Below are 54,615 nucleotides of genomic sequence, written 5' to 3'. Positions count from 1 at the left end.
TGATAATGCAAAGATCATCGCCAGAGGCTCTGAAATTTTCTCCCTCTCTTCCCACAGTAGCCTGGGGTAGATCTCACCTGGCCCCAGCGACTTGTCTAACTTAATATCTTTCCAGTGCTCCAGCACGTCCTCCTTCTTAATGTCTATATGCTCAAGCATTTCAATCCGCTGTAAGTCATCCCCACAATTGTGAAGGTCCCCTTCCCTGGTGAATACTGAAGCAAACTATTCATTAAGTACTCAGGTATCGCACTCTATTGGTCCTATGATCACATTGCTCATCCTCTTGCTCTTCACATACTTGGAGAATGCCTTGGTGTTCTCCTTAATCCTGCTCACCAAGGGCTTCTCATGGTCCCTTCTGGCTCTCCTAATTCACACTGACACTCCTTCCAGGTAACCTTGTAATTCTCTAGAAATCCATCTGTACTCAGTTTATTGGAGCTTCCATAAGCTTTTCTGTTCTTCTCAACTAGATTTTCTACATCCTTTGTACACTATGGTTCTTCTACCCCACCGTGTGCTCCCTGCCTCAATGGAACATACCTGTGCAGAACGCCATGCCAGTGTTCCCTGAACATTTGCGACATTTCTGCCGTGCATCTCCATGAAAACACCTGCCCACAATGATTTGCAGGTAGTGATCCTGTGAAATTCATTGTCATGGCCGGCTCGGAGTCCAAGTCATCGGTTTGTCACGTACCCCGTGACCGGGTTACCGAACCGGCAGAAATGAAACACACTTTGGAGTCTGGTATTACTGTAGCTAATAGTGTTAATTAGTAAACTAAGCAATACAGTCCTATAAAAATGCAAATATGTGAAACAGGTTAGCAATGATATGTACAGAAGTGTGGAAATAGGAATCAAAACCAAGCTCTTTCAAAGTCTAGGGGTAAATGGATAGTCTTACGATGGTGAAGAGTTCAGTTCAGTTTAGGTGGAGTGAGAGAGGGGGAGAGAGAGAGAGGGAGGGAGGGAGAGAGAGGGGGGGAGAGAGAGGGAGTGAGAGAGACACGTTACCATCGAACTGTCCGTTAGCTTCCTGTCCTGTTGTGGTCATCGACTATGACCATGTACGACCGTTCTTCAGTGGTGGACCTGTCAACCAGGCAAGGGTGGACACACAAACAAGCCCCCACCGGTCGCACCTTTCACACACTGTGAGCTCCTGATCGATCCTCCAAACCTGCACCTTCACATGGGTGCACAACGCTCTTTCAGTGTCCTGTGGTGTCTCTGCCTGTGTCTCAGCAGAGCTGCTTTTTATCATCACTTGCTGGACACCGGCTGTCCATCAAACCGGCTCCGCCTTGCTGACTCTGCAAGAATCTTACAAGCAGGCAAAAGTGTCCTTGGAGCAAATGTAAACAATCAGCCAAGGAGCCATAATATTAAATCATGTCTCTCATCGGCGCTGGGTGCCTCCCCCCCCCCTTCTCTCTCTCATTAGCAGCATAGCAGCATAGTTCACAGGGGGGTCAACTCTCGACCCCATTTCAGCTTGGTTCGCTCTTCACAGGTTTTATTTAAAACATAAGTTAATCAATGCTTGATTATTAAGGATGTCAAAGGTTATGGGGAGAAGACAGGAGAAAGGGAAATAAAAGTCACTGGGACAGGTACAGAAAGAGGAAACATTAGAGGGAGATGTGTCAAGCACAGACAGATGGGACAGACTTCCATAGGGGTTCTTGTCCGGCACGGAGAAGTGGGGCTGAACACCGGTTCATTTTCCACTCTCGGACCTTCACTGAGACCATTTCTCATCAGTACATGTTTTACAAACAGTACATTTCAATAATCAAGCTCAACGTAAATTTATTATCAAAGTGTGTTAACCAGATGTTGTTGAACCATTCATTTTCTGGTTGACAAGGCAACTCAATGCTCACCCCCAGCCTGGGGTAGGGAATGGGACCAATTCCAGAGGGGGAGGGGTGGGTGAGTCTGGGTCTTTGAGAAGGAGCCCTAACCTCATCCTCCTCATTCCCTTTCTCACTCTTCTCCCACTCAACCCCCTCTTCCGTACGCTCCATACCCACACTGCATATGTTTGTGTGAGAGAGAGAGAGACCGAGACCTGTCTGCTCCACCCTCCATCAACGATGCCACCCTCTCCCCCAACGCAACACCGCAATCCTCGCTGGCTCAAATAATCTGAAAATCTGATACCTTCCCTCCTGCACCGATTCCTTAGCCTTCCTGTTTCTGGCACGTGGCACAGTGGCAATCCTAAGATTACAACCCTTGAACTTAGCACCACACTCCCTGAACCCCTTTTGTTGAACCTCAATACTCCACCTGCCCATATCATTGGTACCCACATGGACCACGACATTCACTGTTCCCCTTAAGAATGCTGAACACTCGAGCAGAGATGTCCCGGACCCACGGCACACAGGACCATCCTGAAATCTCGTTCTCACCCACAGAATTCAGTCTGTTTCCTTAATTGATGCATCACCTATCACACAGCTCGACTATTCTCCCCTCTTCCCTTCTGAGTCACAGAGACAGAGACCCAGTGGCTGTGACTTTCCCTGGCTGGATCACCCCCACACCCCGCAACAGTATCCAGAACGATACCCCAGTTGACGAGGGGATGACCACAGGGGTACTCTGTATGGCTGTTTCATCCCTTTCCTTTCCCTGGCTGGATCACCCCCACACCCCGCAACGGTATCCAGAACGATACCCCAGTTGACGAGGGGATGACCACAGGGGTACTCTGTATGGCTGTTTCACCCCTTTCCTTTCCCTGGCTGTCACCCAGTTTCCTGTGTCCTGCACTTTCGGTGTAACTACCTCTCCAAACATCCCATCTATCACTCCTGAAGCCTCCAGAATGATCTGGTGTTCATCCGGTTCCAGCCTCTTAATGCAGGTTGTTAGAAGCTGCAGCCGGATCCGCTTCCCGAAGGTGTACTGATCAGGGGCACTGGAGGTGTCCCTGGTTTCCCGCATCCCACAAGAGGAGCTTTCCACTACCCCGTCTGTAATCTCTACTGTTCTCATTGAGCAACTGAAAAGAAGGGGGTAAAAAATCTCTACCTTCAGCTTAATTACACCTTCTGTGACTGAAGGCTCCCATCACTGACAGCTAAAGCCTCAGAATCTCCACTCGGACTCCATTCACTCTGACACTGACCGCTCCACTCGGACTCCATTCACTCTGACACTGACCGCTCCACTCGGACTCCATTCACTCTGACACTGACCGCTCCACTCGGACTCCATTCACTCTGACACTGACCGCTCCACTCGGACTCCATTCACTCTGACACTGACCGCTCCACTCGGACTCCATTCACTCTGACACTGACCGCTCCACTCGGACTCCATTCACTCTGACACTGACCGCTCCACTCGGACTCCATTCACTCTGACACTGACCGCTCCACTCGGACTCCATTCACTCTGACACTGACCGCTCCACTCGGACTCCATTCACTCTGACACTGACCGCTCCACTCGGACTCCATTCACTCTGACACTGACCGCTCCATTCGGACTCCATTCACTCTGACACTGACCGCTCCACTCGGACTCCATTCACTCTGACACTGACCGCTCCACTCGGACTCCATTCACTCTGACACTGACCGCTCCACTCGCTCCTGCCCAACTTTCAGTTCTTGCTGAGCAAACCCAAATGCTGACTGGCCGCTGCTCAAAGGTCCAACGGAAAAAAACTGCTGCAAGGCTCTGCCTTTAATCTTCGACTGAAGACCATATGCCATAGAAACATAGAAAACCTACAGCACAATACAGGCTGTGCCAAACATGCCCTTACCTCAGAAATTACCTAGGGTTACCCATAGCCCTCTATTTGTCTTCCAGCCTTCTATTTCTCTAACGTCAGCAAAGTTTCCTCAAGGGGAAATCTTGCCTGACAAATCTGTTGGCATTCTTGGAAGAAGCAACAAGCAGGATCGACAAAGGAGAATTCGTTTCCTCAAGTGAAACTCGTGCCGGAAAAGCAACCCGAATGAAGAAATAGATGTTGTATACTTGGGTTTTCAGAAGGCCTTTGACAAGGTGCGACACACTAGGCTGCTGAATAAACCCACGGTATTACAGTGGAGACTCTAGCATGGATTAAACAGTGGCTGTGGGCGTTGGGAACGGACCCAAATGCAAGACACAGACACCGAAGTACTAGGGAGAGGACTAGGTGTATCAGGAAAGAAGTGGGGAAGAAACGACATTGGACAAGACACAGGCCCTGGACAAGACTAGGTGACAGGGCATGGGCTAGGACTACAGTAGGAAGGTGAGACCTAGATGAGGAACTAAGAACTGGGAACTAGGAACCTGGACAAGGATTCCGAGCCAGAGACTGGTCGGGGACCCGGAACCTGGGTCTTGACTCGGGCTCGGACTCCGGATCCAGACGAGGACTGGACGTGGCAAGGTAACAGGACTGGGAACCTCCTCGGAGCCTTGAACATGGACTGGAAACCTCCTCGGAGACTTTGACCCGGACTGGACTTGACACGGAGCCTGAGACTTGGACTGGACTTGGACACGGAACGACAAACAACGAAAGTCCACTCGGGTAGCGGCAAACGGTCTGTCTACTGAGTTTTGGACCTGAGCATGGGAACACAGAACACAGAGCCAGGACCCCTCATTGGGGACAGGACGTAGGGCCGGGGCTTTACATAGAGTCAGGACCCCTCCTTGGGGACAGGACGTAGGGCCGGGACTCATACACGGACACTAAACACGGGGACACAAAGAGACAGTTCCAAGCTCCTAGATAGATAGTTTCTTCTGGTGGCGGGGCAAGGCTCCAGTCTCACTCCAGCGGTTAAACTTGACAGTGATAACAGGGGAGGACGCAGGTGAGGTTGCAGGCAAGGCTTCAGGCGTGGGTTGCTGAAAGAAGGGGAAGGGAAGGGAACAGTCCAGCCTCAGGCCTGTCTTACCCAACGGAGGCAAGGAGAGGATACTGTCAAGACAAACCCCACAGAGGCAAGAACAGGATACTGACAAGATGAACCAGCAACCACACTTGAACCCAGGGCCACTTATATTCCAGCCCCAATTTGAGAATCAGGTACCTGTGATTAAGCCCAACTGAAACAATGGACAGCCAGAAGACCCGGAGTCCAGAGTCCACGGACCGGACCGTGAACCGGAATGCAGACGTCACGGACCGGACCATGACAAGCTGAATGGTAGGAGGCAAACACTGGCAATAAAGGGAGCCATCTCTGGTTGGCTGCCAGTTACTAGTGGTGTTCCTCAGGGCTCTGTGTTCGGACTGGTGATTTGTGTTATATTCCAATAGTTTGGAAGACGGAATTGCTGGCTTTGTTACAAGGTTTGCAGACGATATGAAGACATGAGGAGGGGCAGGTAGTTTTCGGTAGAGAGGGTACAGAAGGACTGAGATAGATTTAGAGAATGGGGAAAAAACAGCAGATGGAATACAGTGCCGGGAAGTGTATGTTCATGCATTTTGGTAGAAGAAATGAAAGTGTTAACTTCTTCGAAATGGACAGAAAATACCAAATAACTGAGGTGCAAAGGGACACGGGGAGTCCATGTTCAGGATTCCCTAACAGCTAATTTGCAGGTTGAGTCTGTGGTGTGGAAGGCAAATGCAACGTTAGCATTCATTTCCAGAGATCTACAATATATAAGCAAGGATGTAATTTGGGAAGTCGGTAATCACTGGTGAGGCCTCACTTGGAGAACAGGTTTGGGCCGCTTATCTTAGAAAGGATGTGCTGAAGCTGGAGAAGGTTCAAAGTATGTTCACAAAAAAAGATTCCAGGATTGAATGGATTGTCATATGAAGAGTGTTCAATGGGCCTGAGCCTGTATCAGCAGAGGAATTAGGGCTGATCTCATTGAAACTTATCAAACTGTGGAAGGGCTTGATAGAGTGGATGTGGAAAGGATGCTTCCTGTGGTGGAAGAGTCTACGACCAGGGAACAGAGCATCAGAATAGAGGGGTGTCCTTTCAGAACGGAGATGACAGAGAACGGACAGAGAGTGGTGAATCTGCGGAATTCCGTGCCACAGGCAGCTGTGGAGGCCAATTCTTTATGTACATTTAGGGCAGAGCTGGATAGAATCTTGATTGATCCGGGCATGAAGGGATACGGGGACAAGACAGGAGATTGGAGCAGAGAGGAAATTTGGATCAGCCACGATACAATGATAGAACAGACTCGATGGGGTAAACAGCCTCATTCTGGTCTTATATCTTAGAGTCTGACGGTCTGTCCCCAGTGTGAACTCACTGATGTAGCTTCAAGTCAGATGACTAAGTGAATCCCTTCCCACAATCTGAGAAAGCGATTGGTTTCTCCCCAGTATGAACTAACTGGTGTCTCTGTAGCTTGGATGACCGAGTGAATCCCTTCCCACATTCAGGGCAGGTGAACGTCCTCTCCCCAGTGTGGATTCGCTGATGTGACAAAAGGGTGGATGAGTGAGCGAATGCCTTCCCACAATCTGAGCAGGTGAACGGCCTCTCCCCAGTATGGATTCGCTGGTGTGACAAAAGGTTGGATGACTGAGTGAATCCCTTCCCACATTCAGAGCAGGTGAACGGCCTCTCCCCAGTGTGAACCAGCTGGTGTCTCTGTAGGGTGGATGAGTGAGTGAATCCCTTCCCACACACAGAGCAGGTGAACGGCCTCTCCCCAATGTGAACTCGCAGATGTATTTTCAAGTCCGATGACCCAGCAAACTCCTTCCCACAGTCTGAGCAGGTGAACGGTTTCTCCCCAGTGTGAACTAACTGGTGCCTCAGTAGACGAAATGACAGAGTGAATCTTTTCCCACAGTCTGAGCAAATGAACGGTTTCTCCCCAGTGTGAAAGCACTGATGTGTGTTCAGTTCAGATGACCGAATGAATCGTTTCCCACAGTCCGAGCAGGTGAATGGCCTCTCCCCAGTGTGAACTCGCTGATGTATTTTCATGTCAGATGACAGAGTGAATCTCTTCCCACATTCAGAGCAGCTGAACGGTTTCTCCCCAGTGTGAAATCGTTGATGTACGCTCAGCTGAGCCGCACGAGCGAACTCCTTCCCACAGTCTGAGCAAGTGAATGGTTTCTCCCCGGTGTGAATTCGCTGATGTTCCTTCAGTTGAGATGAACGTGTGAATCCTTTCTCACATACGGAGCAGGCAAACGGTTTCTCCCCGGTGTGAACAAGCCAGTGTGTCTGTAGTTTGGATGACTGAGTGAATCCCTTCCCACATTCAGTGCAGGTGAATGGCCTCTCCCCAGTGTGAACCAGCAAGTGTCTCTGTAGTTTGGATGAGTGCGTGAATCCCTTCCCACATTCTGAGCAGCTGAACGGTTTCTCCCCAGTGTGAGTTTGCTGATGTTCCTGTAGTTGAGATGACCGAGTGAATCCCTTCCCACATTCTGAGCAGCTGAACGGTTTCTCCCCAGTGTGAACCAGCTGGTGTCTCAGTAGGTGAGATGACCGAGTGAATCGCTTCCCACAGTCTGAGCAGGTGAACGGCCTCTCCCCAGTGTGAACTCGCCCGTGTACCTTCAGTTGAGATGACGAAGTGAACTCCTTCCCACAATCTGAGCAGGTGAACGGCATCTTCTCAGTGTGAACTGGTGACGTTCGTTCAGTTGAGATGACTAAATGAATCCGTTTCAACATTCAGAGGTGGGGAACAGCCATGGCACCGTGTGAACTTGCTGGTGTCTCTGTAGTATGGTTGATTGTGTCAGTGCCTTCCCACACTCTGAGAAACGTCTCCTCACTGGTGAATTTTTGGATATATCTTCAGCATCGATGACAGAATGAATTGCTTCCCGCAGTCAGAACAGGTGGAGTATCTCACTGTGGTGTGAACTTGCTGATGTATCTTCAGACTGGATAACTGAGTAGATCCCCTCCCTCACACAGAGCAGGTGAATGGCCTCTCCCCACAGTGAACTCACTGGCCTGTCTGTGGGTAGGCTGTGAGTGAATCCCCTCCCAAACTGAGAGAAGGAGAATGATATCTCTCCACGGTGAACTCACTGGCCTGTATGTGGGTAGGCTGTGAGAGAATCCACTCCCACACTGAGAGAAGGAGAATGATATCTCACTGCGATCAATCATCTGGCAATTCAGACAGTCAGACGTTTGAATCCCTTGTACAATCAATGCAGTTAAAGAACTGATCTCCAGTGAACAAATGCTGGTGCGTTCTCAGCACCCCGGTTCCTGTGGATAACACTGAGTTACAATAGAAAACTTCATTTCAGACACAGATACAATTCCAACTGGAATGAGGTACATCTTTATCTCCTAGGATGAACAACAATGCAAAATACATCAATGGGTGAAGGAGAATATTTCAGGTGGGATTTTATTCTGTGGTGAAAACACAGCCGGTCCAGCCTGCTCCGACATTTAATTAGATCATGGCAGATCTGGCCATGGACTCATCTCCATCTACCTGCCGTTTCGCCATAACCCTTAATTCCCCTACGATGCAAAAATCTATAAAACGTTGTCTCAAATACATTTACTGAGGTCGCCTCCACTGCTTCATTAGGCACAGAAATCCACAGACTCACCACTCTCTGGGAAAAACAGTTCCTCCTCATCTCCATCCCACATCCCCCTATCTTGAGGCAATGTCCTCTTGTAATAGCCTCACCTACCAGTGGAAGCAACTTTCCTGCCTCTGGCTTATCTACCCCTTTCATAATTTTGCATGTTTCTGTAAGATCTCCTGTCAATGTGAGCGCTGGCATCACAATTTTACCCAGATCAACTCAAGCTGGAGCAACTCAACCTGAGATATACCCCGGGCTACTGTGGGAAGCGAGGTAGGAGATTGCTGAGCCTCTGGCGTTGAGCTTTGTATTACCACTCAGGAAGGGAGATGTACCAGAGGATTGGAAGACATTGTTCCCTTGTTAAGGGAATGGAGTAGAGGGAACCCAGAAATTATAGACCAGTGAGTGGAGAGTGCCCCAGTGGCCATCTCCCTCAGTAATCGTTACCTCGCTTTGGATGTGGTTGAGGGGATGACCTGACGGAGGACGACCATGACGATCGGGTCTCTGGCACTGAGCCTGGTTCCGTGGTGTAGAAGGGAAAGAGGAAGATGAGGAATGCGGTAGTCACAGGATTCAATAGTGAGGGGAACGGACAGGAGGTTCTGCAAGCCTGACAGAGATACACGCGTGGTGTGTTGCCTCCCAGGTGCCAGGGTACGGGATCTCTCCGATCGGGTGCAGAGTATTCTGAAGGGAGAGGGTGACCAGCCAGAAGTCTCGGTACACGTTGGTATAAATGACACAGGTAGAAAAAAGGAGGAGGGTGTGAGGAGAGAATTCAGGGAGTTAGGTAGGAAGCTGAAAGGCAGGACCTCTAGGGTAGTAACCTCGGGATTGCTGCCTGTGCCACGTGCTAGCGAGAGCAAGAATAGCATGATCAGGGGTATTAATGTGTGGCTGAGAGACTGGTGTAAGGGGCAGGGCTTAAGATTCCTGGATCACTGGGGCCTCTTCTGGGCGAGGTACGACCTGTACAAAGAGGACGGGTTACATCTGAACCCGAAGGGGTCCAGTATCCTAGCCGGCTCATTTAATAGAGCTGTTAGGGAGGGTTTAAACTGATTTGGCGTGGGGATGGGAATCGGTGTGATGGGGCTGAGGAAAAGGGAAACAGAAATAAATCGAAGATAGCGTACAACAGAGATTGTAGAAAGAATGGTCAGGAGATGAGGCTTAATCAAAGCCAGTGGCATGAGGAACAGGGCAATAGAGATGTGGGGCAATTAAAACAGAAAGCAACAAATCCTGGGCTGAGAGTGTTATTTGAATGTACAGAGCAAAAGGATTAAAATGGACGATTTTGAAATTCAGCTGCAGATTGGCAAATTGGACAATCTCTGAAACTTGGATAAAAGGTGGCTGCCGTTAGGAGTTGAACATCCAAGGATATACGGTGTATCATAATGATAGGTTATTGGGCAGAGAGGGTGGTGTGGCTCTATGGATAAAAATAATATTAAATCATTGGAAAGAGATGACATAGGATTGTAAGGCGTAACCGTCTAACCATATAACAATTACAGCATGGAAACAGGCCATCTCGGCCCTTCTAGTCCATGCGGACGCTTACACTCATCTAGTCCCATGAACCGCACTCAGCCCATAACCCTCCATTCCTTTCCTGTCCATGTACCTATCCAATTTTACTTTAAGTGACAATACCTAACCTGCCTCTACCACTTCTACTGGAAGCTCATTTCACACAGCTACCACTCTCTGAGTAATGATATTACCCCTCGTGTTACCCTTAAACTTTTGCCCCCAACTCTCAATTCATGTCCTCTTGTTTGAATCTCCCCTACTCTCAATGGAAAATGTCTATCCACGTCAACTCGATCTATCCCCCTCATTATTCTAAATACCTCTATCATGTTCCCCCTCAACCTTCTACGCTCCAAAGAATAAAGACCTAACTTGTTCAGCATTTCCCTGTAACTTACGTGATGAAACCCAGGTAACATTCTAGTAAATCTTCTCTGTACTCTCTATATTTTGTTGATATCTTTCCTAAAATTCGGTGACCAGAACTGTACACAATACTCCAAATTCGACCTCACCAATGCCTTGTACAGTTTTAACATTACATCCCAGTTCCTGTACTCAATGCTCTGATTTATAAAGGCCAGCAGACAAAAAACTTTCCTCACCATCTTATCCACATGATAGGGTCATGGGTTGAGTTAAATGGCAAGGGTAAAAGGACCCTAATGGCAGTTGTCCAAACAGTAGTCGGGATGTGGATTACAGGAGATAGAAAAGGCCTGTCAGAAAGGCAATGTCATGATAATCATTGGCGATTTTAACATGAAACTGAATTAGGAGGACCTCAAGAGAAAGAATTTGTAGAATGTCTGAGGGATGGCTTTTTAGAACAGCTGGTTGTTGAGCCCACTAGGGGATCGGCTGTGCTGGACTGGGTCATGTGCAATGATCTGGAGGTGTTAAGACAGCTTAAGGTTAAGGAACCCTCAGGGAACAGTGATCACAATATGATCAAATTCACGTTGAAATTTGAGGGGGAAAAAATAAAATCCAATGTGTCAGTATTTCAGTGGAATAAAGGAAGTTACAATGGACGAGAGGGGAACTGGCTGCAGTTGACTGAAAAGGGACATTTGCAGGAAGGACAGCACAGCAGCAACGGGTGGAGTCTCTGCGAAAAATGAGGGAAATGCAAGACAGATATATTCCAAATAAGAAGAAACTTTCAAAGGGAAGAAGGACACTACTGTGGCTGACAAGTGAAGTCAGAGCCAAAGTAAAAGCAAAAGAGGACATACAAGGAAGCTCGAGCTACTGGGAAGATAGAAGATAGGGAAGCTTTTAAAAACTTGCAGAAGAAAACAGAAGGTCATTCGGAACGAAAAGATGAATTATGAGAAGAAGCTGGTGACTAATATCAAAGAAGATATGGAAAGCATTTTTTAAGTATATAAAGGGTAAAAGAAAGTCGAGGGTAGATATAGGACCAATACAAAATATCGCTGGAGTTACTGTAATGAGAGTTGCTGAGAAGTAAGAGGAACTGAATGCGTACCAGACATTCAAGAGTATCTGGGAAGTGAAGTTTGTGCAGTGAAAATTACGACTCAGAAGGTGCTCAGGAAGTTTAATGGTCTGAGGGTGGATAAATTTCCAGGACCTGATGCAATGCACCCTCGGGTTCTGAAGAAAATAGCTGAAGAGATAGTGGAGGCATTAACAATGATCTTTCAAGAATCAATAAATTTTTGCATTATACCAGATGACTGGAAAATCGCAAATGTTACTCCGCTATTTAGGAAGGGTTAGAGGCAACAGAAAGGGAACTATAGACCTGTTAGCATGACATCAATGGCTGGCAGTTGATGGAATCGATTGTTAGAGATAAGATTATGGAGTACCTGGAGGCGTATGACAAGACAGGCCAAAGCCAGCATGGTTTCCTGAAAGGAAAATCCTGCCTGACAAACCTACTGCAATTCTTTGAGGAAATTCCAAGCAGGGTAGACAAAGGAGATGCAGTAGACGTGGTGTACTTGGATGTTCAGAAGGCCTTTGACAATGTGCTGCACACGAAGCTGCTTAGCAAGATAAAAGCCCATGGTATGACAGGGAAGTTATTAAAGTGGGTGGAGCATTGGCTGGTCGGCAGAAAACAGAGAGTGGGAATAAAGGATCCTATTCTGGCTGGCTTCCTGTTACCAGTGGAGTTCCACAGGGGTCAGAGTTGGGACCGCTGCTTTTTACGATACATGTCAATGATTTTGACTATGATATTAAAGGATTTATGGCTACATTTGCCGATGATAAAAAGGCAGGTGGAGGAGCGGGTAGTGTTGAGGAAACAGAGAGCCTGCAAAGAGACTTAGATAGTTTAGGGGAATAGCAAAGAAGTGGTAAATGAAATACAATGTTGGAAAGTGTGTGGTGATGCAATTTTGTGGAAGAAATAAATGGGCAGACTATGATTTAGATGGGGAGAGAATTCAAAATGCAGAGATGCAAAGAGACTTTGGAGTCTTGTGCTAGATACACTAAAGGTGAACCTCCAGGTTGAGCCGGTTGTGAATAAGGCAAAATTCTAGAGGTATAGAATATAAGAGCAGTGATGTGATGTTGTGGCTTTATAAGGCACTCGGGAGACCACACGGAGTATTGTGTACAGGATTGGGCTCCTCATTTTGGAAAGGATATATTGACATTGGTGATGGCTCAGAGAAGATTCACGAGAATGATTCCAGGTATGAAATGGTTACTGCGATGAAATCTTAAGTTTTATTCATTATGGACTGTGCCTTTAAGAATCATGCCTGTAAGAGAGAGAGACGTACAGCACAAGTAGAGGGAGAGGGAGGAGAGAGGGGGGAGGGAGGGAGAGAGAGAGAGAGAGAGAGAGAGAGAGAGAACGAGAACGCTACATGATGGACAGCTGCTGTTCAGCACACCGGCATTTAAACAAGCGTCACTGTCTCTTTCCTGGGACACGCAGATGCACAAAGGCTGGTGGCGGAATTGCCACTGAATTTTTAAGTGCCCACAAGGGTGGGGCTGAGGATCGATTAAGAGGAATCGACCCATGACTATTAGTGCGTTTGAGGACGACCCTGTGGAATCTACCGGTGTGTCTCACCCTTGCTTGGGTTGGTAGATTATCACCTGAAGATGGCGCTCTTAAGCTGGTCATGTTTGGCTAACTTGGAAGATTTGGGGGACATCGAGGAGGATTGACAACATCTGTTTACTTGGATTACACATCTCTCTCTCTCTCTCTCACTTCAATCCCGTGGACCGAATTGAATTTCCTTACCACACCATCGTAAGACTGTATCATTTCCCACCTAAGCTTGAAGAAGTTCGGGGATTTATACATTTACACCTGTATATGCATAACAGCATTAACTCTTGATTTACCTGGTTTAAGTTACTAAATGACGTGGTTACTAATAAAACAGTGTTTTGTTAACAGCAAAACCAGACTCCAGGCGTTCCATTGCTGCTGAGACTTTTGTGTTCGTCACAGTTACCGCATGAGGAACGTCCGGCAGCTCTTGAGCTGTATTCCCTGGAGTTCAGGAGAATGAGGGAGTTCTCACAGAAACACTCTGAACATTGAAAGGCCTGAACTGATTAGACATGGAAAAGTTATTTCCCATGGTAGGGGAGTCTAGGACAAGAGGGCACGACTTCAGCATTGAAGGACGACCTTTCGGAACTGAGAAGCGGAGAAATTACTTTAGTCTGAGGGTTGTAAATCTGTGGAATTTGTTGCCACGAGCGGCTGTGGAGGCCAAGTCATTGGGTGTATTTAAGGCAGAGATAGATAGTTTCTTGATTAGCCAGGGCATCGAAGGGTATTGGGTGAAAGCAGGGGAATGCGGATGACTGGAAGAATTGGATCAGCCCATGATTGAATGGCGGTGCAGTCTCAATGGGCCAAATGGCCTACTTCTGCTCCTGTATGTTATGGAGTCTTGCTTCAGTGGTGGGCAAGCTGTTGGAGAAGATCCTGGGAGGCAGGACTTCAGACAATCGGAGAGACATAATCTGATCAGGGATAGTCAGCATGGCTTTGTTAAGGGCAGGTCATGCCTTACAAACCAGATTGAATTCTTTGAAGATGCAACAAAGCACAGTGATGAAGGTAGAGCATTGGATGTAGTGGGCATGGTTTTCAGTAAGACTTTTGATAAGGTTCCTCAAGCAAAGCTCATTGAGAAATTAATGAGGCAAGGATCCAAGGTGACCTTGCTTTGTGGATCCAGAATTGGCTTGCCTACAGAAGGCAAAGGGTGCATGTAGATGCTGTATGAAGGACGGTGACCAGTGCAGTTCAGCAGGGATCGTTTCTGGGACCCCTCCTCTTTGTAATTTTTACAAATGACCTTGATGAGGAAGTAGTGTTTAAGATGATGAGAGGCATGATCATGTGGATAGTCAGAGGCTTTTTCCCAGGTCGGAAATGGTTGCCACAAGAGGACACAGGTTTCATGTGCCGGGGAGTAGGTACAGAGGAGATGTCAGGGGTAAATCTTTTACTCAGAGAGTGGTGACTGCGCAGAATGGGTTGCTGGCAACTGTGGTGGAGGCAGATATGATAGGGTCATTGAAGAGACTTTTGGATAGGTACATGGAGCTTATGAAAATAGAGGCTCAGTGGGCCAAAGGGCCTGTTTCGTGCTGTAGGTTTCCTATGTTTCTAAAAGGGTGGGTTTGTAAGTTTGTCGATGACACAAATGTTGGGGTTGTTGTGGATAGTCTGGAGGTTACAGCCGGACATCAATAGGATGCAGAACTGGGCTGAGAAGTGACAGATGGGGTTCAACCCAGTGGTTCCTTTCAGTAGGTCACATTTCAAGACAGAATACAATATTAATGTTAGGACTCTTGGCAGAGTGGAGGATCAGCGAGATCTTGGGGTCCGTGTCAATTGTGCACACAAAGCTGTTGGGCAGGTTGACAGTGTTGTTAAGAAGGCCTTCATCAACAATGGGACCGAGTTCAAATGCCCTGAGTTAACTTTACAGATATAAGGCCTTAGTTAGACCTCACTTTTGGTACTGTGTTCAGTTCTGGTCCTACAATACAGGAAGGACGTGGATACTGCAGACAGAGGGCAGAGGAGATTTACAGATATAAGGCCTTAGTTAGACCTCACTTTTGCTACTGTGTTCAGTTCTGGTCCCTCAATACAGGAAGGACGTGGATACTATCGACAGAGGGCAGAGGAGATTTACAGATGTAAGGCCTTGGTGAGACCTCACTTTTGGTACTGTGTTCAGTTCTGGTCCCCTCAATACAGGAAGGACGTGGATACTATTGACAGAGGGCAGAGGAGATTTACAGATATAAGGCCTTAATTAGACCTCACTTTTGGTACTGTGTTCAGTTCTGGTCCCCTTAATACAGGAAGGACGTGGATACTATAGACAGAGTGCAGAGGAGATTTACAGATATAAGGCCTTAGTTAGACCTCACTTTTGGTACTGTGTTCAGTTCTGGTCCCTTAATACAGGAAGGACGTGGATACTATAGACAGAGGGCAGAGGAGGTTTACAAGGATGTTGTATGGATTGGAGAGCATGCCTCATGTGAATAGGTTGAGTGAACGTCGGAGCGACAGAAGATGAGAGGTGACCTCATAGAGGCGAATAAGATGATGAGGGGCATTGATCGTGTGGATAGCAAGAGGCTTTTTCCCAAGATTGAAATGGCTAACATGGGGGGGGGGGGAAGGGAGGGTGGGCATAGTTTTATGGTGCTTGGAAGTAGGTACAAGGGTGATGTCAGAGGTATGTTTTTCACACAAAGGGTGGGTACAATAGGACCTTTTAAGAGACTTTTAGATAGGTACATGGAGCTTAGAAAAATAGAGGGCTATGTGGTAGGGAAATTGTAATTACACTGTGGATTTCCGTCTCTATATGAACTCCTCATCTTCTAACAAGGCACGGATCAGTCATCCTGGCTGACCATCAAATTCTCTGACTGTATTCCTGTCTGGATGAGGATGTTTCTGCATTCAATCAACCTGTGACTTGGCTCAATTTGTCTCTGTCCTTTGGGATTATTTCAAGTTCTGGCCATGCTCCACAACACTACAAAGAGCAATTGCCACAACATGTAGAATCCCAGAGATTTTCTATTTACTATGATCCCCACCCCAGCTGATTCACAGTGATGAATCCATTAATGACAATGCCAGCAATCTTGAATGGGAGGGCAGCAGTTATTTTGTGATGTGAAAGCCACAAGTCACTTGTCCTGGAGGACAAAGGAGTTACTTACCCAGCGGGAACTAAATCTGACGGAAGGATTTTTTTTTGCCATACAGCACTAATTGACAATTTAATTGATTGGAAAGTAGACTTTTCATCCAAGATTAACTAGGAAATACATTTTTGTTCCGAATTACTAATCCTTGCATGTATACAGCTGGACCTCGGCAGTGTTTGAGAGAGACATTCGCTCACATTTCCTCTGACTGTACCAGGCCAACGCTGGCAGAGTCACGCATGGCTGCCTCTTTACCCAAAAGGCCGCACGAGCGAGAAACCTATCTGTCAGCCACCGAACGATCTAGCGATGCGCATGCGCCGCAGAAATGGCGGCAGCTCCAGCGCTCCCCGGGGCCCGGGTATGGATCGTGGGGCTGAGGAAGAGGGAACCGACTGGGGCTGTCCTGGGGTGCAGGACCAGTGCGGCAGGAGCTCACAGTAACAGCCCTTCAATCGCGTTTCAGACACCGGAGATTAATTCCCTCCCGGAGACCCTCCTACCTGCAGCCAGTCCTTGTGAGCCTCTCGTCTACGGAGCGCATGCGCGGGAGTTCGGACCGCCTCGGACCTCTGCGCATGCGCATGTGAGCAAACAGGAGAAAATCTGCAGATGCGGAAATCCAAAGCAACACACGGGAAATGCTGGAGGAAAATCAGAGGGGCCGGCAGCAACTATGGAGAGGAGAGAACAGTCGGCGTTTAAGACCGAGACCCTTCTTCAGGACTGGATAGGAAGGGAGGGAGTAAGAATCTGGGGGAAGGTGAGGTGATAGGGTAAACGGAGACGGGGAGGAGTGAAGAGCTGAGAAGTTGATTGGTGAGAGTGATAAAGGGGTGGAGAATTATTATTATTAAATACTATTAATCCCGAGTGGGGAATTCTTTCGTTACAGCAGCAACATTTAAAAACATACTTAGCACTGTGCAGACTTTACTAAAAATAAAGATTAACAATATACACAATAATTATATATTAAATAATAACGCAGAGACTATTGAACTACGATGTGTGTTCTCCTGTGTCCTGGGGCTGATACCGACAGGGTCAGCAGATGTAGTCTGTCCGGCTGTCTCCTACCCTGACCAGTCACTGTCAGACGGGTCAGCAGATGTAGTCTCTCCAGCTGTCTCCTACCCTGACCAGTCACTGCCAGACGGGTCAGCAGATGTAGTCTCTCCGGCTGTCTCATACCCTGACCAGTCACTGTCAGACGGGTCAGCAGATGTAGTCTCTCCGGCTGTGTCCTACCCTGACCTGCAGTCACTGTCAGACGGGTCAGCAGATGTAGTCTCTCCGGCTGTCTCCTACCCTGACCAGTCACTGTCAGACGGGTCAGCAGATGTAGTCTCTCCGGCTATCTCCTACCCTGACCAGTCACTGTCAGACGGGACAGCAGATGTAGTCTCTCCGGCTGTCTCCTACCCTGACCAGTCACTGTCAGACGGGACAGCAGATGTAGTCTCTCCGGCTGTCTCCTACCCTGACCAGTCACTGTCAGACGGATCAGCAGATGTAATCTGTCCGGCTGTCTCCTACCCTGACCTGCGGTCACTGTCAGACGGGACAGCAGATGTAGTCTCTCCGGCTGTCTCCTACCCTGACCTGCAGTCACTGTCAGACGGGTCAGCAGATGTAGTCTCTCCGGCTGTCTCCTACCCTGACCAGTCACTGTCAGACGGGTCAGCAGATGTAGTCTCTCCGGCTGTCTCCTACCCTGACCAGTCACTGTCAGACGGATCAGCAGATGTAATCTGTCCGGCTGTCTCCGACCCTGACCTGAGGTCACTGTCAGACGGGACAGCAGATGTAGTCTCTCCGGCTGTCTCCTACCCTGACCAGTCACTGTCAGACGGGTCAGCAGATGTAGTCTCTCCGGCTGTCTCCTATCCTGACCAGTCACTGTCAGACGGGACAGCAGATGTAATCTGTCCGGCTGTCTCCGACCCTGACCTGAGGTCACTGTCAGACGGGACAGCAGATGTAGTCTCTCCGGCTGTCTCCTACCCTGACCAGTGACTGTCAGACGGGACAGCAGATGTAGTCTCTCCGGCTGTCCCCTACCCTGACCTGTGGTCACTGTCAGACGGGACACTCCCAGGTACTCACACTCTAAGATGGCGCTGCGCTTGTGACAGCTTGTTGCTGCAGCTCCTACGTTTTGCCGTTTTTTTCTGTGTTTTGTGTGTCATTCTGTATCACTGTGTGTCAGGAGTGGACAATCCCATGTGCTGGAGCTTTCGGAAAGCATCTGTTGGATAAGTCACCGGCACCCAATGGGATGTACCCCAGGACACTGTGGGAAGTGAGGGAGGAGATTGCTGAGCCTCTGGCGATGATCTTTGCATCATCAATGAGGACGGGAGAGGTTTCAGAGGATTGGAGGGATGCAGATGCTGTTCCCTTTTTCAAGAAAGAGAGTAGAGATAGCCCCGGAATATCAGAGGTTACAGCGGGACATTGATCGGATGCAAAACTGGGCTGAGAAGCGGCAGATGGAGTTCAACCCAGATAAGTGTGAGGTAGTTCATCTGGTAGGTCATATATGATAGCAGAACGTAGTATTAATGGTAAGACTCTGGGCAGTGTGGAGGATCAGAGGGATCTTAGGGTCTGGGTCGATAGGACACTCAAAGCTGCTACGCAGGTTGAATTTGTGGTTAAGAAGTTTATGAGTTTATGAGCTGAGAGGTAATGTTGACCCTGGTCAGACCTCACTCTGATTACTCTGCTCATTTCTGGTCGCCTCACTACAGGAAGGACGCGGAAACCATAGAAAGGGTGCAGAGGAGATTTACAAGGATGCTGCCTGGATTGGGGAGCATGCCTTCTGAGAATCGGTTGAGTGAACCCGGCTTTTCTCCTTGGAACGACGGAGGATGGGAGGTGACCTGATAGAGGTGTACAAGATAATGAGAGGCATTGATCATGTGGATAGTCAGAGGCTTTTTCCCAGGGCTGAACTGGCGAGCACGAGTGGAGATATTTTTAAGGTGCTTGGAAGTAGATACAGAGGAGATGCCATGGGCCTGTGTTTTTTACTCAGAGAGTGGTGAGTGCGTGGAACGGGCTGCCGGCGACCGTGGTGGAGGTGGAAACGGTAGGGTCTTTTCAGAGACTCCTGGACAGGTGCATGGAGCTGTGGGGAAGCCTAGGCAGTTCTATGATAAGGACATGTTGGGTTCAGCTTTGTGGGCCGGAGGGCCTGTGTTGTGCTGCAGATTCTCTTTGCTTCTGTGTTCTAGATAGATAGATAGATAGATAGATAGATAGATAGATAGATAGATAGATAGATAGATACTTTATTCATCCCCATGGGGAAATTCAACATTTTTTTCCAATGTCCCATACACTTGTTGTAGCAAAAACTAATTACATACAATACTTAACTCAGTAATAATATGAAATGCATCTAAATCACTAACTCAAAAAGTATTAATAATAGCTTTAAAAAAAGTTTTTAAGTCCTGGCAGTTGAATTGTAAAGCCTAATGGCATTGGGGAGTATTGACCTCTTCATCCTGTCTGAGGAGCATTGCATCGATAGTAACCTGTCACTGAAACTGCTTCTCTGTCTCTGGATGGTGCTATGTAGAGGATGTTCAGGGTTTTCCATAATTGACCGTAGCCTACTCAGCGCCCTTCGCTCAGCTACCGATGTTAAACTCTCCAGTACTTTGCCCACGACAGAGCCCGCCTTCCTTACCAGCTTATTAAGACGTGAGGCGTCCCTCTTCTTAATGCTTCCTCCCCAACACGCCACCACAAAGAAGAGGGCGCTCTCAACAACTGACCTATAGAACATCTTCAGCATCTCACTACAGACATTGAATGACGCCAACCTTCTAAGGAAGTACAGTCGACTCTGTGCCTTCCTGCACAAGGCATCTGTGTTGGCAGTCCAGTCTAGCTTCTCGTCTAACTGTACTCCCAGATACTTGTAGGTCTTAACCTGCTCCACACATTCTCCATTAATGATCACTGGCTCCATATGAGGCCTAGATCTCCTAAAGTCCACCACCATCTCCTTGGTCTTGGTGATATTGAGACGCAGGTAGTTTGAGTTGCACCATATCACAAAGTCCTGTATCAGTTTCCTATACTCCTCCTCCTGTCCATTCCTGACACACCCCACTATGGCCGTGTCATCAGCGAACTTCTGCACATGGCAGGACTCCGAGTTATATTGGAAGTCTGATGTGTACAGGGTGAACAGGACCGGAGAGAGTACGGTTCCCTGCGGCGCTCCTGTGCTGCTGACCACCGTGTCAGACCTAGTCTCCCAACCGCACATACTGAGGTCTATCTGTCAAGTAGTCTACTATCCAATCCACCATGTGAGAGTCTACTCCCATCTCCGTTAGTTTGTGCTTTAAGATCTTGGGCTGGATGGTGTTAAAGGCACTAGAGAAGTCAAGGAATGTAATCCTCACAGCACAACTGACCCCATCTAGGTGAGAGAGTGATTTGTGCAGCAAATACGTGATAGCATCCTCCACTCCCACCTTCTCCTTATACGCAAACTGAAGCGGATCCTGGGCGTGCCTGGTTTGTGGCTTCAGATTCTGTATTATCAGCCGCTCCATGGTCTTCATCACGTGCGACGTCAAGGCACCTGTTCTATCATCCACCTGTTGCAGTGAGCTCACTCCCACCGGAATGATGCTGGTGGCATTGTGAGAATCATAATTTTAGATCGCTCTAGTGCCTTCAGTGCAATCCATCCGCGTCTTCTGAGCAAGAAGCTGCAAAGAATGGGTGTAGACAAATCCACTCTCCCCTGGATCACTGCCTTCCTGACTGATAGAGCCCAGTTTGTACCGCTGGGTGGTTCTCTGCCTGAGGTGGAGGTGAGTGTCACTGGAGCCCCACCAGGGACTGTCCTGTCTCCGTTTCTGTTCACACTGTACACCTCAGACTTTCAGTACAACTCTGAGTCTGGCCACTTGCAGAAGTTCTCTGATGACTGTGCAGAGATGGGCAGGAGTCGGAGAACAGAGGACTGGTGGGCAGGTTTGTGGAATAGTGAGGGAGGAATCACCTGCTCCTGAATGTGGCCGAAACCAGGGAAATGGTGATTGATTTTAGGAGGAAGAGGACAGTGACGAGTCCTGTATACATTCTGGGAGAAGAGGTCATTGTGGTGGAGGAGTACAATTAGTTGGGTGTTCACCTCGGCAATAGATATGACTGGAAAAACAACAGAAAGGTTGTTTTCAAGAAGGGGATGAGTAGACTCTATCTTCTATGAAGCCGAGATGCTTGAATGTGTGAGGCGGGTTGGTGCAGATCGTTTACCAGTCTGTTGTAGCGAGTGCGGACTTCTTTGCTGCTTTCTGTTGGGGGAGCAGCATCGGTGCAAAAAGACAAAATAAACTCATCAGAAAACATGGATCCATCCTTGGACTCTTTCGAGTTAGTGGTGGGGAGGGGGTCACTGAACAAACTGTTAGCGATTATGGACAATCTGTCATATCCTCTCCATGACCTACCCGACAGGCAGCAGAGTCCCCATCCCTCTTTCCAACAGACTCACTCATCCCTGCCGTCTCAAGCATAGTTGCAGAGATTGTTTCTTACCAAATGCAAGAGTTCATCTTTCTGCGATAGGTGAACACACATCTTAGTTCAATAATCCCTGCATTATTATTTCATGCAATATTATTCCACATTGGTACAGTATTACTGTATATATTATTATACTCTACTTTCTTATTAGTAAAGTCTGCACACTGCTAAGTGTGTTTCTAAATGTTGCTGCGGTAACGGAATGAATTTCCCACTCAGGATCAATAAAATATTATTATTCTCCAGCCCTTCATCTCTCTCATATATTAACTTCTCAGCTCTTAACTCTCCCCGTCTCCCGGTTTACCCTATCACTTCATCTCCCCCCACATTCTTACTCCCTCCCTTCCTTTCGAATCCTGAAGAAGGGTGTCGGTCTGAAACGCCGACTGTTCTCTCCTCTCCATTGTTGCTTTCTGCCCCCCTGAGTTCCTCCAGCATTTTGTGGGTGTTGCTTTGGATTTCCGCGTCTGCAGATTTTTTAATCCTGTTTAAACCAATGCGCATGCGTGGACGGCGCAGCCAATCGTGAACAATGCGCATGCGCTCAGCAGACGAGAGGCTCTCGGGGATCGGACGCAGGTAGGAGCGGGGCCGCGGGCGGGAACTTAATCACCGGCGTCTGAACCGTGATTGAAGGAAAATTACCATGAGCTCCGTCCACACTGGTCCCGCACCTCAGGACAGGCCCAGTCCTTTCCGTCTCTCTCAGCCCCACGATTTACCCGAGCCACTGGGAGTTTACGGCGGTTGAGAGCTGGCTGAGCCGCCATTTCTGCGGCGCATGCGCATTGCTGGGTCCTTGAATGGCGGATAAATAGGTTTCTTCTCCGTAGTGTCTTCTGGGTAAGGAGGCAGTCATGGGTGACACACCAGCGTTGTCCCCATAGAGAATGTCCCTAACGCAGCGACCTCCAGCCATGTAAATCCGAGGATCAGTACCTCGGAACAAAAATATAGTGTCCAGTTACTCTCGGATGAAGAGTCTACCTTCCAGTCAGTGAAAATGTCAATTAGTACTGTATAGCATAAAAAAAATCCGCCGGTCGGCTTTAGTTCTTTCTGGGTAAATAACGATATGAAACACCTTTGTCCTCGATGACAGGTGACTTGTAGCTTTCACATCACAAAAGTGCCACACTCCAATGAGAATAACTACTGCCCACCCCTTCATAGTCATTGGCATTGCCATCGATGGGTTCATCACTGTCAATCAGCTGGGGGGAGGGGATCCGAGTAATTAGAAAATCTCCAGGATCAGACATGTAGTAACAATTTCACTTTGTCGCGTTGTGGAACATGACGTGAACTTGAAATAATACCAAAGGACAGAGACAGATTGAGCCAAGTCACAGGTTGATTGAAGGGTGAAAGAGCCCTTTCTCATACAGACAGGAATACAGTCAGAGATTTTGTTGGTCAGTCAAGATGCCTGATCCGTGCCTTGTTAGAAGAGGAGTATTTCATATATAAACATAGAAACAGGAGTCTGCAATTCATTACAGGCCCTTCGGACAAGAACATCATGCTGACCATATAACCTTCTCTAGAATCTGCCTAGAGTTTCACTACCAAATAGCCCTCTATTATTCCCAGCTCCACGTACCTACCTAACAGTGTCTGAAAAGACCCTGATTGTATCTGCCTCTACCACCATCGCTGGCAGTGCATGCCATGTACCTGCCACACTCTGTGTGAAAAACTTAACTCTGGTATCCCCCTTGTACCTACTTCCAAGCACCTTAAAACTATGCCCCCTCATGTTAGCTAGTTCAGCCCTGGGAAGAAATCTCTGGCTATCCACACAATCAATGCCTCTCATCATCTTATACAACTCTCTCAGGTCACCTCTCATCTTCCATCGCTCCTACTCAGCCTATTATTGTAAGGCATGCTCTCCAATCCAAGCAACATCCTTGTAAATCTCCTCTGCACCCTATTTAGAGTATCCACATTCTTCCTGTAGTGAGGTGATCAGAATTGAACAGAGTGCTAAAAGTAGGGCCTAACGAAGGCCTTATATATCTGTAACAGTACCTCACCGCTTTTGAACTCAGTCCCATGGTTGATGAAGGCCTTCTTAAAAACTTTGTCAACCTGCACAGCAGCTTTGCATGAACTATTTACACAGACCCCAAGATCTCGCTGATCCTCCAAACTGCCAAGAGTCCGATCATTAATATTGTATTCTGTCTTCAAGTTGGACCTACCAAAATGAACCACTGGGTTGAACTCCATCTGCCAGTTCTCAGCCCAGTTCGGCATCCTATCGATGTCACGCTCCACTGTAACAACCATTCAGACTATCCACAGCACCCCCTACATTTGTGTCATCGACAAACTTACACACCCACCCTTCTGCTTCCTCATCAAGCTCATTTTTAAAAATCACAAAGAGGAAAGAGGAGGGGTCCCAGAACAGATCGCTGCAGAATATCACTGGTCACATCCTCCATGCAGAATACAAACCATCGACAACCACCCTTTGCCTTCTGTGGACAAGGCAGTTCTGGATCCGCAAAGCAGCTCTCCTTGGGTCCTTCCTCGTTACTTTCTCAATGAGCCTCGTATGGGGAACCTTATCAAAAGTCTTACTGAAAACCATGTACACTACATCCACTGTTCTACCTTCATCAATGTTACATCCCCAAAGAGTTCAGTCAGGTTGGTAAGGCATGACCTGCCCTTGACAAAGCCATGCTGACTACCCCTAATCTGATGCACATTACTCCTCCCTCTTAGGATCTTGTCCAACAAATTGCCCACGACTGATGCAAGACTCACTGGTCTATAATTTCCTGGGTTACCTCTACTCCCTTTCTTGAACAATCCTCGGGTGCTTCTCCCATCCCTATTGATGAGACAAAGATCATCGCCAGATGCTCAGCAATCTCCTCCCTCGCTTCCCACAGTCACCTGCAGTATATCTCAACTTGAGTTGAACTGGGTAATATTATGATGCCAGAGCTCACATTGAGAGAAGATCTTATAGAAATATGCAAAATTATGAGAGAGATAGATAAGATAGAGGCAGGAAAGTTGTTTCCTCTGGTAGGTGAGACTAGAACTAGAGGACGGTTTGGGGCATTTGGGATGGAGATGAGGAGGAACTGCTTTACCCGAGGGTGGTGAATCTGTGGATTTCTCTGCCCAATGAAGCACTGGAGGCTTCCTCAGTAAATGTATTTGAGACAAAGTTGGATAGATTTTTCTATAGTAGGGAAATTAAGGGCGATGGAGTAAAGGCAGGTTGGTGGAAATGGGCCAGATGACGTTCTCGTGCTCCAATTTCTTATGTTCTCACCACAGACTAAAATCTCACCTGAATAATTGTTCTTCACGCATTGATGTCCTTTCAATTATTCTTACAGGTCTGAAATGGCAGAACAGTTGTGCAAGGGAATCTCAACATGTCAGTTTTGCTCTCTCTGACCGGATATATAAGGAGTGATCAAATATTTTCTTTGCAAGACCAACACATCTGTTGTCGATCCTTGGAAATGAAGAAGTATCTCATCCCAGCTGGAAATGTGTTTTCTGTCTGAAGTGAAGTTTTCTTTTCTAACTCAGTGTTATCGACTGGAGCCGGGGTGCTGAGAAAACACCAGCATTTGTTCACTGAAGATCAGTTCTTCAATTGCACTGAGATATCATTCTCCTTCTCTCAGTGTGGGAAGGGATTCACTCACACCCTACCCGCAGACACACCAGTGAGTTCACAGTAGGGAGAGGCCATTCACCTGTGCTCCACCTGTTCTGACTGTGAGAAGCAATTCATTCTCCCGTCGATTCTAAAGGTAATCTGAAAGTTCACCAATGAGAGGACGGTAACCGGCTTAGCTGGTGAGAAGGCATTCACACACTCAACCACATTGACACCAGCTTGTTCACACCGGGGAGAAGCCATTCACCTGCTGTGTGTGAAAGGGGTCACTCAATCTTCTCAACTGAGCGAACACCAGTGAGTTCACACTGAGAAGATGCCATTCACCTGCTCAGACTGTGGGAAGCAATTCACTCGCTCATCAACACTACAGAGACACCAGCGTGTCCACACTGGGGAGAAGCCATTCACTTGCTCTGAATGTGGGAAAGGATTCACTCAGTCATCTCAACTGGAGGTGCATCGGCGAATTCACACTGGGGAGTGGCCATTCGTGTGCTCTGCATGTGGGAAGAGATTCACTTGGTCATCCAACCTTGTGAGGCACTACCGAGTTCACACTGGGGAGAGGCCATTCACTTGCTCAGAATGTGGGAAGGGATTTGCTCGGTCATATCAACTGATTGAACATCAGCGAGTTCACACTGGGGAGAAACCATTCAGCTGCTCTGAATGTGGGAGGAGATTCAAAGAGTCAGACGCACTTGTGAAACACTACCGAATTCACACTGGGGAGAAGCCATTCACGTGCTCTGAATGTGGGAAGGGATTCACTCACTCATCAGATGTTAAAATACATCAACGAATTCACACTGGGGAGAAACCATTCATCTGCTCTGAATGTGGGAAGGGATTCACTCACTCATCCAGTCTTGTGAAGCACTGCCGAATTCACACCGGGGAGAAACCGTTCATCTGCTCAGATTGTGGGAAGGGATTCACTGACTCATCCAAACTTGTGAGGCACTACCCAATTCACACTGGGGAGAAGCCATTCAGATGTTCTGAATGTGGGAAGGGATTCACTCGGTCAACCAGCCTTGTGAAGCACAGCCAAATTCACACCAGGGAGAAACTGTTCACCTGCCCAGATTGCGGGAAGGAATTCACTCGGTCATCAGACTTTAAAGTACATCAACAAATTCACACTGGCCACTCACCTGTTCTGAATGTGGGAATGGATTCACAAATACATCTCAATTGAATGAACATCAGCGAGTACACACAAGGGAGAAACTGTTCAACTGCTCAGACTGTGGGAAGGAATTCACTCAGACATCTCACCAACCGACACACCAGACTGTTTTCAGCAGTGAGAGGATGTTGACCTGCTCAGACTGTGGGAAGGGATTCACACACTGATCCACACTGCAGAGACAGTGGTGGGTTCACACTGTGGTGAGGGTGGTCACCTGCTCAGACTGTGGGAAGGCATTCACACACTGATCCACACTGCAGAGACAGTGGTGGGTTCACACTGTGGGGAGGGTGGTCACCTGCTCAGACTGTGGGAAGGCATTCACACACTGATCCACACTGCAGAGACAGTGGTGGGTTCACACTGTGGGGAGGGTGGTCACCTGCTCTGACTGTGGGAAGGCATTCACACACTGATCCACACTGCAGAGACAGTGGTGGGTTCACACTGTGGGGAGGGTGGTCACCTGCTCAGACTGTGGGAAGGCATTCACACACTGATCCACACTGCAGAGACAGTGGTGGGTTCACACTGTGGGGAGGGTGGTCACCTGCTCAGACTGTGGGAAGGGATTCACACACTGATCCACACTGCAGAGACGGTGGTGGGTTCACACCGTGGGGAGGGTGGTCACCTGCTCAGACTGTGGGAAGGCATTCACACACTGATCCACACTGCAGAGACGGTGGTGGGTTCACACTGTGGGGAGGGTGGTCACCTGCTCAGACTGTGGGAAGGCATTCACACACTGATCCACACTGCAGAGACAGTGGTGGGTTCACACTGCGGGCAGGGTGGTCACCTGCTCAGACTGTGGGAAGGGATTCACACACTGATCCACACTTCAGAGACAGTGGTGGGTTCACACTGTGGGGAGGGTGGTCACCTGCTCAGACTGTGGGAAGGGATTCACACACTGATCCACACTGCAGAGACAGTGGTGGGTTCACACTGTGGGGAGGGTGGTCACCTGCTCAGACTGTGGGATGGCATTCACACACTGATCCACACTGCAGAGACAGTGGTGGGTTCACACTGTGGGGAGGGTGGTCACCTGCTCAGACTGTGGGAAGGGATTCACACACTGATCCACACTGCAGAGACAGTGGTGGGTTCACACCGTGGGGAGGGTGGTCACCTGCTCAGACTGTGGGAAGGCATTCACACACTGATCCACACTGCAGAGACGGTGGTGGGTTCACACTGTGGGGAGGGTGGTCACCTGCTCAGACTGTGGGAAGGCATTCACACACTGATCCACACTGCAGAGACAGTGGTGGGTTCACACTGTGGTGAGGGTGGTCACCTGCTCAGACTGTGGGAAGGGATTCACACACTGATCCACACTTCAGAGACAGTGGTGGGTTCACACTGTGGGGAGGGTGGTCACCTGCTCAGACTGTGGGAAGGGATTCACACACTGATCCACACTGCAGAGACAGTGGTGGGTTCACACTGTGGGGAGGGTGGTCACCTGCTCAGACTGTGGGAAAGGTTTCACACACTGATCCACACTGCAGAGACAGTGGTGGGTTCACACTGTGGGGAGGATGGTCACCTGCTTAGACTGTGGGAAGGCATTCACACACTGATCCACACTGCAGAGACGGTGGTGGGTTCACACTGTGGTGAGGGTGGTCACCTGCTCAGACTGTGGGAAGGCATTCACACACTGATCCACACTGCAGAGACAGTGGTGGGTTCACACTGTGGTGAGGGTGGTCACCTGCTCAGACTGTGGGAAGGCATTCACACACTGATCCACACTGCAGAGACAGTGGTGGGTTCACACTGTGGGGAGGGTGGTCACCTGCTCAGACTGTGGGAAGGCATTCACACACTGATCCACACTGCAGAGACAGTGGTGGGTTCACACTGTGGGGAGGGTGGTCACCTGCTCAGACTGTGGGAAGGCATTCACACACTGATCCACACTGCAGAGACAGTGGTGGGTTCACACTGTGGGGAGGGTGGTCACCTGCTCAGACTGTGGGAAGGCATTCACACACTGATCCACACTGCAGAGACAGTGGTGGGTTCACACTGTGGTGAGGGTGGTCACCTGCTCAGACTGTGGGAAGGGATTCACACACTGATCCACACTGCAGAGACAGTGGTGGGTTCACACTGTGGGGAGGGTGGTCACCTGCTCAGACTGTGGGAAGGGATTCACACACTGATCCACACTGCAGAGACGGTGGTGGCTTCACACTGTGGGGAGGGTGGTCACCTACTCAGACTGTGGGAAGGCATTCACACACTGATCCACACTGCAGAGACAGTGGTGGGTTCACACTGTGGGGAGGGTGGTCACCTGCTCAGACTGTGGGAAGGCATTCACACACTGATTCACACTGCAGAGACAGTGGTGGGTTCACACTGTGGTGAGGGTGGTCACCTGGTCAGACTGTGGGAAGGCATTCACACACTGATCCACACTGCAGAGACAGTGGTGGGTTCACACTGTGGGGAGGGTGGTCACCTGCTCTGAATGTGGGAAGGCATTCACACACTGATCCACACTGCAGAGACAGTGTTGGGTTCACACTGTGGGGAGGGTGGTCACCTGCTCAGACTGTGGGAAGGCATTCACACACTGATCCACACTGCAGAGACAGTGGTGGGTTCACACTGTGGTGAGGGTGGTCACCTGCTCAGACTGTGGGATGAGTTTCAATCAGTCCTTCATCCTTGTGTCCCCCTACCGAGCTTTGATCCATTGTGAATCGGAGAGGTCAGAAGCTTGAGAGGACGTAATTCACTCAGGTTCACCAATGGAGTATTAAAGGCAGTGGTTCAGGGCAGGTTATTTTTGAGCTTTCAGCAGTGGCCACTCAACAGTCAGGTCAGGCAGGAGCAAATGGAGCGGCCAGTGTCAGAGTGGGCAGAGTCAGAGCGGAGACTTTGAGGCTTTACCTCTTTGAGGTTTCAGTGAGGAAAGCATTCAATCAGAGAAGGCAAAATCATGATGGAACTAGAATTTTTATCTTAACATTTGCTCAGTTAGAACAGTGGAGATGACAGGCTGGATAGTGGAAAGCTCCTTTGCGGGAAGGCAGGGGACACTCCTGTGTCTGATCACTACACCTGTGAGAAGTCCATCCAGTTTCAACTCCAAACAATCCACATTACGGAGTTGGAGCTGGAACTGGATTAACTCCAGATCATTCGGGAGGCTGAAGGGGTGATAGGACATATAGAGAGGTAGTTGAACCCAAGGTGCACGGCACAGGAAACTGGGTGACAGGAAGGGGAAGGGGAAAACAGCGAGTGCAGTTTACCCCTGTGTCCATCCCTCTGAACAACACAGATATCACTTTAGGTACAGTCGGGGATGGTGGGATGACCTGGCAAAGGAAAGTCACAGCAATAGGGTCTCTGGCTCTGAGGCTGAGAAGGGAAGGTTGGAGAAGAGGTGAGCTGTGGTCAGAGGTGATTCAGCAGCTCAGGGAACTGACTGGATGTTCTGTTGGTGAGAATGAGATTCCAGGATGACATGTTGCCTCCTGTGTGCTCGGGTCTGTGACATTTTGGGTCGAGTGGTCAGCATTTCCCGGGAGGGTGAACAGTGAAGGTCATGGTCCATGTGGGTAACAATGATATAGGGTGGTCGAGTAACGAGCTTCTCAAAGGCAGTTCAGGGAGTGAGCTGCTAAGTTAAATGGCTGCTCGTCCAGGACTGCCATCTGTGCCACGGGGCAGGAAGAGGGAGAATATGATATGGTGCAACTCAAACTACCTGCGTCTCAATATCACCAAGACCAAGGAGATGGTGGTGGCCTTTAGGAGATCTAGGCCTCATATGGAGCCAGTGATCATTAATGGAGAATGTGTGGAGCAGGTTAAGACCTACAAGTATCTGGGAGTACAGTTGGACGAGAAGCTAGACTGGACTGCCAACACAGATGCCTTGTGCAGAAAGGCACAGGGTCGACTGTACTTCCTTAGAAGGTTGGCGTCATTCAATGTCTGCAGTGAGATGCTGAAGATGTTCTGTAGGTCAGTTGTGGAGAGCGCCCTCTTCTTTGTGGTGGCGTGTTGGGGAGGAAGCATTAAGAAGAGGGACGCCTCACGTCTTAATAAGCTGGTAAGGAAGGCGGGCTCTGTCGTGGGCAAAGTACTGGAGAGTTTAACATCGGTGGCTGAGCGAAGGGCGCTGAGTAGGCTACGGTCAATTATGGAAAACCCTGAACATCCTCTACATAGCACCATCCAGAGACAGAGAAGCAGTTTCAGCGACAGGTTACTATCGATGCAATGCTCCTCAGACAGGATGAAGAGGTCAATACTCCCCAATGCCATTAGGCTTTACAATTCAACTGCCAGGACTTAAGAACTTTTTTTAAGCTATTATTAACGCTTTTTGAGTTAGTTCTTACTGAGTTAAGAATTGTATGTAATTAGTTTTTGCTACAACAAGTGTATGGGACATTGGAAAAAAGGTTGAATTTCCCCATGGGGATGAATAAAGTATCTATCTATCTATCTAATAAACTGTTTAACACGTGGCTAAGGAGTTGGTGCAGGAGGGAGGGTATAAGATTTTTGGATCTTCTGAGCTGGTGAGAATTGCTGTGTACAGAGGAGTGTGAGTGTGTTGGGGGAAGCGCACATCGCTGATGGTGTGTGACTGGGCAGGCAGGTCTCTCACACACAAACACATGCAGTGGAGTGGGAGGGAGGGGAGTGAGAAGGGAAAAGGGGAATAAGGAGGATGGAGTTAGGGCTCCTTTACTAAGTCCCAGACTCACCCACCCCTCCCCCTCTGGAATTGGTCCCATTCCCTACCCCAGGCTGGGGGTGAGCATTGAGTTGCCTTATCAAGAAGAAAAGGAATTAATTGTTTGATAGCATTTTGTTCACACACTTTGATAATAAATTTATGTTGAACTTGAACAATGATACGTATTGTTTGTAAAACCTGTACTGATGAGAAATGGTCTCAGTGAAGGTCCGAGAGTGGAAAACGAACCGGTGTTCAGCCCCACTGCTCCGTGCCGGACAAGAACCCCTATCTGAGTCTGTCCCATCTGTCTGTCCTTGACACGTCTCACTCTAAAGTTTACTCTTTCTGTACCTGTCCCAGTGTCTGTTATTTTCCTTCTCAACCCCATTCTCCTGCCTTCCCCATGACCTTTGACACCCTTACTAATCAAGTACTGATCAAATTCTGTTTTAACTAAACCTGATAATTTGGCCTCTGAGCCGTCCGTGGCAATGAATTCCATAGTTCCCTCATCTCTCCAAAAGCATGCTGTCTGGGCTTAGACATTTTCACACGGACAGTTAAAAAATGGTGGCTATCTACTGTTACGAAACCCCGTAACCAGGTAACTTACCAGCAAAGATAGATGGATCAGCTGAGTCGGATGCTACTATTTTCAAGCGTTTTATTCAAAAAGGGCACAAACGTATGGTTAATACAAAACATTCAGATCATATACATCGTCAAAACTCAATCTAAAACACCGGTGTAACCATAATCAATCAGAAATAAGCTCTACAGTTGTCTAGGGGTTAATACTGAGTCCAACGGAAATATAAAGAGTCACTCAGAAGTTTGCAGGCTTTTCCTTTTTGGGAACCGCTGGGGTTTTCACGTTGTAGAGCGAAAGAGGTGATTTAGAAAAGATGCACACTTGCCCGTGTCTTGGCAGAGCAAATCCTTGGAATCAGGGGAGCAGACTTCCCCGTTGTTATTTTAAAAGCAGTCTTTCGTTGGTTTTAGCCACAGATTCAAATTCGGAATCTAACGCACGTGGCTTCCTTCAAAATGGCTTCCCGCTCCCACGGGAATCGATATCGTGTTTCCTTGGTGTCTCCTGGGTGCGTCTGAGGTTTTCCCCCCTCAGACCCGCCTTTATACTTCTTCACGGTATCGCAGGTGTCAATCAGGTTGCAGGTAATGCGATCTTTCTCTCAACCAGCCCACTTTGCCCGAGGGCTTTTCACGTGGTCTCCATGAGACAATAGGCAAGGTCACCTTTATTCTGCTTCTTGGGAGAACATGGTCTCTCTCTCTTTTTGGGTCAGTTGACCCCCCTTTGACTAGGGTTCTTGAGATTCTCACAGAGGGGGCCGACGGCATAACACCTCCCCCCATAACGGGTTTTAACCAGCGGTTAAAACAGGTTGGTACGGGAACTTTTTTTTTTAATCTACATACTACACAAGCTTTCTCTTCACAGAGTACTACTGTTATACATTCAAGTCAGGGTCTAAACAGGTAACAAGTACAGTGCCCCTTTTCTTTAATACCTTAAACTCACGTGCCATACTAACGCCTGGTAGCATCAAACTTCAGCTCAATAACCACCTTATTTATTTGCTTTCTTCAGCAACATAACTAAGGAGGTGTGATCTTAGCTTACATACATCTACAAAGGTTCATGTAAAATACAAATTTTTATGTTACTTTCAAACTTAACAGTCAAGATTCCATGGGTATTGTCTTTATTATTCACATACTTTGTCAAAATCCCTTAAAACCGGCTTCTGCTATTTTAAAAATCGCGTCCCCATTAACCCTCGCCTCTTTTCCGGTTAATTCCCTCGTGGCGATCTTGGGCACCCTGGCGAAATAGGCTTTCGCCCGCTCCTTTCATAGGAGTTATTTTATCAGCGTGTTCCAAACTTAGACCACCCAATTCCTTAATTTTAGGCAATTTGTCATTTTTCTCTTCAGGACCCGTCATACTATTAGTTTCCACTTTAAGATCCGCAAGCGATCCCGCTTTGTTCAGACAGAATTTCAAATTCTGCCTTTTCACACCACACTCTGGAATAACAATAGCGTGTGGGGCCCCTTTACCTTCCAACTCAACCTGTAATTGATTCACAGGCTTTGTGGTACCAAGCCATTGTCTCTGTAGCCTGGTTGCTGCTTCTGATATCAGTCCAGCCTTTAAATTTTCTTCATTCAATTTGGGAACTACACATTCCCCTTTTCCTTGAGTTCCGTGACTAGGTTCAGCACCACGTGCATCCCCATCTTGGACACACTCAAACGGGACATTGGCCTCTTCCAGGCTTTCAACACCCGTACCTTTTTCAAATTCTAACGTCCCCCCCTCCTTCCAGTTACTCTCCAGGCAGCCCCCTGTTGGGGAAGGCGCAACCCTGCGAGCTGAAACAACCTCCTCGGCCATGTCAGCTGACTTCTCCACAGCAAGGATACCCTTCTCCTCTAAGACTGCCCTCATTTCACTCTCGGGACCATCGAGAACATCTTTAGAACTCTCAACTTCTCCAAACAATTCTGCCAAACCAGACAGATCAACCACGTCCAACTCTGGACGTTTTAACAGCTTTATCCGTTTCTCATCTTTATTTCCTACCTCTAGGACCTTTCTCTTCACTAAGGGGGGGGGGGGGCTATCTCCTCGCCCTTACCCACTTTTACTTTACTACCTTCTGTTTTACCACCCTCTGAACCCTCGTGGTATAGGGTCGGTAAAAACGTCTTGGCCAATGCACTACTGGCCCGATTTAAACTGCCCTGGTTCTCCGCTGCTTTTCTTGACAGGCTGCGAGTGACCGCGCATGCGCGATAGCTCGGGGACTCCATGGGCGGGGCCTCAACTATCAGGGCGGTTCCCATCTTCCCACCCGCGAGGTCATTACCCAACAGGAGGTACACGCCCTCCCCCGGTAACTCCGGCAGGACTCCTAGTTCCACAGGTCCCGACACCAACTCGCAATCGAGAAGGACCCTATGCAAAGGCACGACCTCGGTCTGGTTCCCGATACCTCTCAGGGCTACCTCGCCCGTGCGAGGGCCGAATTTTAACACATTACGGCTAATTAACGATAGTTCCGCCCCCGTGTCTCTCCAAATTCGTACGGGGATGGAGGGGTCCCCTTCCCTCAACGACACGGTTCCTTCGGAACTAAATGTCTCCCGCCCCTCCGGTACTCCATCTACCTGGGGCCCTCTTGTCCATTTCCTGATTACCACTGCACACCCGATAGGGGTCGCTGCTCTCTCCCTCTCTGGCTCCTTTCTCGGAGCAAAGCAGTTTGATGCGATATGACCCACCTTCCCACAATTAAAACAGGTTAAACCAGGAGATCTCCAGGTTTCCTGTCTGTTATCCTTACTCTTTGTGCTAGCTCCCGGCGGAGTTTCTCCCTTAGCCGGCGGACTTTCCCTACCATTTCGACTGTCTTTCGGGTAACTTTTTGGCGAGGAACACTTTGTCTTGTGGGTTAGGGCATATTCATCTGCGACCCTAGCCATCTCTGAGATGGACTGACTCGTCCTCTCATTTAAATACACTCGGATCTCTTCCGGAACGCAACCTTTAAATTCCTCAATCAAAACTAACTCCCTGAGACGCCCATAGTTCTCGGCCACCTTTTCAGCTGTGCACCAACGGTCCAAGAGCACACCCTTCTCATGGGCTAGCTCGGTATATGTTTGATTCCACCCTCTTCTTAAATCCCGGAACCTTTGTCTATACGCCTCAGGTACTAACTCGTAACCTCGGAGAATGGCCTCCTTTACTTGAGCATAATTTCCGTCCCTTTCTGGCGGCAGCGCGGTATATACCCGCTGTGCTTTTCCTCGTAACACACTTTGTAACAACGCCACCCACTGCTCTCTGGGCCTCTGCTGATTCCCTGCCACCTTTTCAAAAAGCAAGAAATAACTATCAACATCCGTCTCCTCGAACGGGGGGACCAACCTCAACGCCCGACTAACATCAAACCCCTCCTCTTGAGCTCTTCGCTCCTGCCTTCGCCTGTTCAGCTCCAATTCATGGCTCCTTTGTTTCTCTTTCTCTTCTGCTTCTGCTTCTAGCTGCTTTAGTTTGAACACATGCTCTCTTTCCGCATATTTTTCCTTCTCAGCTCTCTCCGCAGCCTTCTCAGCTCTCTCTGCATCTTTTTCCCTCTCAGCTCTCTCTGCATCTTTTTCCCTCTCAGCTCTCTCTGCATCTTTTTCCCTCTCAGCTCTTTCCGCAGCCTTCTCAGCTCTTTCCGCATCTTTTTCCCTCTCAGCTCTTTCCGCAGCCTTCTCAGCTGCTTCTACGTCTAGCTGCTTTACTTTAAGCTCATGGTCCAGCCTTGCTTTCTCCAACTCTGCCTGATCTGTCCCACTCGCTAATCTCCTTTCGGGAATACCTTCCAAATCCTCAGCTGCAAACACCTTCTTCCCAACGTAATGCTGGTGTATGACCCTTCGCACTTCCTGCTTTTTCATTGCTGGCTTCACCGCTGTGAGGTCTAACGCCTGCGCCAAATTTACCAAGTCTGATTTTGTAGCCTTCCGTAGCGCCTCTACCGTCGGGTTTCTCATAAATCCATCCACATCCATCTTTGCTGGTTTCCCGTCTGGCTACCTGCGTAACCAGATTTAAGTTTGGACTTACAGCCCGATTCACTGACCCTCCCGTTTGGTTTCAAATCCGGGACGAGAACCCCACTTGTAACGTAACCCCGTAACCAGGTAATTGACCAGCAAAGATAGATGGATCAGCTGAGTCGGATGCTACTATTTTCAAACATTTTATTCAACAAGGGCACAAACGTATGGTTAATACAAAACATTCAAATCGTCAAAACTCAATCTAAAACACCGGTGTAACCATAATCAATCAGAAATAAGCTCTACAGTTGTCTAGGGGTTAATACTGAGTCCAATGGAAATATAAAGGGTCACTCAGAAGTTTGCAGGCTTTTCCTTCTTGGGAACCGCTGGGGTTTTCACGTTGTAGAGAGAAAGAGATGATTTACAAAAGATAAACACTTGCCCGTCGTCTTGGCAGAGCAAATCCTTGGAATCAGGGGAGCAGACTTCCCCGTTGTTATTTAAAAGCAGTCTTTCGTTGGTTCTAGCCACAGATTCAAATTCGGAATCTAACGCACGTGGCTTCCTTCAATATGGCGTCTCGCTCCCATGGGAATCGATATCGTGTTTCCTTGGTGTCTCCTGGGTGCGTCTGAGGGTTCTCCCCCCTCAGACCCGCCTTTATACTTCTTCACGGGATCGCAGGTGTCAATCAAGTTGCAGGTAATGCGATCTCTCTCTCAACCAGCCCACTTTGCCCGAGGGCTTTTCACGTGGTCTCCATGAGACAATAGTCAAGGTCACCTTCATTCTGCTTCTTGGGAGAACATGGTCTCTCTCTTTTTGGGTCAGTTGACCCCCCTTTGACTAGGGTTCTTGAGATTCTCACAAAGGAGGGGGCCGACGGCATAACAATTTAAAGTCTGAATTGGTTTTAGAAGCAGTAACCAGGTTGAAGGAACAATGGCTTGTTAACAAGTTGCCTGTGAATCAATTACAGTTTGTTTTGGAATGTAAAGTTAAACAACTTGCTGATGTTATTCAAGGATGTGATTTGAAGAGGCAGAATTTGAAATGTTGTTTTGACAAAGAGGGATGACTTGCAGATGTTAAACTGAAAACAAATGGAATGAAGGGTCCTGAGGATAAAATTAATGACTTGCTCAAAAATAAAGAATTGTGTGGAAGTTCAGAAAATGGGCTAAGTTTGGAAAACATTGGTGATAAGATAACTCCTATGAACGGAGTATACGAAAGCCTATTCCACACTGGTGAGCAAGCTAACCATGTGAGAGTTAAGTGGAAAAGGGGCAAAGGTTCACAAATGCCACAGGATCTGGTTTTGAGGGATTTTGACAAAGCATGTGAAAGATAAAAACATCATGGAAGATTGACTGTTAAGTTTAAAAGTAAAATAGAGATTAGTATTTGCAGAAACTTTTGTAATGTACTACATTATAATCACCCATGTATTGGTTCACATTTTGTAATATACACTTAAGCTAAGATCACAACCCTTTAGTTTTTTTTTACTGACGAAAAGGAATGAAATAGGTGATTATTAAATTGGAGTCTGATGCTACAAGAGTTTGATATTCAGATACAACGTATTAACGGAAGTGACAATGTAACCGCTGACTGTTTATCTGGAAGCTAAGTGAAGGTTTATCTGTATTGCTTTATAGTTAAGAACACTTCTGTATTTTTTTTGCTAAACTCTGTAATCCTGTAAAACGCTGTACTAGTTAATTTTCCCAATGGTGAAAATTCCTAGAAGGATGGGGGTGTTACGAAGGATGAACAGCTCTGATGGGCAGAAGGGTGCAAGGTTGCCCATGTCCCCCTCCCCTGGGAGAATTACAAACCGTTACTGTTGCCAGGCTGCTAATGAGAGAGAAAGAGATGGAACAAAACATATTGGGTCTGGAACATTTGCTTCAGACAAGGGCGAGATAACACCGGGGAAGAGAGACCTGTAAGACTCATGGCTCCGGAGAGGGTTGTTTACTTGGTACTATTCTGTTCATTAAAATTCCTCAGTGGACAGCCGGAGTGGGCTGGTTTGATGGGCTAAGCCATTCAAAACTGATTGACACCTGAGACCCCGTGAGTAGGGATAAAAGTGAAGTCTGGGGAGATACCCCTCAGACGCACCAAGAGACACACTAGTGAGCACTGTTTAAGTGTTGGAACCCACGAGAAAAGTGGGGGGGCATCGGAGACCAAACGAAGGATCGGTCAATTTTAACTCACAGTGTTTATAGCGAGGCCGGTGGGGGCTTGTGTGTGTGTCCACCCTTGCCTGGGTGATGAGTCCACCATAGAAGAACGGTCCAGCTAAAGGACAGAGGGATCATACCTGAATGGCCACAACAACACATCGATGGATCAAGATCGTAAAGGAAGGTTTGCAAGACAATAGCTGTCACTGTTTGCTCTCTCTCTCTCTCTCTCTCTCTCTCTCTCTCTCTCTCTCTCTCTCTCTCTCTCTCTCTCTCTCTCTCTCTCTCTCTCTCTCTCCAACAATTACAACACATCGACCAACAACTACTTTAGCCTGTATGAACTGAACTGAACTTTATACTCACATATGACAATTTATTATCCCCTAGACAACGATAGAGCTTGTTTATTATTGATTAGTATTATACCCACACTTTTAGGTTTAGTATTGCTAACGTGTATTATCTGTATATTTGCACTGTTGATATTGATTTGTATGTTTTACTAATAAACACTGTTTGAAAATAGTACCAGACTCCAACGGATACTTCTATTTTTGCTGGTAAGACACCCAGTTACGGGGTACGTAACAGACTGTAAAGTTTTATGAGTTTTTTTAAATTTAGACGCCTTGTGCAGGTGCCGATGAGCAAGTTATACATGGGTTTCTGAGATAGAGATTGGGATCCTACAAGGCAGTATTTATTAGTTCTTATGATAATTAATAATATTTTCTCTGAGATAGGTACAGGGGTGGGGAAATCACTATTTGCAGATGATGGAGATTTATGGATTAGAGGTAGAAATGTCAATTTAAATGTATATAGGGTGCCATTAGCAATTAATCAGTTGGCAAATCGATGGGACTTGAGCTTTCAGCGGCAAAAAAAACACAAGTCAAGTGTTTTATAAACAGGATTAATAGACCTGCGCTTGATCTGAAATCATCTGATCAAACTCGTGAAGACGTGTCAGTGGTGAGATTTCCAGACAGGTGGATGCACAATGAGCTGACGTGGAAGCACCGTGTCAGTAAAATAAATGATAAATATAAAGGAGCAATAAATATTCTCGGTGTCTCTGTGGATATTCTTCGGGAGCGACATGAAAATCTCTGCTGACCATTTACATTTGTTTCATTAGATCTTGTCTTGATTCTGTGGCTCATGGATCAGCTTCATCTCCAACCTTCAAATGTTTGGCTGTGATACAAGCACAGGCTTTAAGATTCTGTTGTGGTGCAGTAAGGTCGTCCCCTGTTTCAGGTTTACTGATTGATTTTGCAGAGATTGAATTTAATTTTAACGTACTGGATTAATTTGAAGGAGCAAAGAAATGATCATCCTGTTAGAGGTGTGTCGGAGGACTGTTGGGAACATCACAAGAAGAGTGTTATAGTTTTGGGTGCTTGGTTTCTTATTACGCTGGGAATGCGGGTTCGTTGAATTATGCAATATATTCCACTGTGGCATTCTCAGTAACCCCTACTTGTTATTGTAAATGCCTTGTTGATTTTGGGGTACATGGTTTAATAAAGTCTCAGGATTTTGTTATGCCTGAGAATCTGTTAGTTCATTAGTATATTAAGGAAGTTTATTGTGATATGTTAACCATTTTACAGAAGGATCAAAATATAATTTAACTGGGATTGTCGGTGTGGCTGTTTTTGTGCCCAGATTATAGGTAACGATAAAGAAACGACATTGAACGATTTCTGGAGAACAACATTCTCGATGCACTTTCAGATAAAGCACGTGACCCCATCGTGAACTTGGTCACACCCTCATCATGGAAGACAATCCAATTGATGTCATACAAGCAGTCCTGTAGCATGAAGACCGATTGGTCGGAACAACAGTGGACGGATCACCTACATTATTTTGTTTCCTGCTGGTGAGAGATTTCGGCTGTCAGTTCAGACAGACAGACAGGCATATTTTATTGATCCCGAGGAAATTGTGTTTCGTTACAGCCACACCAACCAAGAATAGTGAAGAAATATAGCAATATAAAAGCATAAATAATTAAATAATATTAACTTAATCATGCCAAGTGGAAAGAAGTCCAGGACCAGCCTATTGGCTCAGGGTGTCTGACACTCTGAGGGAGGAGTTGTAAAGTTTGATGGCCACATGTAGGAATGACTTCCTATGACGCTCAGAGTTACATCTTGGTGGAATGAGTCTCGGGCTGAATGTACTCCTGTGCCTAACCAGTACATTATGGAGTGGATGTGAGTCATTGTCCAAGATGGCATGCAACTTGGACAGCATCCTCTTTTCAGACACCACCGTCAGAGAGTCCAGTTCCACCCCCACAACATCACTGGCCTTACGAATGAGTTTGTTGATTCTGTTCGTGTTTGCTACCCTCAGCCTGCTGCCCCAGCACACAACAGCACACATGATAGCAGTGGCCACCACAGCCTCGTAAACCATCCTCAGCATCGTCCGGCAGATGTTAAAGGACCTCAATCTCCTCAGGAAATAGGGACGGCTCTGACCCTTCTTGTCGACAGCCTCAGCGTTTTTTGACCAGTCCAGTTTATTGTCAATTCGTATCCCCAGGTACTTGTAATCCTCCACCATGGCCACACTGACCCCTTGGATGGAAACAGGGGTCACCGGTGCCTTAGCCCTCCTCAGGTCCAGCACCAGCTCCTTAGTCTTTTTCACATTAAGCTGTAGATGATTCTGCTCGTACTATGTGACAAAGTTTCCCACCGTAGCCCTGTACTCAGCCTCATCTCCCTTGCTGATTCTTCACACAACTTGTTGTCCAGGAACTGGGTTCTAATCACGCTGGGAATATGGGTTTGTTGGATTATGCAATATGTCCCACTGTCACGCTCTTGGTAACCCGGCATTGCTTTTCTCAATGCCTTTAGTTGATTTTAGGATACACGATTTAATGAAGTCTAAAGATTCTGTTCTGCTTGAGAATCTTGATTCGTCAGTATAATGTGGAAAATTATTATATGTTAAACATTGCTGCAGAAGAATCAAAAGATAAGGTTTTTATGCATGAATTGCAGGTAACGATAAAGAGACAATTTACCAACCATTTATCAGTATATATAGCAGAATTTGTTTCCATCATTTTAGGCTTATAGTGGGTGGTGGAAATTTGTTCATGTAAATTTTCAATTTGCTCAGATGCCTTTTCGGATTTGATGAGTCTTAAAACAGGTACTTTTTGCAGTAGGACAGATTTACTGTTGGAAACTTATCAAACATTATTTCATATGCAGAGTATTGGTTTATATATCCACTTCCTATGGGTCCCTGCACACATCGTTCAGTTACAAAAGCTCGTAAGATTTCAACTAGCGTATCAGAAGTTAAGGGTTTGGTGGGTTAATAATTATATCAAGGCTGTTGGGATAAAGGGCATCAAAGGAGACACCTTTACACAAAACATACCTGTTTATGGGAGATTGGTAAAACAAAACGATAAGGAATTACATTGACACTGCTTAGAATTTGGCACACTATTCTTCATTATCCCTTCGTTCGTGTTGGGAAACATCATTCCGGGTCGTGTAGTTTTCATTTAAAAGCTTTCTTAAGTAACAGCAGTAACTTCAATTTAATTCACGCTATTGTGTTTTGTTACGTACGATCTACAGGACTTTTGGGGGGTAATTTAGGTCTCATTTGAAAAAGGAAGCAGTGAGGGTTTTATGTCCAAATTCTCTGCACCACACTCCAGTCCAGTTAGTAGCCGGATTTATGGCTTTAAGTTGGAGTATCCACCGTTGTTTATCCAAATCCCGCCCTCGTTCTTCACATTAGCCAGTCATTCAAGTGGAAGGCGGAGGCTGGTGTGATTGACATTGGATTAACCAACTAGCATTCAACTAGACCGTCGCCATTTTGCGGAAAATGTCGGGCAATGAGTTCGGTAGGCGGGAATGGGGGGGGGGGGGAAGAATGGACATATCTACCGACCAATGGGCGGGGGAGCATGAGGAGTAGTTGTTTGACTGACATCGTACAATGAGGTATCGACTATGCAGGACGGTGCATTTACACTCCCACCCGCACGTCCCCTCCCCCCCCCCCCCCACACACACATTCCTAATGGTGCTGCTGGTTAAAGGGGAAATCCGCCCGGGAATAACACCTGGGAGATGAGGCGGTGAATGTGAGGAGCTGGAGTCCGGACCGGAGACACTGCGGATGCCTCTGCCGTGTGCTCAGGACGCGGCTTTATTAATGAACTGAAGCCCCGAAGTGACCGGATATTTCACCGGCTCATCACCTGATAACGTCTGACCGGCGCAATCCCCACGGTGACAGATTCTGATTACATTAACGAGTTAATATTTAGACCATATGTGGGAGTTAGTCTGTCCCAACAAAGGTGACTGATTAATTGAATATGCTGCCACTGTAAATCTGCCTTAAGACTCGTCACAGCTCCAAATCAACAGACTCTCCCACATGCACATTAGATGATCCCAGAGCAAGAATCATTCATTTCAACCGGTTCTCAAAATATCTGCCTCCAACTTAAAAAAAATGGCAAGAACAGAGGTCGAAGTTCAGGTTGCATTTATTATTAAACAATATACCAATGAAACAACCTCGAGATTCAAAACACTTCAAAATCCACCGGGATTCCCATATCTGCAAATCTGTGTGCACTCCCAAATCTGTGCACGTCCGCAAACCCCAACTCAGTGGTCACCCCCAAATCAGTGTTCACCCCCAAATCAGTGTGCATCGGCAAAGCCATGTGCATTGCAAACCTACCGACACCCTGATATCCACCCACATACCGAGATCTGTGCGCACCCCAAACATACCAACATTCCCAAATTCACCCTCATACCCAGATCTGTGCGCACCCCAAACCCGCTGACATCCCACATGCACATTAGATTATCACAGAGCAAGAATGTTTTCAAACACTTCACAAGATAGATGCTTCCAACTCAAACCTAATGGCAAGAACAAAGTTAAAATTTCAAAGTGCATTTGTTCTTGAAGTATCTATAAATGAAAAGGCCTTAAGATTCATTACACCCCTAAATCGAAGGATTCCCCAAATTCGTGTGCAACCCCAAATCCGCTGAGACACCCAAATCTGTGCGCAGCCCTAAATACTCCCAAATCCCCGTGCACCCTCAAATGCCCAAAGCAGTGTGACCCCCAAATTCACCGACACTCCAAAATCCATATTCACCAACATACCCTGAAACCTTCGCACATCCGCAAATCAATGTGCGGCCCCATTTCCATGTGAACCCCCAAACCCGCTGACATCCCCACAAGCACACTAGATTATCCCAGAGAAACAATCATTTCCAACAGTTCACAAAATAGCAGCCTCCATCTTAAAACGTTGAAAATGCAAACTGCATTCATTTTTAAAGTATTTCTGTATGTCTGCATCTCTGTGTGTTCATATGTGTCCCTGTATGTGTCTGTCCGTCTCTTTGTGTGTCTGTGTGTGCTTGTGTCAGAGACCAGCTCGCAGACGGCGCTCGGTCTTTGTCGTGACGGCGTAGCTACTGAGAACACACGGCTATCCCGTCTGCTCCACATCCCCTCCCCCGCCTCTTCTGCAGCACACAGAAAGGGAACAAACTGGCCTCTCCCGGAAACCACACCCCTTCGTCTTCTGAGAGAACATTGCTGCTTTCCGAACAACGAAGAATTACACAACATCTATAATTCACTGTGCAAGTCAACCGTCATCACAGTGCGGGGTGGGGGATGTGGGGACGGGTGGGTGGCGGGGAAACAGGCGACAGAAAAGGGGGAAGATTAGGGAGGAATGTGTGGAGGAAAGATTTGGGCAGTGTGGATGAGAACGGATGAAGAGAGGAGGACAGGGAGAAAGAGATTGAGTCTATATATATTTAGTCTCTCTCTCTCTCTCCTCCACACTCCCCTCCCCCGCCTCTTCTGTAGCACATAAAAAGGGAACAAACTGGCCTCTCCGGGAAACCACAAGCCTTCATATTCCGAGAAAACATTGTCACTGTCCAAAAACCGAAGAATTGCACAACATCGGACAATTCACTGTGCGAGTCAACCGTCATCACAGTGCGGGGTGGGGACGTGGGGACGGGAGGGTGGCCGGGAAAACGAGCTGCAGTAAAGGAGGAATTGGGGTGAAGGCGAGAGGCAGGCGAAGCGTTGGGTAGAAAGGGAGAAAGAGACAATAAGGGAGAGAAGAAGGGGAGTGAGTGAGTGGGTAGGGTAGGGAGGAATGTGCTGAGGACAAGGGTGTGTCAGTGGGGAAGGGAACGGATAAAGAGAGGAGAGAGAGAGTGTGTGTGGAAGAGAGGGAAATAGGTGAGGTGAAAGAGAGAATGAGGTAGTGGGAGACAAGAGATGGAGAGAAAAAGACAGTGAGGGAAGCCGACGTGGCAAAAGTGGGAAGGGGTGAAAATGGGGGCAGGAGAGTGGGGAGAGTTTGAGCCAAAGAGGAGGAAAGAGATATTTTACAACTTTACAATCCCTGGCTCTGATCGCCACACTTTGACCATGGATGTCCAGTATCAATTCACTTCTATTCCCAGCAGGAAATCCTGAAAGCACATCGTTTGCTTCCCGACAACAGCCCCAACCAATTTCCCTTCATCGACACTTTAATTGGCGTCAGAGAGCACTATAACAAACAAACAAACACTTTTTCTCACTTAGTCTGTACCGAATTGTTATTCTGCCGAGTCCCATAACCGCAGCTGGACCATGGCCCTCAATACCCCTCCCGTCCATGTACTGATCCAAACCTCTCTGCAGTGAAATCCATAACTTCCACTGACAGCTCTTCCCACAGCCTCACCACCCTCTGAGTGAAGGAATTCCCACTCAGGTTCCTCTTAAATATTTCACCTTTCACCCTTAAACTGCGACCTCCAGTTCCCATCTCACCCAACCTCAGAGGAAAAATCCTGCCTGCATTTACCCTGTCAACAACACTCATAATTTTGTATAAATCTGCAAAATCCCCCTTCATTTTCCAACACTAAAGGCAATAAAGTCCTTAACTTTTCCTAAAGCTCGAGTCCTCAAGTCCCAGCAAACGTAGTGTAAATTTTTTCTGTACTCTTTCTATTTTGTTGATAATTTTCCTTCAGGCAGGCAACAAAAACTACACACGATAGTCTGGATTAGGCCTGACCAACGTCTTATACAACTTCAACATAACATCCCATCTCCTGTACTCAATACTTTGATTTATGAAGTCCAATGTGCCAAAAGCTCTCATTTCGACGCTATCTACCTGTGTCGCCACTTTCAAGTAATTGTGAATCTGTGTTCCCAGATCCCTCTGGTCCACCGACTCCTCAGGACCCGACTGCTCACCGTGTCTTCATGCACCCCAAATCAGTGCGCACCCCGAATCCAATCTTTTGAATATGAAACAACGTTTGATGAGTTTCCAGAAGTAAATCTGACGGGCTGTGAGAATGACAGACTCTTCAAGACTCTTCAAACCGAAAGGGAATCTGAACAAATTACAACTTCACATGAACAAATTTCCACCACCCACTGTAAGCACGAAATGATGGCAAGTGATTCTGATGTAAATCCTGATAAATGATTGGTAGGTCGTTTCTTTATTGTTAACAATAATTCACGCATAACACAGCAACACCACCATTCCCAGTTAAATTATATTTTGATCCTTCTGGAAGAACGGTTAAACTATCTCAATAAATTTCCTTAATATATACTGAACCAACAAATTCTCAGGCAGAACAGAATCATTAGACTTCATTAAATCGTGTATCCTATCATCTAATAAAGGCATTTAAAGAAACAAAGTGGGGTTACCGAGAATGTGACTGTGGGACATTTTGCATAACCCAATTGTTACGTACCCATGGGTATTTTGTACTTGTCACGTGACAGTGATATTGAAGCCATACTGGACCTAAGGTAATGGTCTTGTGATGGTGGAGTGTCGTCATTTTCCTGCCAGTAGAGGTCATGTGACAGTTTTTCAACAGTGTATAAAAGGAGGACCCCTCCCTGTGAGGAGGGGCAGTTCGTGGCTGGATTTTCCATTTCTGACTCCATGCTACTGCGTGGTCCAATATTATGACGCAGTTCCGTTGAAAGGTGGAGTTTTATTTAATGTCTAAAGTTTAAAAGGTCATTGCCGGCAGTTTGTTTATAACACTGCCAGTTAAAATTCAGTGGAGAGTGAAGATCGGAGTTCGGGAGCTAAAAGATCAAGGAAAGTCGATTTCGACGGTGAAACAGGTTCGACCTTGTTTGATCCTCATTCGGAAGGAATTCGTTGGCTGTGCCCGTGTTAGCCCCTGCGATAAGAGCAGAAAGAGTTTGGTGTACAGTTTCGTCAAGGAAAGGTCTGTGCCTTTAAGCCGTTTCATTTTCATTTTCGTAAATTCTCCGGGAAAATATAGTTCGACTGGGAACCGCAACAACAGGACGTTAAAGAGAATTTAAATTGTCTAAAAAATGTCTCTCCTTTAATGGACTGTAAGCATTTTGAACTTTCGCAGCACTACTTTGAAAAACTGTTTTTGCAACATCGCTTTAAGAACTGTTTTCGCTTTATCCCTTTAAGAACTGATCAAGCTGCTGTGCGAGCAGCTTATTTCCGGTTGGGTTAGTCGTTTGTTTACTTTTGGGATTTGTTTTTCAGTGTTTAATAAATGTTTTATTTGTTATAAAAAACACTGTCTCACTTATACATTTGTTGTTGCTGAACCCGTAACACCAACAAACACATATTTCAAGCGTGATAAGAACCCAGGTACCCAAAACTAAAAATACTCTTCTTGTGAAGTTCCCAACAGTCCTCCAACACACCTTTAACAGGATGATCATTTCTTCCCCCTTGAATTAATCCAGTATGTTAACATTAAATTCAAGCTCCATAATTTCAACCAGTAAAGCTGAAACAGGGGACGACCTGACTACACCACGACACAATCTCAAAGCCTGTGCTTGTATCACACCCAAACATAATAAAGTTGAGGATGAAGCTGATCGATAAACCACAACCATAATCAAGAACAATGAAATTAAACAAATGAAATTGGTTAACAAATATTTTCATGTAACACCCTAGAATACCCACAGGGATAACTGAGAATATTTAATGTTTCTTTATATTTATCAATTATTTTCAGATCCGGTGCTTCCATGTCAGCTTATTATCCGTCCACATGCCTGGAAATCTTACCACTGACACCTTTTAAGCAGTTTGACCATATCATTTCCAATCAAGTGCGGGTCCATTAATCCTGTTTGTAAAACACATAACTTGACCCATCTATTTGCTGAATGTTCGAACTTACTAATTGCTAATGCATCATATATACAGTAAAAATTAAATTTCTACCTCTCATCCATAAGTGTGATTTGGAGTGATTTACATACTCCAAAACCTATCTCAGAGAAAAATATTATGAATAATAATATGAAAAATACTGCATTCTGGCATCCCAATCACTATCTCATAACAACCTGAATTTAGCTTTCCCACCCATACCTGACACAAGACGTCCAATTACACATAAAAAGTTAGATAATCACCTCCTCCATCATCATTTCCACAATTTCATAAAGAGTCTTTCCTTCCATAAATACCATTTGCCTTTTAAATAGTAAAAACACTGCTGTTACAAGTTCTATATTTAACTGTGCTTTCCTAATATCATCTTCCAAACATTAAAAATGAATTCAATGTCATACTTGCCCACCCATACCTTTACAAGACGTCCAAATAAAAACAATCAGGAAAAATGTACAATAGCCCCCTTAGTTGCATTTCCAAAAAATAATCAAAAGTCCATCCTTCAATAAATATCATTTGCCTTTTCAATATCAAAAATATTGCTATTACAACATCTTTATTTAACTGTGTTTTCCTAATATGATCTTCCAAACCCAGAACTGAATCCAGTGTTATGTTATCCTTCTGAATTCCCTTCTGATAAAATATGAAATCACCTCTTTATTGAAAATATAATTCGAACGCTCGATTACCATACATTCCACAACTTTACATAAATGAGACGTTAATGATATTGGCCTATAACAAGGAGAATCAGACGGGGAGCTCCGGGTTTCAGAATGCTAACTACAACAACCATTTTCCATGCGGAAAGTGGATGGCCAAATCTCCAAATACGAATCAAAATGTTAATATTTTCACAAAAGCAAATTACATACATACCGTTGAATCAAGAATTTCTACTACAAGTTCATCATACATTTTATTCCCATTCACAACTCTATACCCTGCCCTATTCCTTATACAACTGGCAACACCACTCTTCAACCAACTAACCAGTCAAACCTAATGACAATATAATCCTACACTGGATTAAAAACTTGAAATGTGCACGTTTCCTGAACAGATATGACATCGGAAGAATCTGACAAATCAGAAATAATTTTCTTAAAGTCTTGACTATTATAAATCAAGAGTTCTCGCATTTCATTGCAATATTTTAATCCGATGATGTATGTTCCCATGTAGACTGGGATACAAATACCCCACTCAACAAAACTTCATTTAAAGCTTCCTACAAAACACCAGTTTCACCAAGATACCTTTCTGCAACTTTCACAGTAATTTTAATTTCCTCAGTAGGATGAGATGTCTGAGCAGTACAATTCACCACATCGGTTATAAACATCACAAACTTCATTTTATCCAGCAGTGAAGTATCTCTGGTGAGAGAACTGTGATGCCGGCATATATCCACTGACGTCACAGTCTGTTCTCTGAGTGGGATCACTTTATCCAGTTTACCTGCTCTGCTTGCTGTATTTGTCCTTGAACAGGCCCTTCTGCTCACTGTGTTCTTTTGAGCCAATTGAACTGGTCACCTCATGCCTTACTAAACCAATCCCTTCCGCCTACACAAGGAACACATCCCTCCATTCGCCTCACATTCACGTGGTATCTAATAGCCTCTATCACATCTGCCTCCCCCACCACCCCTGGCATTCACTCCAGACACCCACTACGATGGGAATGAAAAACAAAACCTGAAACGCAAAACTCCTTTAAACATTCTGAGTCAGGTTTTTAACATCATTGTCTTTTCTAATTGTTTTTGTTCAACAACAGCTATGCAGAGAAAATATACAAAATTACACTAAATTACAAAATACTTCAATATTGCAAAAAGGTCCAATGAAGATGTGTTCCCCCTTTCTCCTGAAGTGCATGCCCTCTGGCATTGGACATTTCCTTTTTAGAGAAAAAATCCCGGCTGTCCACTCTGTCTGTGTCTCTCACATTCCTATAAACGTCTGTCAGACCTTCCTCAGCCTCTGCCACTCCAGAGAAAATTACCCGAGATTGTCCGGTCTCACTTTATCCAGGCAGCATCCTGTTAAGCCTCTTCCACTCACCATCCATAACCTCCACATTATTCCTGTATTCGAATGCAATTCTCCAGATGTGGTTAAACTAGAGATTTACACAACTGCAACATAACTACCTGACAGTGGAACCACTATCTGAAAGTTATGAACTCGGATTCCAAGATCCCCCTGTAGATCAACACAGTCCAATCTCGCCCCATGAATATAACAGCAACGAGATAATGCTGAGACTTTATAAGACACGAGTCAGGCCGCACTTGGTGTATTGTCAACAGTGTTGGGCCCCACATCTCAGACAGGATGAGTCGTCATTGGTGAGAGTCCAGAGGAGGTTCACTAGAATGATTTTGGGAATGAAGGGTTTAAAATATGAGGAGCACTTGGCAGCTTTGACCCTGTGCTCACTGGAACTCAGAAAAATGTGGGGGCATCTCATTGAAACCTACCGAATGTTGAAAGGACTGGATAAGGTGGAGGTGGAGAAGATATTTCCTGTGGTGGGGCACAGCCACAAAGTTGAGGGGCCACATTTTCAAACAGAGGTAAGCAGGTTATTTTTTTTATTAGCCAAGGTGTACTGGATCTGTGGAATGCTCTGCCACAGACTGCGGTGGAGGCCGAGTGTGTGGGTATATTCAAGGCGGAAGTTGATCGTTTCCTGATCGGTCAGGGTATCAAAGCATATGGCGGGAGGTCAGATATCTGGAATTGAGTGCGATCTGGGATCAGCCATGATGGAAAGGTGGCTGTCTCAATGGGCTGATTGGCCACATTCTGTTCCTATGCCTTATGAACACAAGCCCCCTCAATCATGATGAATCTCCTCTGCACTCTTCCAGCACAAAACATCCTTTGTACAGAATGCTAAGCGGAACTGAATGTAACTTTTGAAGAACGTTGTCAAGTCAGGCAGCATCTGTTGAGGGGAATAGTGTCGATGGTAGGGACAGAACCCCTCCCTTACAGCTCTAACACAGGCCTTTCGGCCCAACCTTTCTACGCTGTCCTCCTGTCCACTTAAACTAATCCCTCTGCCTGTCTTTGACACAGAACACAGAAATCTACAGCATATTACAGGCTCTTCAGCCCACAATGTTGTACCGACCATGTAACCTACTCTAGAGACTGCCTAGGATTTCCTGATCGTATATCCCTCTATGTTTCTGAGCTCCATGAACCTATCTAAGAATCTCTTAAAATATCCTATTGTATCCACCTCCACCATCGCTGCCAGCAGTGCATTCCATGCCCCCACCACTCTCTGTGTAAGAAACTTCCCCCTGACATTCCCTCAGTACCGACTTCCAAGCAGCTTAAAACTACGTCCCCTCGTGTTAGTCACTTCAAGCCTGGGAAAATGCCTCTGGCTATCCACATGGTCAAAGCCTCTCATCATCTTATACACCTCTATCAGGTCACCTCTCATCCTCCGTCGCTCCAAGAAGGAAAGGCCAAGTTCACTCAATCTATTCTCATAAGGCATGCTCTCCAATCCAAGAGCAACATCCTTGTAAATCTACTCTACACTCTCTATAGTATCCACATCCTTCCTGTAGTGAGGCCACCAGAACTGAACACAGGACTCCCAAGTGGGGTCCAACTAAGTCCACAGCCCTGCCGTGTTGGGGTACAATTACTTATGTACAGGTTAGGAGAAATATAGCTTCAATATTACCTCATAGCTCTTGAGCTCAATCCCACGGTTGATGAAGGCCATCACACCAGACGTCTTCCTAACAACACTGACAACCTCCACAGCAGCTTTGAGTGTCGTATGGACATGAACCCCAAGATCTCTCTGACCCTCCACACTGCCAAGAGTCTTACCATTAATATTATATTCTGTCTCATTGTCCACGGGAATGGTCCGGGAGGATTGGAGGGAGGCGAATGTTATCCCCTTGTTCAAAATGGGTAGTAGGGATAGTCCGGATAATTACAGACCATTGAGCCTTACATCTGTGGTGGGAAAGCTGTTGGAAAAGTTTCTCAGAGATAGGATCTATTGGCATTTAGAGATTCATGGGCTGATCAGTGACAGTCAGCATGTCTTTCTGAAGGGCGGATCATGTCTAACAAACCTGATGGAGTTCTGTTAGGAGGTGACCAGGCACATAGATGAGGGTAGTGCAGTGGATGTGATCTACATGGATTTTAGTAATGCATTTGATAGGGTTCCACACAGTAGGCTTATTCAGAAAGTCAGAAGGCATGGGATCCAGGGATGTTTGCCCAGGTGGATTCAGAATTGGCTTGTCTGCAGAAAACAGAGAGTTGTGCTGGAGGGTGTACATTTGGATTGGAGGGTTGTGACGAGTGGTGTCCCACAAGGATCAATTCTGGGATCCCTACTTTTCGTGATTTTTATTAACGACCTGGATGTGGGGGTAGAAGGACGGGTTGGCAAGTTTGCAGAAGACACAAAGGTTGGTGGTGTTGCGGATAGTGCAGAGGATTGTCAAAGATTGCAGAGAGACATTGATAGGATGCAGGATTGGGCTGAGAAGTGGCAGATAGAGTTCAAACTGGAGAAGTGTGAGGTGGTACGCTTTGGAAGGACAAACTCCAAGGCAGAGTACAAAGTAAATGGCAGGATACTTGGAAGTGTGGAGGAGCAGAGGGATCTGGGGCTACATGTCCACAGATCCCTGAAAGTTGCCTCACTGGTAAACAGAGTAGTTAAGAAAGCTTATGAGAGGTTAGCTTTCATAAGTCGAGGGATAGAGTTTAAGAGTCGCAATGTAATGATGCAGCTCTATAAAACTCTGGTTGGGCCACACTTGGAGTACTCTGTCCAGTTCTGGTCACCTCAGTATAAGAAGGATGTGGAAGCATTGGAAAGGGTACAGAAGAGATTTACCAGAATGCTGCCTGGTTTAGAGAGCATGGATTATGATCAGAGATTAAGGGAGCTAGGGCTTTACTCTCTGGAGAGAAGATGAGAGGAGAAATGATAGTATAGTTGATATTAAGGGGAATAGATAGAGTGGACAGCCAGCGCCTCTTCCCCAGGGCACCACTGCTCAATACAAGAGGACATGGCTTTAAGGTAGGGGGAGGGAAGTTCAACGGAGATATTAAAGGAAGATTTTATACTCAGAGAGGGGTTGGTGCGTGGAATGCACTGCCCGAGTCAGTAGTGGAGGCAGATACACTAGTGAAGTTTAAGAGACTACTAGACAAGTATATGGAGGAATTTAAGCTTAGGGAGGCAGAGTTTAAGGGTCGGCACAACATTGTGGGCCGAAGGGCCTGTACTGTGCTGTATTGTTCTAAGTTCTATCTATTTCTCGCAGGAATCTCTCTTTTAATTTAGTTTTTATTGAAGGCACGACACAGTACAGAAAACGTAATGCATTACATTTTCCTCCATTTTGCTTTTATACCTTACCCCAAAACAACACCACAACGTCATCAGTGGGGCCTTCTGGGAGTTGTAGTCATTGTTCCTCGCTCGCTCCCTGTCGAAGCATGTTTCGTCAGCCACCACAGACGTCACCGAAACAGACCCACCGAGGCGCGAAGGGGAATCACACCCGTCCTTGTGGGCGCCGAGGCCGGCAACACCGACAGAAGCGACTTGCTCATCTCTGCCATGGCGATGGAGCGGAAGAGGAGGGGCTGATCATGGGCCGATTTCCTCCAGCCTATCGTAGCTCAGAAGTAACACTGTCCCCTGCTGTCATTGGCTGCAGTGCCTGTCGCTCAAATGGGAACTCAGAGGGTGATTAGTTTATGTGAACGTCAGTCAGCCTTCCTGTCTTTATGAGTTTGGATTTGGATTTATAACGGGACAGGAAGCAAATTGGGAGAAATGTGAGTTTTTATGTGATGGTGCATCAGTCTCCGAGTTACATTATTAACAATAAAAGGGCAAAGGCCGTGGTGAGGAAGTAGGTGATTTACTGGAGTTTACATGGAGATAATATTGGAAGGGATATCAAACTTGGAATTGTTTGGGATATGATTTAGAAAATGGGGGGTTTTGTGGGGATCATAATATTCCAGTGTTGATTAATGAGGGCAAAATGATTATTACTGAAACAGGGAAGGTTGTGTTACTGGCTGGGTCATTTGCTGAGATTCATAATCAGGATAATTTAAGTGAAGAAGTTAAACAATGTAGGGATATGTTTTTCAGTGAATACACTGATGTGCTGGAAGTCAGCTGTAGCAATGATAGTATCACTGATGGAGAGATTTCTTTGTATGAATTTAATAAGTCTATTAATAATGCAGGTCTGGTGTCCGCAGGAAAGAGTGATATTTGAAATTGTAATTGTTTATAATTCTCTTTTGTGGAAATATTAAATGTTTGAATTGTGCATTTACTTTCCTCATGGAAAATCGAAATAGTAGTGCCAATTCTGAAACCTGTAGGATCGCTATTTGGTCCTTCTAGTTATGGGCCTATATCGTGAATGTCTCATTTATGTAAACTTATGGAATGTAAGGTAATCAAGCGCCAGTATTATTTTGGAAAGAGTGATGATAAAGTGTTTTATTAGAGTGGATTTTGGAAGGGTGAAATGACATTAGATTCAGTTTGAGGTTTGGAAGATGATATTCGGAAAGCACAATCAAATAAAGATGTTGTAATAGCAGTATTTCTTGATACTGAAAAGGGAAATGATATGGAAGGAAGGACTTTTGATTAAATTATGGAAATTAGGAGTGAGGGGAGGATGTATAATTTTTCTGAGTTTTTTATTTGGACGGACTGTGCAAGGGCTGGTCGGCATGTTATGTTTGTGTTTCTATGAGATAGAGAATGGGATCGCACAAGGCAGTATTTGTAGCCCTTCATTATTTAATATTATGCTTAATGATATTTTCTCTGAGATGGGAAAATGGGATACCCTGGGTAAATCGCAATATACAGATGACGTAGCTTTATAGATTAGAGGTATTAATTGCAATTTACAATTAATAGGTCAAACAGTGGTCAGATTGATGAGGATTTTAAGCTTTCAGTCGTTAAAACACATTACGTGGTTTACAAACAGCATTAATAGACTTGCACTTGATTTTAAA

General features: G+C 46.5%; 2 protein-coding genes across 2 annotated transcripts; one reads left to right on the top strand and one right to left on the bottom strand.

Moving 5' to 3' along the window:
• Nucleotides 1-2,955: 2,955 nt before the first annotated feature.
• On the bottom strand, nt 2,956-7,649 carry LOC140723121 (uncharacterized). The gene has a single exon (XM_073037748.1). The coding sequence runs from the start codon at nt 7,647-7,649 to the stop codon at nt 6,285-6,287; it is 1,365 nt and encodes a 454-aa protein (XP_072893849.1). The 3' UTR covers nt 2,956-6,284.
• A 14,769-nt stretch (nt 7,650-22,418) lies between these two features.
• LOC140723128 (uncharacterized) lies at nt 22,419-27,093 on the top strand. The gene is made up of 2 exons (XM_073037756.1): nt 22,419-22,450; nt 25,240-27,093. The coding sequence occupies exon 2, from the start codon at nt 25,849-25,851 to the stop codon at nt 26,734-26,736; it is 888 nt and encodes a 295-aa protein (XP_072893857.1). The 5' UTR covers nt 22,419-22,450; nt 25,240-25,848; the 3' UTR covers nt 26,737-27,093.
• The last annotated feature ends 27,522 nt before the right edge of the window (nt 27,094-54,615 follow it).

Source organism: Hemitrygon akajei, unplaced genomic scaffold (genome assembly GCF_048418815.1).
Source record: "Hemitrygon akajei unplaced genomic scaffold, sHemAka1.3 Scf000101, whole genome shotgun sequence".
Lineage (NCBI taxonomy): Eukaryota > Metazoa > Chordata > Chondrichthyes > Myliobatiformes > Dasyatidae > Hemitrygon > Hemitrygon akajei.
This window is presented reverse-complemented; position numbering and strand designations above follow the sequence as displayed.

What these genes read in the sequence shown, in the direction of transcription:
- LOC140723121 (XM_073037748.1), bottom strand. Translation starts at nt 7,649, where the DNA reads ATGTTGAAACGGATTCATTTAGTCATCTCAACTGAACGAACGTCACCA.
- LOC140723128 (XM_073037756.1), top strand. Translation starts at nt 25,849, where the DNA reads ATGCCATTCACCTGCTCAGACTGTGGGAAGCAATTCACTCGCTCATCA.